The sequence below is a fragment of the Parus major genome, chromosome 1 (assembly GCF_001522545.3).
Source record: "Parus major isolate Abel chromosome 1, Parus_major1.1, whole genome shotgun sequence".
NCBI lineage: Eukaryota > Metazoa > Chordata > Aves > Passeriformes > Paridae > Parus > Parus major.
Genome location: NC_031768.1, coordinates 96,399,858 through 96,471,946, shown reverse-complemented (window position 1 = coordinate 96,471,946; position 72,089 = coordinate 96,399,858). Strand labels below are relative to the sequence as shown.

General features: G+C 39.2%; 1 long non-coding RNA gene across 1 annotated transcript; it reads right to left on the bottom strand.

Moving 5' to 3' along the window:
• Positions 1-38,973: 38,973 nt before the first annotated feature.
• LOC107213358 lies at positions 38,974-51,992 on the bottom strand. The gene is made up of 4 exons (XR_004499421.1): positions 51,822-51,992; positions 50,868-50,963; positions 45,278-45,385; positions 38,974-42,318 (listed from the first exon to the last, which is right to left on the bottom strand). It is a non-coding gene; the product is annotated as an uncharacterized LOC107213358 (long non-coding RNA).
• Between the last annotated feature and the right edge of the window lie 20,097 nt (positions 51,993-72,089).

Sequence of the window (72,089 nt, the reverse complement as noted above, 5' to 3'; positions counted from 1 at the left end):
GTTTGTGGGAAGATGAATAGGCCCCTTCTGCAAAAATATATTTATGTTTTCTGGTCTGTGTAGGAGGACCCAGTAATTCTTTCCTATTTAATCAGCATATTTACTTAAAGCACTCTGACTGGGTTTGGATTCATAATAGACAATATACCAGTTTCATTAAACCCGAAATGAAATGTACAATTTAGAAAGCCAAATAGAGCAATGAAATATGTGATTATTTAATAGAAAATGGTGATTTAAGAGCCTCAATTCTGTTCATCTGTTACTGAATTTTATTTGTAACATACAAATCCAAAGTCATTGTTTTCTAAACACACTGTACATGTAGAATGTCCTTTATTGTGTCATTAATGTGGCTTTGCTGATAGTGTTTCTCTAACTTAAGTGTACAATAATATATGCAGGGCCAGAAAACAGGAAATCTGAAACACCAGAGACATTTTGGAAACATTGCACTGCCCCTTAGGAGACGGTAGGAGTGCCTTAACTGGCCAAAATAACAGAGAATAAACATGAAAACCTCATAGTCAAGTTCCTTATGATCTCTATAGAGAGATTTTCTTAAACTATGGTTTACAACTGTAATTGCAATACACAATAGAAGTGAAAAATGGGCACCCTGGTCTTAGTACCGAATATTCAAGAGGATTTGCATTTTAAAATCAGCTTTGACCCAAAAATTTCAAGGTTCTGTTTTCTCCTTTCCCCTTTTACATCCTTGATTTGAGCTATTTGTACTGACTATACCCTATCTCTCTGGTCAGGTTAATAAATTTGACAAACTGAGCTAATGTTTCAGGAGGATCTTCCTACGGCTCCTTTTTATTTTTTATTTTTTTCCCTCTGAAGTCCTCTACACTTTCTGGCTGTAGAAGACACAGGACTATTCTGTCACTTGCCTTTCATTATGAGCCAATATCATAGACATGTGCTAGGGTGTTGTGATCTGAACCTACTTCAGTCAAAAGAATTTTAACTGTGAGCCAAAACTATCTGGCCACCTATGTTCTTAATAGCCATGCAAGGGGGAAAAGTAGAAAAAAATAAAAGATGAAGAGATGAGACAAAGTCAATATAAGCAAATTTAAACAATTTAAAGTAGAGGAGCAAAAGAAATAGGGATTTAGGAAAAAAACCAAACCCTAAAATCATGCCAAGATAAAAAAGCTGGGCAAATGTCAGCTCTGCAAGATCATGGGTCATCCCACTTCAAGAAGCTCTGCAGACTGACACTTCTCCACATGACAAGTGTCTGACCAGCCAAGAGTCTGTCCACAATTGCTTGAGTGATAAATATATTAATGCTCAACATAAGAGCATATTCCTCTTAGATCATAACTGGGAGCATTAGCAAAAGTTAGTTATTTTCCATGTGATCATGGTGGACTCTCAAGCATATCATCCTGCTTCCAAATCTCCAAGCCTTGCCCAAAGTGCCCACATAAAAGCCTCCCACAGACATGAGGGTTACAGTGTGACAGAAGGAAGAAATCCCCTCTCCTTAAATGTTTAGTCAACTGTGTTCCATACTCGTGTTTCTCTTTGCAGTCTACCATGAAAACAGAGGCACTGTGAAGACTTAGAAATAATTTAATGGTAAGGTATCTCATTTGAGAGATTTGTTAGCCTATTTATTTTCCCAGAGAGATATTTGGGAATCTCCTTATAAAGAGATAGAGAAATTGGCTCATTAAGAAAGGGAATTTCCAGCATGGGTTCACTACAGTCTGTCAGAAGAATATGAGTACTGTCATAAAAATATGAGAGTGAATTGATGAGGACATCAGGATAGAAGCCAGTCTGAAGTAATATAATCTATAATTCAGAAAGTCTTTTGAAAGCATTTCTTATGCAAAGTTAAGCAGAAGAGGTCTAGTTTACGGACTAAAAGTTAGAATAATAATCTGTACATAAGGCTGTCTGCTGAACTGAAAGGCATTTGTAAATAGTGGTAAATCTCATTTTTAATGGGCAGATGTGATCTCTACCAAAAGGGACTAGTAGGTTGATTTTACTCAACAGTTTTAGTATATTAACTGTCTGAATAGAGGAACAGGTTTATATGCTGCTTCCATGCAAAAGAAACATCATCAATCTTATTCAATTATATAAATACTAACACTTTCCTGTAATTGTCCCATAAAACACAAAATTACCTGCTAAAGGTTAAAAGCCTTAGACAGATTGGCAAGATTCTTCTCCTTGCTTTTCAGACTAGTGTAATAAGTTTTATCCTTTCAAAGACAGAGACCTGATTGCAGCTGTGGCTGCCTAGCACCTTCAGGATTTGTGCTTCTGAGCTCCCCAAACTTGTCACAGGTTAAGGAACATATGAGGAATAGGGGCTAAGTTTAAGTCTTTTAAAATTAAAGCAAAATGTTGAAAGTTTTTTTGGTTTCCAAATTCTTATATGCATAAATGTTTTATCTCTGATAAAACATTAGGTTTTAGCAATGTCAAAGCAACATTAGGTTGCAACTAAATCTTCCAGGTTCTAAAGGAGATTATTAAAGAGAGCCAAAGAATGCACTCTGTTACAGCATTGATGTCTCAGAGATGTCTCTGTGAGCTTGTTGTTTGCTCACAGTGGTCCTTCTGAGTAGAACTTTAAGAAATTTGTTATGTTTGGGAACCTCTCCTCTATCCACACAAAACCCATGCTCTGTGTCACTGGAGTGGACCACCAGGAGCTCAGGATGCTGCAGTGAGCATGCCTGACAATTTCCATTCTGCTTTGTTTCTCTCTAGAGAGGGAAGATCCATGGAGGTCACACAACTGGGAATATTTTTGAAGAAGGGAACAATGATATATACAGCTTCACTTTCCTCTTTTCCCCTTTCTGCAGCCACTCTTACATTGGTTCAGCTTTGAAGGAAGCTGCAGTGAGAAGAGGTGAGAGAGGAACCATCTATGTAGGCAACAGGGCCATGGCTACAAGAAAAGAAAACTGAAAATTGTAACACTTAGGAAATTCCAGGATAAGTAAAGGTTGTTTGCAAGTCCAAATGGGTGCAGAGAAATTAGTAAAATACTTGGTTAAATTAATTACTTATTCTGAATCCGCTTGATCAAAAATGTAGAAGTTAATCAGAATTTTTTTTCAGAAGGGTGCCAATCTTGGGTAGCATTAGAGCAACAAACAGGATACCAACAAACAGAATAAAAATAATTCTATAAATGGATATAGTGGACATTTTATTGTACTATTTTTGCAGCTTTAGACACTATACAACTGACAGCTTAGATGACCTCTACTCTCAAAAGCTGACAGAAATTGTGTGCAAGGAAGAGTAGCCAAAATTGAGATGGTTCACTTTGATGTAAACTCAGTGGTCTCAGTAAAGTTTTAAGTGAAGAGTTGCCCATGGCCCAGAAAATCCCAGTCTGTGGTAAAATACTGGACATCACATGAGGGCACCCAAGGCCTTTTTGGAGTTGAAGACTCCAATTACCTCTGATGACAGATGTAAATATTCAAGTTTTTAATAGGAATAGGATGTTCTGTGAGAATGAAAAATGCAATTGGTGAGAAAGGATGGAACAATGAAGGGCACTTGTCCAGGTAATCAAGGACATAGTTCTGCCAGCTGAGCCACTGGAAGTAAAGTGACAACATAATCTTTCACTAATTTAAAGTCTGATTCCATTGTGGAGCAATTACTTTCTCAGTTCACAAACAAAAGGTTGACACTCAGATCCCAGCAGAGAAGGGAGCATGATTTAATCTTGCCTTGCAAAATTCTTCTCACTAGTTCAACCAAGGGAGTTTGTTTCTTGGCAGACATGCATCTATCATTAGTTTTTAATTATCAGTATAAATGGCAAACAAGCATAGTGCTTGGGATAGACCATTTCCCTGTGGGATGTGCATGGCAGCTTTAATCTCAACAATTATTACATATTGGTGCACAACTCTGAGTTTGTGGAGTGGATTTCCAAAGCATGAATCCTGAGGATGTAGGATGCAAAGATACTTGGGTGGTATTGAGCACTGGCCTAACTGAACATGGACCAGCACCCTGCAAGAGGGGAGTGATGGGAAGACAGCATAGAACAGAAAACCATCATCCTTATAAATGGGCATGGTGAGAGGACAGGGCAAACCAGGGAGAGCAATAAGGTGGCCTGTTGAGCCATCTATTCCCAGGTGTTAGGAATGTGGTTAATAAACAGGAAGAATTTGAAATCACAGTATGTGGATGAAAGTGCCACTACTAGAGGAACGTGAGAGCCCAGTCTGTAGGACGGGCAGGTTAGTACTGAGCATGACCAGGAATGGAAAACGGGGAGAAAGGGCTTCAAAACATATGTGGAGATGGTAGCTCTAAGGTCACAAGGGAGACAGGAGTCAGAGTGGTGAGAAGTTATGAAGGAGGAAAGAAAAGGGAGGAGTATTTCCCAGCGGCAGCCTATTGCAGATTTTTAGCTGGAAGCAGAGAATTGATTCAGCCATTTTTGGGAACAGAATAAAACACAAAAACCAGTGCATTGATAAGAACAGGTAACCATTAGTTATCACATATTTTCTAGGATGGTACTGTAAAGCAAGAACAATTCATAACTTTGCTGGGATTCATGGTTATATACACATACCTGTATCCCCAAGTAGTCAATTTTCTTCTCTGCCAAACAGAGGATAATTTAGTGTCACCCACCTCTGCAAAAGCCATCTGCAGTTCATCAAACAGATTCTGCACTTGAGGATGCCCTAGTTCCCAAATCACCTAACAGGGGAGTGCACAGCAGTGCTTCACACAACCACACAATTGCCAAAAACAACATGTATGCCAAATTAGCTTAACCATAAGGCCAAAATGGCTTTTAGGATCCACTGAAGCTCAAAGTTAAATGGAAACAAATCACTGTGGGGAAATATAGTACTAGGAGAAATAGCTATTTATTTCTCCCTCCACTCATACTGTGGAGGCCTAGCTGAAAAGTCTGAGTATTTGTTAAGTATTGCAAAAGGCAACTGCTAAGTAAAGGATGGGATGAAATGAGGAAGGTAAGGATCAATGGACTTAGACAAAAAAATAAGTTCAAAAACTGTTGGGAAGATTTTTGTTAGGAATATAATCCAAAGGATAAAGGTGTATTGTTGAGAGCTGGCAGTACTGAGAGACACTTTATTAAAGACACAGTGATGAAGTATCCCAATACAGATGAAAGATAAGAAGCACTGTAAGGGAATATTACAGCTGTATCAGAGGATCATTACACATCTGAATATCAAAAAGGCACTACAAAAAAAGCAGAGACAAGATATGTAGCTGCATTTGACTATAAAGGAACACCCCAAGCATGAAAATATACAATTAAAAATAAAAACAAAAGAGTACTGCACTAGAGAAAATTAGCAAAAGATGGAATGAAATAAGCACAGCATGTGAGAAGCATGAGGAGGCAAAGACAAACCCCATGCCTAATGGGAAAGGAAGCAACCAACAGCTGCTGTGAAGAAGACTGGGCTGATATTACCTTTTATTCCATCTTCAGGTAAAAGGTGAAGAACATTTAGATGAATTAGATATACTTACATGAGTGATGTATGATGAAATCCATAGATATTTAAAGAACAGTCTTAAAGCAGTCAGCATCAAAAAGTCATGAAGGATGGGGAGATCCTGAGGGACTGAATGAGGAAAATGAAACTCAGGAGAACCTAAGAAAACTAAAAAATTATCAGAATACATTTTTTTAGAAGAATTCTGAAACAAATGGCTAAATACTTGTTTCAAAATCTGAATTTTGTAAAGCAATGAGAAACATTCCAGTGAAGTGGTCAAAAAAAAATTTTGTGAAACCTTTACTTTTCCTGTGTTTTAGTTTGTTTTATTTTACTTTAGCAGAATGTCTGTCCAAATAGATTAGGAAAAAACTGTGACATATGAATCCTGTTGTCAGTAGGATTTCTGACACTGTTCTGTATACCACTACAATGAACATGTGAGGAATGCATGATCCTAGTGTGGATGAATGATACTGAGAAAAAAACCCAACCACAACAAAACCCAACCCTCACAAGAACTGTTCTCTAAACATTGTAAAAGTGGGGCAGACTAGGTGTGACCTTTTTTAGGGTGATTCTTGCAAATAATACCCAAAACTTGGCCCTATGCATTATTCTCATAGAATGAAGAACAATATTTATGGAAAGCATCAGACTAAAGGGACGGCAGAATTGGAATGCAAAGTGGTCTTTGTGCAGTGGATAAATATCTGAAATCATCAAGACACCTTAGAGACAAGAGGAGAGCACTTCATTTAGGAAAGAAGAACTTAATGTTTGAATAAAAGCTGTGAATAACTGACTATGCTGCTAATAAGGAGCTTCAGTGTTATGGACCACAAAGCAAATATGTGATGCTGTTGCAAATAATCAATCAATCAATCCATCCATCCATCAATTTATACATTTCCTATTGACACATTTGAGTTATATAAAACACAGAGGACTATTGGTGATGCTGATGAGCATTTCAGTGCATAAATGGCTCTCTGTATTAAAAGATTGGAACAACGTGTTTTAGCTTCCACTAGAGAAGAGCTGAGAGACACCTCAGGGGAACACCTGGAAGGTGAGTGACTGGTTATCAGAAGAGGATGCAAAATGGTCTTTACTGAATGCTTTTGATAAATCAACAAGACAAACCTCTTGTGAGAGAAAGTCATGGAATAGCAGGGTCCTGACTCTCTGTGGAAGTATGGAGAAGACTATTTTCAGGGGCCTTCAAGTTTTCTGCATCTGTGATTCTAGACTCATGTGAGAACAGGGCACTCACCAGAATTTCTTTAAAAGAGAAGATGACCAAATTTAAGCTCTTTTAAAAAAAATAATTTTAAAAGTACTTTTTGTAGGCCTTGGATAAAGTGTCATCTGAGCAATAGTTTGGGAATTTTATCTTTCAGCAGGTCAGGATTTCAACCAAAGGTATCTTTGCTGCTTTCATCTGTTTGAACTCAGGAGTTAGTAACCCAGAATTGTGTGCAGAATGAAAGAAGGAATGGGCCCACAAAATTCTGGAGCAGAGCAATATAGATGCCCCTGTGAAAAGGACATGGTAACATTCAACAAGTCTCAGGAAGAGCTTGCTCAGAAATGCAGTGTTTCTTCTCACTGGCACCCACCTATAGGCTTAGTTTTCTGCTACACATCTTTATTAATCTAGCCAATAAAAATTGATTCTCATTATCATTTCCTCAGCTTAAAACTGGGTCTGTTTGGAGGTGATGGTCTTTAGCATCTTTCATTTTTGGACCTCTGTGGTTCCAGCTCTTGGTAGAAATGCCAAAGTATGATGGGAAGATACATTATCATTAGTATTTCATCTTGCTGAAGGATGTTTTCCATTGTTGTTATTATCATATAAATTAGAACTTCAATGCCATGCAAGACTAATAATGCCATTAAAAAATAATTATAGTACTCTTTAAAAATATTGATTTAAAAGAACAATAAAATCTGATTTTTGTCTGTTGCTTCAAAGTATCATTTGTTTTTTTCTAAATATCAAGCAGCAGACAGCTAAAAACCCTCATATAATGAATGAAGCAAAAGATCCAAGGACACTGTCACAAAACTTTGCATCATGGAGAGCAATATCAGAGAAGAATATTGATTTATTGGTCAGTAGACTTTGGTGGGGTTTTTGTTTGTTGGTTTTTTATTTTAAACACTTGGAAAAGCACCTAATTTCAACAAGTTTATAGAATGACAATGTAAACAAAGCTTTTTGTGAAAGGTCTTATGCTTATATAAGACCATAACCTAGGCAGTACATACAGCTTTAGGACATCCTGTACCACATCAAAAATGCTTTTCAGCTACAACCCTGATCTGTCAAGAAATGAGGTTGCCTACTCACATTTCTCTAAAAAATTGCTCTAGTAGGTTAATTTTCCACCAACAAGCTCTATGACAGCAGATCAAGTGTCACCCGTTGTCCTCACCTGCTTAACTTTATTCAAATTAGGCATCGTCTGTCCTTCCACAGGCAGCATGAAGCTGGCATAAAGCTTAAAGCCCACATAAGCTCTTGTTAATTTGGCAGCACTGTGACAGAAATTCAACACTGAATCTGGATCAAAAATCGTACTGCTGAGCGATCCATTCATTCACACACCTGGCATTAACAGTCAGAGACACATGGCTTAAGGAGAAGGCCAGCAGTGTGTGAACTAGATAAAGTCAAAAGGAAAAGAGATGTACTCAGCTTCATACCCAAAAGGTGGTGGTACTGGAAAATGGGATGGGATGTTACGGGATCATGTTGTGGGATCATGCAGAAGCTGATGGCACATGTTGTCAGTCAGCAACAGCGTATAAGGATGTCTCCTTGTGTAGAGCACTGCAGAAACCAGCACTGGTTTGGACAGAGAAAGTGGTGTTGCCCAAGAAACCACCTGAGAATTTCCACAGAGGGTTGAATACAGTTTGGCAAACAATTCCCATAAACTCTTAGCTCCACACAGGCACCATTGGAGATCCAAGGTAAGGACCTTTCCTTTCAAATAAAAACAGGCTTCTATTGGGCAAAACAACTCGAAAAGTGATGGATTATGCAGCAATTTGTCTCCTGAATTCAGGGGTGCTGAGACACGTGATAAAAAGACTCTTGCTGTGGTCATTTTGCAAATCCTGAGAGCTTCGCTCTCCTGCACATATCACACAGGGTTGCTCTTAGCTACAAAGGGCCTTCCAAAGTCCTGATGAGTACATTAAGACAGATTTAGATGTATTCCTCTTTACCATAGGACCTGAGCACTGGTATCTAACATTTCACATATCACAGAGCTCCTGTGGACATAGCACCTGAGGCAGAGATGGGTAGAAGTTGCATGTTCTAAGGTCCTTCAGAAACTACATAGCTCTTCAGGCTGGTATTTTTTGAAGTCCTAGACCTATAATTTCCATGCCACAGTCAGCCAAAAGAACTTTATTTACTCAACTAGAGCTTCAGGTTAGATGACACAGTGTCAAATCTTCCCTCCAGCTACTTCTCTGAGACTTGTGCTTCTTTAAAAGTAGTCCAAGTTTTTACAAGTTGACACATCCAAAACTAAGAAGATACTGAAGACACAACATAGCTAATCATGAGCTGGTTGAGCTGTTTGAAGCTCTAGATCAGAACCTGGAAAATATCAAGGAAGATTACAACTCAGAGATTTCTAAAGGTAGGTGCATTCCTTTTTTGCAGACTGGGACTTCAGAGATGCATAAAATGGAGGCTGAAGGGATTAATGCTGAAATGTTTTACATTTAGCTTCAAACTAGTGTGTTGTCAATTCCAACCCTATGCATTCTATAATTCTGTGATCACTGAACTAAGAATCATAGAATGATTTGTATTGGAAAGGACTTTTAAAGATTACCTAGTTAAAGAAGTCAGATTGAACCTAATATTTCCAAGTATTTACTTGAAGACTCTTGAAGAGACGAAGTAAAAGGCAGCAACATGCTGATGTAGGAACTTTTAGACTGACCAGTTAAAAGTGTGTGCTAAATCAAGTAGAGCTGAATTCTGAAGATGTCTCATATTAACTTTAGTTAAGCACTGAGCTTCAGGCAAAGCAGCCTTTGTTGGGCCTTGTGTTGCCATGAACAAATAGCCTGCTTTCTAAAAGACAGTGCCACATTTTTCTGTAGAACCTCATTAGGGGTAACAGCCTTAGCATCAGCTGCATTGGCCTGCCTATGAGATCAGTGTGATGCTGTTCAGAAATGTTACTTCAAGTGTCCAAAGCTGGAGAACTTCACTTGAGACAATCTTGCATGCAGGATACCAAGCTCTGCCTCACTGCAGGGTAATGCCCATTTGATCTGAGAGCACTAACAGTAATTCCTCCTTGTGTTCAGCAGTATGCACACACTCTTTGCAGTATAAATATCCCACCATGGGCTGGATAAATTACACAGTGCCAGAAAAGAATATTAAGCTTCCTTAGTTCCAAGGTTTGCCACTCTCTCTGCTGCGCTGCTGTCCACACAGAGGGAATGGATAGGATTCAAACACAAACCTTCACACATCTCCTTGGAGCCATGTGGGAGAACTTGGAGATGAACATTGGAGCATGGCACAATCACAAGGGCAAGAGAAGTCACAGCAAGGTAAGGTCCTTTCAGTACCCCCATTCCTCCCTTGCTGCAGTACCCAGACCCCAGCAGCAACTGAAGTCTGAACACAGCAGTGCAAATGGAACAGGTTTCTACAGAGGAAATAGGAAAGTAAAGCAACACCCTGACAATTCATAAACACAGTGCTCATGTATTTTACTGAACTGAAATCATTTCTATAGGCAGAGATGGTTATTCCTTGACACTAGTTCATATGTAAAGCTCTCAGCTTTTGTTCCTTCTGATTTACTGTGCATGCATGACCTTCTTTCTAAACTTGACAGTTAATATTCTGTTTGTTTATTTTCTTGAATAAAAGAGAAGGACCAAGCCCAAGGCTGAAAAGTCAGTATAAGAGAGTCAAATTTATTCAGAGAACATGCGCAAGGATGTAGTAGGTAAAAAGAATGCTTTAGGGTAAGGGCATATAAAACACAGCAGAGGGGAAAGGTTTTTAGTTGCTTTTTTATATTCAGTCAGTTTTCCTGCTAGAACCCAGCTAGTCACTGTCCCAGTCTTGCTCAGATGCCGTTCACATATGCAATCACTGGCAATCCCAACCCTAAGAGTTTCCATGAAAATATAGACAGATGCTTCAGCATTTACCAGCTTGTTAACCTACTGGCAAAATAAGCCCAGAACAGTGTAATATACCTTATGGATTTTCAGGCGCCTTTACCTTAATTTCTTAAGATTTTGGCAAACAGGATGACACAGGAGCAACGCTGTCCTGCCCTGTTTGGGATGGAAAAACGAGGTGAGGTTGTGCTGCTGTGAAAGGCAGCAGAGTTTCCGTGGAACCGCTGCAGCTCTCCCGGCACAGCAGCACTAGGTGGCACTGGTGGTATTCATACACGTTTTCATCCCCATTTCCATCTCCAAAAGGAACCCATTGGTACCTTTGGAATTTCAGCAAGCAAGAATGCAGTGGAAAAATACTCAAGTATTTCTCTCAGTGGTTTGTGAGCCAAAGATTTTTAAAAACACACCTTTTTCATATTAATTGAGGCTGAAGAAGGACTGAAAGACACTCTCAGCACTGGGTCTTTAGCTTTGTTAATCTCACATGGTGTTTAAAGATTACAAGCTAACTGATAGAAGTAGGGTGTTGCACGTAATGGTGTGTTTATAATAATTGATTCTGATGCTGTATTACATGTGTAATATGTGTAAGAAGTGCCAAAGAGCTGGATTCTGTGATAGCAAGCTATCAGTGCTGATTGGTGGCATCAATACCTTAAAGTGTAGTTAGACTTATTCAAAAGTGCTAACACTACATTGAGGTTAGCAGCATCACAAATTATCCTTCTCTAAACTGACCTTAGAAATTCCCTAAAGGTTCTTTGTCAGTATGTTTATTGGTTTACAAATTTAAGGAAACAAACACAGACTGAAGTAGCAATAAGGGGAAAAGGAAATGTATTTTATTTCTTGGAAATCATGCATTAAAGCAAATAGAAGCACAGCTTAAAAACTGTACAAGAGAAATCCTTTAAGTGTGACCAAGGAAATCAAAACACCAGCAAGGAACTGCCATAAAGTTAGCAAGCTTTTTAATGGAGGTCAGAACTCAACCACCTTGGTTTTATATTAATTTCTTGCTCTGAGTTCTGGGGGAAAAACCCAAAGGGCAAACAAGGGTAATTTGAAGAAAGAAGAGTTTACTTATCTAAATAACATAAAATAATTGAACCTTTTTCCTTACAAATGTAGTAAAAGTTCTTTCCAGTCAAAGCACTTGCACAGCAGTACTGGTTTCATCCTGTGAAACCTTTCCTGGCAATGGCAATTTGAGCACAGGGTTTATCTCTGCATGACTTACAACTACCTATCCCTGTGGTGTTTTGCTTCTACCTTGTAGAAACCACAGAGCTGCAGCACAGTCCCTGCTCCAGCTGCTGAGAGCCTGGTGCTTGCAATTCCTGACCTCATTTTTGAAGGATGTGCAGGTAGAAGAGGTGCAGGGATGGAAAACAACTTGAAGCACCTTTTGTAAATCCCTACTGGTATATTTAATTTCCTCTAACATGAAAGCTGAATGAAAGGGACAATTTAGTGACACACCTAAGGGCCCACCTCTGCCCTCTCCTGATGTGATCAGGCGGGAAGGTTCCCTGAGATACTGGCTCTCTAAGCATGCAGGTGTGCTGTTGACCTTATTATCCAACCTTTAAGTTGTATTTTATACTTTTGCACATTTCTGAAAAATCCCAAACCACCCAGTACTTAGTGAGTTCAGACAATCTCTTCTTCATTTAGAGAAAATAACAAAAAAAACCTGAGTCGGAGACTCTAATCTTCCAAAATCTATTCTGAGTAAAAAAAAACCCAAAAACAAACCAGAAAATGGACACAAAACATGGATTTATACTTACTTCCCTAGTATATCTGCAAACCAGGATTCTTCACGTGAAAGATCATCTTAATATCATGTTTTTCCAAGTTCTCTGTCTGCCAACACTCAGTAACTCTGAAAGTATAGCTAGCCAGTTTGAAAATTTTACTCTTTGTACTTTCTAGGTTCACTATCGCCTCTTTTCAAGTCTTTTCCCTTGCCTGTCTTTAAGTTTCTGTCTTCTGCTTTACAGGAGAGTGTACAGAAAATGGAGCCAGACTTTTGTTGAAGGCATGTAGTGAAAAGAACATGCTGGGACATGTGAAGCTCTAGTTTTTCACAATCAGGGAGTTCAAACACTTGAACAGGTGTCTAGAGAAGTTTGAGAAGCTCGAAATTTGGTGATACTTAAGGCTCATTTGCTCAAGGTATTGAACAAAGATCCTGTTCTAGCTGAGCCCAGTTTGAATTGGCTGCTGGATTAAATGACCTCCAGAGGTTTTTAAGAGTCAAAAATTTTCCATGATTCTAAATTTGTGTCACACTTATATAAACTATTAAACTGTTAATATAAACTATTTCATATGCTGTAGAAATATTTTAAATTTATGATTCTTTTGTGTCTGTGCATAGACACATTTTTCTGCCTCATTCTGTTGAACTTAACTAAGGATTATTTAGGAGATCAGTAAAAGATTGGCTGACTTGATCTATTCTCTTCCTACTTTTTTCAGTAATAGCTAAAAAAATTATATCCATTTTATATAAGGGTATGCTCAGTTATAGAACCAGAACTGATCAATACTTGAACAGAAACCTGCTGGGAAAGTGCCTCAGGGCTAGATGCAGCATTTATGCCTTTCCTTCAGCAAGAAACCTGCAGTGCCAGAGACCAGTTCTTGATACTGGAGGAGGGGCACCAAGAATAGTGCCTATGTTGATCTTATTACCAGAGAACACCTCAAAGCTTCTTGAGTGCAAATGATTTAATGTTGGTGCCCTGGCCAAAATGAAACACAGTTGTTATTGCAGGTACTTCCCATCCTACCTTTTCCTTCTGTTTGGTTTCAGCTAGCCAGAGCCTTCTTCCCCACAGTGGAAAGACCTTAGATTTTCTCTTTAGACCTTGTGTCTGGGGGGAAAAGAAACCCAACCCTATCCAAACAATAAAACCCCTCACCATGGTTCTTTTACAGGTGGCACTCCTGTGCACATTTCTGATAGAGGCAAGGGATCTGAAGGAGAGTGAACTCCTCTGCACCTCAGCTGTTACCCATTCCTACCTCACCTTCTCCCCCTTGTTTCTTTGGCTCTTGGGCAAACACTGCAGCACACATCTTGAGCAATGCCCTGAAGCGACTCAGGGGAGCTGTGCTGGCCCTAAAGCTGCTTATGGCAACCTAGAAGGCCTGAAAAGGCCTGAGAACAACAGTGTTTCAGCCTTTTAATAAAAAGCAGATAAACCATTATAAAGATGCACTACAATGCAGCTGAGAAGCTTTGTTCTTCAGAAAAGTTATGCAAAAATCCATCTCCCTTTAGCCCTGCTTTTCCAAACACTTCTTTGTCCAGCACTGTGATTTCTTTTGCTTCATCTTACATAACATGACAGAAGTGGAGATGACAGCCCAGCCCTAGAACCCGAAATTAGTTTCCTGAAGAACGTTCCTCCACTGACTTATTATGATTGTAGATCATGGAAATTCACTGATTACTGCAAATGAGGAAAATACAGTAAGCTCCCACTGAAGGGATACAGTAGCTATAAACAGGCCAGCACAAGCAAATAAATGCACCCTGAAATAAGCATTTTGGAAGCAACAGAGCAAGGAAGATATGAGAGGGACTAATCATTCACAGACAACAAACTATTTTATTTGGTCCATAATGAGGCATTTGAGGGTGTTTTAAAGTTTCAGATTGTCACCGAGTGAACTATTCTCCTATTAATCTGTTAGAGAATTGGTAAACAGCCACAAAAGGAGCAGCACATGCCTACGGCATTAGAGGGAAAATTGCCTACAGATTAAAGTAAAACTATTTTCCAAAGGCTGGAAGAACACCCGAGAATACTACCTGTGCAGATAACACTATCTCTGCAAAGGAGAAAATGCTCAACAATTATCTACAACACCAAGAATGGCCACATTTTTCTGAGTGCCTCTATAAAAGCAGCCAGGGACCAGGTTTATGAGATACAAAGCAGCCAGGTAGAGAATTACCAAAAGAAGAAAAACCCCAAAATGTTAATTTAGCCTGAGGAATGTCTGGGAAAAGGAAAGAAGTGAAAGCTTTCTGCATTTTATACAGGATTTATTTTTTTCTTTTTAATTTTGAACCTCAGCCCTTGTACCTACCCTTCTCCATATCCAGGCACTTTTAGGGGTGTGCCTCTTCAGGGAGGAGGTAGATTGTCTGCTGTTATGTGGGTCAGTATGTCACACTACATCAGACAGGCTGGATTATCCACAAAGCATTTTAATGAGTCTGTATTTTGTTCTCTTATCCTTGCACCATGTTGCAGAAGGTCTCTGCCATCAAAAAAGCTGGGGGGTGGGGAGGTGCAAGAAAGGGTTCTCCTAAAAACACAAACACTTTAAAAAATATTGTCTCTGTCACAGCAAGACTCACACAAGTGTTACAGACACACTGCATAGGGACTGCTCAAGGCCCAAGTAATGAAACTGGGTTGTTGAAAGGAAACCCTTTCTGGGTTACATTACACTTGGGAGAGGGGAAATAGCAGGTCATTTTTCCACAAAAAATAATTGATGTCTGTGGACTTTGAGCAACCATCACTAAGGCACTGTTTACCCAAAGTATATTTTGGTTCATACCTTGTGCCTGAAGTATTTCAAAACAAGAGAGAATAAATTTTTGATGTTAGAGTTAGAGTTTTTGATGTTAGAGTTAATACAGATTATATTTTAACATTGGAACAAACAGCAGACAGAGAGATGGCAATGACCTGATGTGCAGTTTAAAAGTCTCTGGATAGAAACACGGATTTAAATAAATAACCCAGTTTTCCTTTAAGTGATTGAAGAAAGAATGCAGGTAGATCCCCATGACTTACAGGTCAGTATATCTCCATCTGCACAAGAAGGAAGTATACAAAGATGTATGGGAACTGTAAATAGGGTGGGTGGAAGAGTCTATATCCATACTGGCTGCTGAAACTGCTAATGAAGAAAAAAAATAATGGCAATGTGGAGGAGTAGAAAAATACCAAACAGTGGATACAGGCATACTCAAAAGAGCCAGAGAGAATGTTGAAGAAATGCCTTTAAGTGAGTTGTCAGGCCCTACTTTTACTTTAAGGTATATTAGTCATGGCAGGCAAGTCAAATGCATTCAGGACCTTATCTATAAGTGATAAGAATGAGTAGAAAAAGAGTTTCCATCTGCATCTGTTGGCATGAAAAGTCTTAAATGCTTTGATATATAAGAGAATTATAGATAACACAGATCACAAAGTTTTAGTGACATTTTTAAAAAAAAAGAACAAGTAGACACATGTTTTTAATATATGTAAACTACTATTTTCAGGTGCTGTTCAATGGTTTAGACTAGAAAACACAATTGGAAAACATGTGATGATACCCAGTATTTTGTCTTTAGCTTTCAAATAGAGTCAAGATTCAGCAAAGAAAGTAGTCTGATAATGTGTCAGGAAATATCTGGAGAGACATCCAAAGTTTGAATATATTTCTTTGCTGAACACTTTCAGCATACTTTTGTACTCTTTCAGGTACAAAGAAAGGCAACTGAAACAATGGAGGAGTCAGAGAATCTGCTTTATGAGGGGAGACTGAAAAGACAGAAACTCCTCAATCTGAATTAAAAATTAAAAATGACAATGGGGGGAATAAGATTAAAGCTGATTAAATAATTCAGGAGGTGGATCCTGCAATACTAGGAATAGGGAACACTCAGGCAATAGGAATGACCACAGGTGAAAATACTATCTTGTGTGGCAGGGAATGCTTCCTGAGGGAGCAGGTTCAGAGAAAGCTTAGACAAATAATAGACCAGAGATCCAGAAACAGATGGGTAAAAGGGCCTGGGCAGGAATCCACCCTCTAACACACAGAACAGTCCTGAAGGCTGGAGCAGTACCAAGGCCAGGGACTGACTGCACACAGTGCCCATTCTCCTGACCTTCCCCAAAATTACCACAGTATTGCCACTGTTGGAGGTAGAGTCCAGGGCAGATGGACCACAGGTCTGGCTGAGTGGGGCATCTGCTGTGGTGTTAAACTGGTTCTTCTAATGATAGATAAATCCAATTAGGAAAACAACCAACACCCTTTATGTTTCCGTCTCTTTTTCTTTTATTCTTTCCTCTGCTGTTTGTACCAGTTCTAATATTTAAGAGTCATCACTATAAGACTCTCAATGATTTCTTATCATGATTATTAAATAATATTCTTTGGAGTTATGAATACATATCAGATTCACCTCTTCGTGTTCCCATTCTCCCCTGTGTGTATCCCATTCTTCAAAACCACATCCTCTTACATGGCAAGAGAAGTGGCATGAAAGGATGCTAAACCTGAATAACTTCTCATTATTTTTCTTTTCCTCTTTACCCAGAGACTTCCACTTCCAGAGAGACATTAGAGAGCAACTTTTCTCAGTCCTGAAGTGCAGCCAGCTCAGAGGCAGGCTGCTGCAAGTGTTTAATAGTTCCCAACAGCACTAATCAGTAGATAAGGACAGGAGGTTAAGAAGGATACTATGTCAGAATAAAATGAAGAAAACCATTTCAACGGTCTTGTATTTCTTCATGGAGAAGACAAAAAAGACAGACATGTATAAAATGCAAGCACTGGAGAAGGCAATCAGGAAGTGTTCTGAATGTGTGATAGGCTTACAGAGGGGAAAGATGAATGAACAGTTTGGCTGCCAACTTCTGAAAACAGGGAAACTTGGGGCTCTGGAGCCCTCTGACCTGTGCTACATGTGGAAACAGTTTGGTTTAAGGAAGATTTTCTTCATAATTTAACAATTAATCCTTGATGAGACCCTGGCAAAGCAGATGGAGCTGTGGTATAGAAAAAGTTGTTCTGCAGTAAGAGCAACAATCCATGAAACTATTACACATTTCCCAACCCACCCTATGTTACTTTTTAGCAAGACTGCTTTTCTGTGAAATTCTCTTTCTTATCTTGTGATTCTTTCTCTCTTTATTCTTTCTTTTTTTTTCTTTTCTCCAGGAAACTAATTTTTTCAGTAAGATAAAATGTGAATAAGAGTTTCAAACCCCTTCAGTTCTCAAGGCAAAGAATTACAGAGCGTGTGTTCCTGGGAAAATCAGAAAAAAAAACCAAAACGACAGATTGTGGATTCTGTGGAAATCAGTACAAACTGGTGTTTAAAAGGCACAAATGTTATTTCCTTAATGCAGACATATGCTATAAATAGAAGTCACTAAGATATCAATCTCTCCTCTGGCTGAAGCCAGATGTACCTATAATGTGAAAAAGGAGGTTCTCTGTTCCTTATCTTTCTTCTTTAGCTGTTATGGCCATCTGCACATCTTACTTGCCAATGGGAACTGAAGCCAGTAGAACTTTACATCTTGCTGCTTTGAAGATGTCAGCAAAGCAATTCAGGGGGATTTCAATTAAAAAATAATTGAAAAAAAATCATATTTGGATAATACAAGTCATAAATGCAAAGGTTTTTATTTTGTTGGAAGGACTGCTATTTGATAGTGCTATAGTGTCTATTGTTAGCTTTCTGTGAGAAATTCCAGAGGCCTGGACTTATATCAAAGAACATGTCAGGACAGTTAGACATTGTGCTCAGCATCACTGTCATGAAATCCAACAGCTGTTAGTTGTATTTACTTTCTTTGATCAGGATGTAAAAAGAATTGTTAATGCCTAATAGGCAGAACAATTATACATGGAGCAAGTTCATGTTACATGAGCCATGGTAGAGTTTAGGATTCCTGAAACATTCCCTATGTGGACTTTGCTGGTTAGCTGACAGAATGCTCAAATAAAATAGAAACATTTAATGGATTTCAGAAGAAATAAAAACATATTGTCATCTAATCATTAATCAAAGAGAGTTCCTAATGAGCCCAGTGTATAAGGCAAGCTGTCCCAAAATTTATACTAAGAAAATTAACTCCTGAAACTGCAAAACACAGCAAGCTCTGAGGATGGGGCTAATCTTCTTGGCATGTTGCCGTGCTAACCCAGCTGTGATGCTCCTGCATCCAACCAGCAATCCCTGCCCTGCTTCACTCTGCATACAGATACCAGTTTGCTCGGGCTCAGCTCAAGAGCCCTTCATCATGCTCCATTACACAGCTGGAAAGATGCCTCCCATCTCTCCCATATGATATGAAGTTATGCTGTGCCACTGGCTTTGTCAGAAGCTGAGAAGAGAGCCAGCTTCTCCATCATTTCCAGGCCTTTTAGAGCCCTGATAACCAGCCCAGTGGGAGTTTCAACAACCTTGGCAGCTTGCAGACCAGTGTGGATGAGTTGCTACTGAGCAGGTATCTCCTGTTTAAATCTCTGAAGGGCCAAGGAGCAGCATACAAGATTTGTACCTGGTATCTCTTTAGTAAGAGAGACATATACACCTCTCTATCTGTCTGTAACCTCTCCAGGGGTTACAAGGAAGTCAGACGAATATAGATGGATACATGCAAGCTCAAGTGTCACTCAGGTCTGATCTGTTCTCCTTGTCAGAGAGACACAAGCTAGATAATAAGCTGCACATACTGCACTGGCAGCTGGTCACCTCCCAGGTTTTCCCACCAATCCACAGACACATCAGAGCACTCAAACACGTGAAGAGCAATTTCCTCCATTAAGAAATGTGCAATGAATTGATTTCTTTTCATGCTGGTACAATCCCTAGCATCCAGCTTAAGGTTAGTATGCATAGCTTCCTTAAAGATCTTTATTCATACCTTTTCCCTCTTCTCTGTCCTTTACACATTCCTGTTTCTGCCTGGCCCTATGCAAGGCATGAACACAGGCACTGTGCAAGGTGAAGCAAGGGTCAGAGTAGGGCAGGGACAATCAGAACTGAACTGCCTGCCACAGCAAGCTATGAGCCCTGCAGATGGAACCTGTCAGACTCTGAAACTCAGTCACAACAGAAATACTTTCTTTAAAGAAAAGGCATGAAAAATATTTTACACTTTCATTTAATACCAGCTCACGTTAAATTCATGGGAGGTTGCTGCTCTGAATCTGTATTTCTCTTGACTTCTACTTTCTGATCCCCCAGCTTGATTTAATCAGCCTTCAGATTCACCATTCAGATGACAGAAATGCTCAGTCAGGACTGCACCAGAGGCAGAAGATTCCAGGGGGTTATGTAATACGATTTATATTATGCAATAATATCATTGTATAATGTCATTGTTATTCAATGCATTTAGAGAAGTTTGGAAGACTGAGAGCCTTTAGTCTTCTACTTGCTAGCGAACAGAAAACAATATCAAAAGTGTAATTTTAACTGCAACTTTCCTTCTCTTGCAATTCTAAGCAAAGACAAAACTTCAGAAATGCAAGGTTTATTACTAAGTTTCCTCAATAAAATTAGAAAACATTATTCCTATCAGTTAACTGATATCATCCATAAATATTAATGGGAATTCACTTTTAGTATTATTCAGCTACTCTATCTGTTTAGCCCTTGCTAAAATAATTTCTGTTCTTGGTCATCCAGAAAGTTTTTACCACTGGCATATAGGCATTTGTATAGCTTTTGAGATTTAGGGTTTGTGTTTGTCCTGAGGCTTTTCTCTAGTTTCTGTGAGTGACTGCTGAAATTATGTAGTAATTATGAGTAATTTTTTTGTGAAGTGACAAGTTTATACTCCTTTTAAAAATCTCCTTGCTTGTGATGCTTATACTTGTTTGGGCTGACAGACTATTAAAGAAGAAGAGATACTGATCTTAGAAGAAATTTTTTCCTGTTAACTGTGCACTTCATTTTACCTTTTCCTCTCCAGCAGCAACTGTGCCCCAAAACAGTAGTTTGTCACCTTTATGTGGTTCATATGTGAATTGTTCTTTGGGGAGAAAGCAAAGCAAGGGGAAAGATAGAGAAGAATTAATCCCAGATAAATCACACTCATTTTGAAGGGGTTTGACATATGAGCCACAAACATTTCTGTCTGAGGGCTCAGTTCCTCGTGTCAGAGCGAGCTGCAAGCTTGCTGTGCTGGCTGCACCATGAGGCTCCCAGAGCAAGCACGGCAGGGCTGAAGGTGTTTGCCATAAATACCTTTCCTGTGCCAGTGGGAGCCACACAAAACTTCTGCAGACAGCTTATGCTGCACCCAGGGAAACCAGGAACAGACATCAAAGGAAACAACACCAAATTCCTCTTACGCTATTTCTTTCCTCTCTAGGAATGATATTTATGAAGGGATTATTACTTTCCTCCTGTATCTCCTCTGCATACTCTATGGTCTGCATGACACATCTCCAGTCAAGGACTTGCTTTGGTTTTTTGAGCAGGCTTTTGCTTAGTGACTTCTGCAATTCTTTTCAGTTTAGTTGAGATAGTACCTGCTATTCTAAAAGATCAATTAAAACACAGTTTTGAAAAAAAATTCTCAGCATCCTAGAACGAGGTTTGTTAGACTGTGGAATAGTCTCCTGGGGATGTTTGGAAATAACTTTGCTTACAACTTATAGAACCACTGAAACAAAACACTTGAAATTATAAAGTAAATAGAAATTGAGGGTTTTTTTCCATGCACTAAATTGGGATTCAGCAGACATGGTAGGTCAGTGCAGGCATTTTTTGTTCTTTGTTTTTTCTCCTCTCACACCTATAACTACGTGTATAAAAGGAAGGAAAAATTTTATTTATTAAAAAATAAAAAGGTTAATCAAAAATCAAACCACAAAACTCCACAGAAAATCTCTTATTTTAGGGAAAACATTTTTCCATGGTTTAATTGAAGCTACTGTTCACTACATTTCTGCAACATGTTCAAAGTCCCCATATACTACTATAGTTATGGATTAAGCCTTTTTTGCTTTAAGGAAGCATCTTCTTTGAAGTGGACATTCTCCAGACTTTAAGTAACATAACTTGCTTCACATTTCTGCAATTTCCCAAAATTCTGTTAAAGCATACATTCTTTTTCTGAGCAGGTAAGCATTAACTCCTTGTCTGGCTTAGTTATTACCTGTCACTGTTTCCCCATCCACACTACATTAGATTTAAGTTTGCACTGACAAAATCCATTCTGAAAACTAATGCAACCCCATGGAACATGCCATAGCACCTGTCCATCCAAATTTACTCAGAGAACGCTATGTCTTTCTACCTCTTCATATGAATCACAATTAAGTAAGAATTATGGAATATACCTGTAAACTCAAATAGTCCTGCAAACGTGAAGGAAGTGACTTTAATGCTATCTTAAATGTGTAATTAATGTTAGATGTCCATGGTACTTCAGAAAAAAGTCAGGCTTTAAGAGCGTCTTTCATTTGCCTGAGTAAAATGTGATAAATCATATATTCATAATTTGAAGGTAAAGCCAGAGTAAAATTCTATTTAAATGCAAGTGGACATTTATGGGAGTTATTGCATTCCTCTACCTCCCATCTATACTGTTACATAAGAGAGTAAAACCAAAGCCAGTCTTGGGAGGGCCAAGTTCTTCCCTGACATTTTTTTTTTCCCATTGTAAATACACTGCAGTCCACTGAACACAATGTGGGACTGCCACAGCTGCAGTGTCTGGCACTTTTCTGTGAAAAAATGGAAGTGTTAGATGAAGAACATAGATCCAAGCATATACAGGACTTGTGTCTGTAACACAGTGAACTAACCCAAGATTATTCAAATACAGATGACAATGGCTGCTTGCATAAAGATATTTATATCTGATTTTACAGCTGATTTCAGTTTGTTCTTGTCTTTCTTCTTGGGTGGAAGGGTGTCAGGGCCTCTGGTAAATAAAATAAACAAATAAATATGAAAGAAAGTAGATATTTAAGTGCATAGCTCTGGGCCTGTAAATATGATGGGAATGGAACAGCTGGGATAGCCAGATTTGTTCTTTTAAGAGTTGGCTGAAAAGGAGATCTCTGTGCTCTTCCCATTGATTCAATGTCAAGAACACACCATTGCATTTATTTATTTCTGGGATAATCAGTGACTGTCATGAATATCTGTATATTCTTGAGATGAATTTAAGGAGGCCTGGATCAGTCCCAACAACACAAAATTCATCTTTAATTACTGATCCCCTGTACATGTGGAACTGACAAACCTGCAAAGGAGGTAAGTCAAATTCCCTATTCCCCATCTAAGGATAATTTTAAGGGTTTTAATCACTTTTTTTAAGCCTGAGCTTCACATTCAGTTTGCTTTCAAGCTCCCTACTGTATCTGATCTTCCTGTGAGCTTTTGGTTTTTATTTTCATTTGGTTTCAACAGATGTTATTTACTGCTATTTCACTCTGCTTTAGAGAGGATTTATCATTGAGATGTATTTTCATTTTAGTGCACAAATACATTAAATCCAGGCATGAAGCCTGACCAAAACAGCTGGAAAATGACACTGAAATTAAGGCTATAGTGCTGCTTCTCTAATCTGCTGAGCAGTTTATATAAATGCAGTTTAAATAAAATGAGTCTGCAAACAGAAAAGCTTAAAGGATATTAAATCCTGGCTTTATAAATGATGGTCAAGCTAGCAGGAACCACCCCATAGAGTGTAATCTTTCTCTTTCATGTAACAAGGTTACCTCACAAGCTTTTTTGGAGCAAACTTAATTAAAGCCAATGGAGAGAAAATGCAAAAGGAGAATGGTAATAGATTTTACTTCAGAAATCAAGTATATTTACATATCTATCTGTGGGCTAGAGGTATGTCTCCCTAATCTTAGTGGGAGAAAGCTTAATTTCTTTTGTTTTTTTTCCCTAGGATATTTACACACACAAACACAATCATAGTGATCAGAGAAAATAAGGTGGGGATGAGTGGACTTTTCTCCTGGGAGAGAAAAGCTCACTGCATAATAAAGGTTTTTGAAAGGACAGAATATGCTACACATGTTGGCAATGAGTTTGTCAGTGTTCCTAACATTTCTATACAGCTGTAATCCATGCATTTAATAAAATATTGATATCTATTTCCACAGTTCTATTGTGCAGAAAAAATCTTAATGGGATCTAAATTAAACACTTCTGAAATGGGTTGGAGACTGCATGTCATTTCTTGCCCTGGTAGAAAAGCTTTGTGCCATCCCATCTGATGTTCCAAACACCAGACTTCAGAAATATCACTAAATGGGAGGGCTGTTGTAGAGAAGTACTTGCTGTTTTATTTGAGATTCTGTTTAGCCTGTTAAAACATCCCCTTATCTGTTTGTATCACTGAGCTGTTGCTGAGCTACAGGCCCAAGTCTAATCTCAGATTGATGAAATGCATCCAACATGACATTTGACTCAAACTGCTCATAAATAATAATAACACTACTTTACATTTATATAACCCTTTTCAGCAAGAGCTCTCCCAAAAGGCCTTTTTGACCTCCAATTTATCTATTGTGACTCTCAGTGAATTAGAGACAAGCGTAATGCTCTCTACTCCACTACCACATACAATGTGGCAATAGCTGTGAGACAAATTACATTTGTGATGAGAATCCAGTCATCTTAGCTATGTGATGCTCAATAATCCATCCCAGCAGATCACCTGCAGCATTATCAGCGGCTCAGTGGTTCAGACAACTGTATAAAAAGTTCCCTGCCCAATAAGTATTGCCCCGTTTCTTCCAAATGTGGCATCTCTAACCCTCAAATATCTACACAGACCTTAGCTTCGCAATATTTACTCTAGAAAAAAAAATAAATATCCCTTTAAGTGCAGGAATTTACAATTCATTGTTTAAAAAAACCAGAAATTTCATGAATTCTAAAAATGTTCCTGGAACTATTCTGAATTTAAGGTGTTTGTACCTTGATCCTAACCAAAAAAATGTGGAGACATACAAATATACCACCATGACACTGTTACGTTAAAAAGGTTGTGTAGGTCATATCAAAACAGAGCTTTGATCTGCTTGTACTCAGGACTTTTTTCCACTTCACCTTACGAGAATATATTTTCTAGGCATCAAACAATGCAGACAGGGATTTTCAGATTCATGTGCTGTGTCTATTGCAGCTTGAAGCTTAAATCCCATGAATAAAATTGCCATGGATAAATTGTGAAGGCTGGCTTTAGCAATCTGCCAAAGCACAGCAGCTATCTACATATCTAAAAAACTCACTGTGAGATATTTTCTCCCTGCTCCTGCTCTGCTCCTGCTGAAAGCAGAGGTACAGCTCCTATTGCCTCCCAAAGGAACAGAATTTAACCAATGTGGCACTTCTACTTGTGTTTAAAACTTTTTTTAATTATTAAGAGAGAGTAAAATGGTTTTTTTTTAAATAATTTTCAATTACTTAGGTTACTTTAATATATCTTTATGGCTCAAAGACTATGCCAAAGACAGCTGATGACAAAGGTTACAATAACATATGGAATATATGGTAATGAAAGAGAACACACGAACTTGGGACTTGAAACTCTTAGCTGCTATACAAGAGATCCAAGCATAAATTCCTATTCTCACCTTGCAGTGGAAGCTCAGGGATTTTAGCTATTTTGGTGTGATTTTTTTTATAATTTGGTTTTATTTTAAAATTTTCAAGATGCATCTTGTTAATCTGTTTTAGCTCTATTCCCAAGATAATTCCCATAAATCCATTTATATCACCATGTTCTTGCAAAAACACTAATTTGATCAGCAGTTATCAAAAGTAAACAGGATGATGATTTTATCATACATTACACATTGAATCAATGTGTAATGAGAATGTCAGGGCAAGAAAAAGTCTAATGAACCAGTGACTTTCTCTATATATTGTTCTGTCTTTTTCTGCTTTTCTCACCTGCTGATAGCCTTGTCCTCAAACCCAAAACATTTCCCATTTCTGCTTTGTGTCTGCATGTCACCACTGGAAAACTCAGATTTATATTTGCTAGACAAGGACAGCAGTTTTCAAATCTGTATTTAGACTAAAGCCCCAGATAGAATTAAAAATTTTACAGTGTCCCAGCTCTAACTGCACAAGCAAACCAAGAAGAGAACTAGAGTGGGACTTTTTGCATGGGCATGGAACGACAGGATAAGACAAAGTGGCTTTAAAGTGAAAGAGAATAAGTTTAGATTAGATATTAGAAAGGAATATTTTACTGTCAGAGTGGTGAGACATGGTAACAAGCCACCCAGAGAAGCTGTGGATGCCCCATCCCTGGAAGTGTCTGAGTCCAGGTTGGATGGGGCTTGGTCTAGTGGAAGGTGCCCCTGCCCATGGCAGGTGAATTGGAAACTAGATGATTTTTAAGGTCCTTTCCAACATAAACCATTCTATGATTCTATGAAAAATAAAGCACTTTCTAATAAAAATATGTTCAGACCTCTGTTCAAGCCAGAAGGAATTTTGATAGTTCTGATTTTATGGACTGTAGACTAAGGTAGCAGAATTATGTTGATTTTCTTACAGGGGATAGAAATAAAGAGAAATGAAAGCAGATGGATCTGCCCTAGCAGTGAACCATTGGATACAATACTTTGCTTCAGTGAGTATCCAAATGATTTTCAGGTAGTTTGGCACTTAGGTAATTTATGTGCTTCCTTCTCTGCATGCTATTTAGAAGCTGTTTCTCAAGAAGGGATTGTTCTCTGAACTGTTCACCTTTGCATGCACTATTTCATTCTTAGCTCTTCTAATATTCTTCTTAAGGTTAACTTAGTGAAATGAATGCAATATACTTTTTTTTTGTTGCACTCAGAGACTCTGTGTGTGGCTAGGGTCAAACCCAAAACTGCAAAGGAGCTCCTAGGTGACTGCTTGCTTGATGACTGCATGTATCACACCACAGAGGTTGTCCCAGCCATGAGATGTTTGCCATCACTAACCAGAAGCAACAGTGTCCCTGCAAAGGCCAATCCTGCCAAGTACCTTGCATTTTGACCAAATATAAAGATTTTTCTTTAGGCACTTCAAATACAAAAACTGGCTCTTAGATAGAGCACATTACATCTAATATTTTGGAGTATAAAACAAGTCTGAAGCACAAATTACCATCTCAGAAAAGCTGTATCTGAAGACTGTGTTAAAACATGCAACTTGAGTACCCCATTTTCCTGATCCCACAAACAGAAAAACAGCCCTGGTTTCTAGAACGATTCTTACTTTTGTAGTCCTCACTGAGACATTTAAAAACCTGACAATACATTTAACAATTCTCCTCTTCCCTTGGCAAGGATGTCTAGGATAGAGAAGCAGTACTATTCTTATTGACAGATACAAAATCTTTAGAGAAGGGAGCCGGAAAAACAAAGATTCTATATCCACAAGTGGATATTAGTACCCAGAAATCATAATGCTGAACTAAATATCCAAGATCTCTATATATAAATGTCTCAAACAATTCAGAAAAGTGTACAATATATGTGCTTCAGTGCCTACAACAATCCAAGGTACAAAAACCAAGCAAACAAAATAAACCCCTCCCTCAAATAGTTAAACAATCCAAATGTGTATAAAAATGGAATTATTATAAGGATTTTCCAGGTATCACCAGCATATCTATCTGTGTTAAGCTACAAATATGCACAAACTTGTATCTTTGGAGATTTCCAAATCTGTTACAGCCATCTGAATGGCTACACAAGAGCTGACACAAGTAGATTTACAGAAGAGGATAAATCTTGGCAAAACACTGCATAGTAGTTCAATTATCCTGCTTCAGGGAAATCTAATTTAATTGCTGGAATGCAATCACTTCCGATAAGATTTGATATGAGAATCATTTATTGTCGGTAAATGTATCTTCACCAGATGTTCTTTCTACAACAGCTAAATAAAATTGATACTCACCCACATCAAATAACAAACTGTTTGTTGCTACTATAATTTGTAAACCATCTAGCCAGAGGTCAGTAACTTATTTTATCAAGAAAAATAAAGATAATAGCTTCTTCTAAAAAAACCCCATCCCCTGGTGTTTGTTGTTGCAGAGTTGATTTTCTGTGTTCACTGTTTCTCCTTGCTCAGTACTTCAGTAGTGTGTGGCCCACTTCCTACAGACTACTCTGCTGTGCCATTTCCTGGAGAATGAAGTCCAGCATCTCATCTAATGGATGTTTGAATGAACTTTCCAAAATTTGACATTTAAGGATATTGGGAAATTGCTGTATTGGGTTGACCCCAGCTGAATGTCAGGTACCCACCAAAGCCTCTCTGTCACTTCCCTCTGCAACTGGATAGGACAGAGAAAATGTAGCAAAGGGTTCATGGGTTGAGGTAAGGACCAGAAGAGTTCATTCACCAAATATGATCATGGGGAAAACAGACTTAAATTAGGGATATTAATTGAATTTATTACTGACAAAATCAGAGCAGAATAATGAGAAAAAAAACAGACCTTAAAACCACCTTCCCTCCACACCTCCCTCCTTTCCAGCTCCAGCTCCTCCCCACCAGCAGCACAGGGAGGTGGGAATGGGGGTTAAGGGCAGTTCATCACATTTCTGCTGCTCAGGGAGAGGAGTCCTTCCCCTGCTCCACTGTGGGGTCCTTCCTGGGGAGACATTTCTACATGAACTGCTCCAGTGTGATTACATCCCATGGGCAACAGTCCTGCCCAAACTGCTGGGAGGTGGGTCACTCTTCCATGGGGTGCAATCCTTCAGGCACAGGCTGCTCCAGCTTGGGTCCCCCCCAGGGTCACAAGTCCCACCAGGAAACCTGCTCGGGGGTGGGTTCCTCTGCTCACAGGCCTGCAGGTCCTGCCAGGACCCTGTTCCAGCCTGGGTCTCCCACGGGGTCACAGCCCTCTCTCAGGCACCCAGCTGCTGTGGCCTGGGTCTCCTCCAGGCTGCAGGTGGGTCTGTGCACCCCGGTGAGCCCCAGGGGCTGCAGGGGCACGGCTGCCTCCCCACAGCTGCACCAGGGGCTGCAGGGGAACCCCAGCCCCAGTGCCTGGAGCACCTCCTGCCCTCCTTCACACTCACCTTGGGCTCACTCACGTATTCTCACTCTGCTCTTCCCTGGTCACAATTACTTCTGTGCAATAACTTTTTCCCTTCCTCTCCAATCTGTTACCACAGCGGTGTTAACACCATTTCTAATTGTCCCAGCCTGGGCCAGTGACACGTCTGTCCCAGAGCCACCAGGGATCGGCTCTGCCAGACACGGAGGAAGCTTCTGGAAGCTTCTCACAGAAACCACCCCTATAGCCCCACTACTACCAAAACCCAGGCTATGCAAACTCAATACACTCTAACATTTGAACAGGTTTATAAATGCAGCTGAACACAGATTTTCATTGTTCTAGCTGTGCAAAGAAACCCTGAAGACAAACGATATACAGCTCCTGAAGTCTCCTAACTCTACAGGTTTGAGAGAGGAGGTATAACTAGAACTCATGCAGATACCTCATGGCTGATGCCAAATGAGGCAGGTGGGACAACCATTCTTATGCACTTGCATGTTTTAATATTCTGTTACTTAAGCAACAGTTACTCTCTCAGATACCTCTGTTACTTAGAGGTTCTGACTTGCAGCATTGTGACATTTGGAATGTACAAGGGCAAGAAATGCAATACAGTCCCAATACTGGAGTTATTTCTACTCTATAATTCACCGACAAATTGTATCACAAGTAATTTGTATTTATGAAATTACATAATACACCCAAGTGGTATTTTTAGATGTTTAGATGTTTTAGATGTTAAGCCTATCTAATGCAATCACACTGTAGTGAATGTATCTATTGTTAGCATTAGCACTGAGAATTTAAAACTGGAATAAATTTTTGTTACCTAGGGAAATTTACATATGCAAATTTAAGGAGCAAAAATCCCCAGCCTATCAGTATTGAAGTTTTCTTGTTTTCTATGGTAAAAACCTCCTTAAAATAATTAATCTTTTGTAGGGACACAGTTTAGCAGATGTGCTATTTTGGAAATAGACCTTGAAGGTTTATAAGCCTGTAAAATTTGCAAATAGATGAGAACAAACCCTTAGTAAATGAGATAAGGTAATAAAGTATGTACTCTTTAACTAATTGTAGACACAATGCCTCAAGATCTTGTGAAATAATTTCTGTTATTCCAGGTATTAATATAAATTAGCTCAGCTGTGAGCATGGTCTCTTTTAAATGGTGAATAGATTTGCCATGACATTGCTTTAAAACCTTTGGAGATACTCTGGAGATAACTGATGAATATTGAATGAATTTGCATAACATTAAACTACACAGAACATTTGACTTCTAGCTGTATTCCCTGTTTTGTCCCCTCCGAATTCCATACATAAGTCATGCATCTTCAGCTGAAATATCAGAGCACACACCATAACCCTCCTTTTCCTAAAGAGTCACTGGCTCATTTGAAGAGAGGACTGGACTCTGCAAGTGAAATTTTCCAAAATTTTAATTTCCAAAATTTTTAGATTTCCAAAATTTCCAAAAATAAACCCAGGTGAATACATGTGAATATGACACCTGTTCTTTGTCCAAGGATTCATAAAAGCCTATTACCTCAAAACAAGGGTGTGCTGCTGGGAGCAGAAGCAAGGAAATCTAGAACTGGTGGATTTCCATTTCTGCTGCACAGAGATGACTATTAGAAAGCTGACACCTTTCAATACTTTCTACAAAGCTATTCTCTGCACAATTTAAGAAAAAGTCTGGGCTATCTTGCATAGCACTGTGTAGAAGCAGCTGACACTCTTGACTAAAATACAGTCTTCTTGTACACACAAGAAAATTTCATTTGTCTCCCAGAGGGTTTTTTGATCACAGCCATCAACATAATTTGATCTGACAGCAGACAAAACCTCTCCTCAGAACAAAATACTTTACCTACAGACAGCTATACCTGAGCCACAGATACCTGAGCTCACTTATGGTCTCCAGAGAATGGAGAGTTGCATGCAGAGAACCATGGTAAGCATGATAGTGCTACACAAGTACAGGAGGATAAAGGGCAATTCCAACCTGCTCTTCTGTGTCTCACAATAATCTTACTCTAGTTCCTATTTCCATTTACAGAAGGGACCTACAGAGCAACCAGAAACCAAGGAGGTGTGGGAAAGCAGGGCACATACAGGGTGCAAGGCTGTGAATCCCACCTATGAGAAATTCTACAAAGCAAGACTGGAACAGGAAATAATAAATCCACATCTCAAAAAGGGTGCTGGCTGCTGTTGTCTGTAATTCTCCAAGCTGATGGAGAGATTCATGAGCTCCAGTGAGACCTACAACCTGCACAAGCTAACTTATCTCTGGCTGCAATTTAACCCAAATTTAACAGCTCCCAGGCCCTCAATAACAGTATGACCTGGAGCTTCTCAAGCCCCTTATTCTATCCCACTTTATAAAAGCTTTCTCTTTAAGAATATTTTCAGCACAAATCCTGCTTTTCCTTATCACATCTGAACCTGTAAAGGCAGAAATAACAAATATGGATCAGAGAAGCTCTGGAAAAGCATCTCTCAAGATGATTTGGGTTTGTCATCACGAGAATGAAACTAAGACAGGTTGCTGGCAACAATTTCTTTTTCAGGAAACCTATTACCTTATCCTGTGTTAACAGGAATATTTAGATTAGCAAAGACCATTAATCAATCCCTACTAGTACTACATATGCTACTTTTTGAAAGGCAAGACATACCTTTTGGATAAGGTTTTGCAAACACAGCTAGCATAGAGTACAGTGAAAGAGACAGGTACAAAAAGGTGTAAGGATTTTGTCTGACCACAAAATGAGCCTTACCTCAGCTACTTTGACTGGATATCAAATAACAAGAACATCCTTTCCCTCTAGATTTTCACCCAAGAATGTTTGGTTTTGTGGCTTTTATAATGGACTTGAGATAATTGCCTACTTTGTAGTTTTTATACCTTTTAAATCTAATTATTGTTTGCAGTGTCAATAGACAAAATACCCAGAGTTCAATACAAGATGCCACAAGAGCTCATGGAGGGGCCAGAGTGAACAATGACTTGGCAAACTTCTCTTCTATCAATCTTCTCAAGATAGGTCATTGGGATTTTACCTGACTGCCTAAGTCACTCGAAGACTCTTTAGATCAGTCATTTTCCACAAGGCATCCAAAATAAATTACATAAATTTTCTGCTTGGTGCTAGATCTAACCTGAAAGCGAAATTTCTTTCCAATTTCTGATTGCTGAAAATAGCTACAATTAAAAGATAAACAATCAGAGGAGTAAGAATAGGGTTAGTTGTGGTTGATTGATTTTTTTTAAACAGAAGAAAAAAACTCCTAATAGTTTTCACAAATAATCCAGTAAAACTGAGAATGTCTGTGCAGGTAATGGCACTTGAAAATAGTTTTCTTAGTGCATCTTTTTAGAAGTAATTCAGCATATCAAGTAATTTGAGACTATGTTTTCTTTTTTAATGGCTAGTACCCAAGTCTTTATAAACGATGGTTTCTTTAACGTTTGTAGATACAAACCTATTAAGAATGATCTTTAAGCTAATATGTTAACCACATTGTCCTTTTGCCTTCTGATTTTCAATTATGCTCTCAACATATCAGGAAAACCTCTTACAGCACAGAACTTGTTCCAGCAAGTACTGGAAACCATCTTTGACAAAATGACCATTTTTCCTGTCAATGCTAAATGAACAAACACAATCTGGGGTCAACAGGCTGACCTGCAAACCAGAGGATCTTGGCTTGTCATGTACAAGCTACCCACTATCTGCAAGACAGCAGAAAGTCTTTAAAAGGGCTGAAGAGAAGGGGGAGAGCACTTTAGAAGAAGAAATTCCTACTCATTAAATGAAGGAAAGAATTTAAAATAAGAGAAAATACAAGTACTGGATGACTATTTGAAATATTAGTCTAATTTTTATCTGATTGAATGTAAGTGTGCCAAGCTATGTACACCACAATCTACAGAAAGAACAGTTAATTATTCAATCTTGCATGACTCCAAGTGCAACTTTGACCTTCTGAGGTTTTTCTGGAGGACTTATCTATTCAGGCAGCATAATCTTTATTATTGCTGAAGGGTTTAATATTTTCACATTGCTTTGATAACCAGTGAAGCATAAAAACAGGAACTCCATGAAGCTCTTTGTAGAACCACTTTTCAAAACAGAATTATTCTGAGTTATCTTGGAAACTTTTGCTTTGTATTTTAAGAGATTGCAAAATTCTAAATATGCATTGCCTCCTCCCTCCCCACCCCCCCCCAAAAAAAAATCCAGCTAAGACTGGCATTTGCTTTTGGCCTGGTTTGATCAAAATAAGTTGTGAGTATGTGTGTATTTTATCTGCCTCTCTCACCCAACTAAGTAACTCTTAAGCCAATTTTAGCAACATTGAAAAGAGAGTAAAGGTCTTTGAAGTAGGTCTCAATATTCTGGATGTCAAATTTTCTACAAAATTACTGGAAACAGGTAGCTAGGTAGAGATGAAAGGCCATCCCTTGCCTGAACTGAGTTACAGTGTGACCTCAATTCATACTAAGCCTCAGGGTATTTACAGAGGCTGGAGAATTGCTGAGTGTCTGAACATGAGAAAAGTTTCTGTCTGCAGTCGTATTTTTATTAACTGTGACACAAGAATGCTACCACATGATTCCAAACCAGACCTCAGTACTGCCACTGTCCAAGAAAACACTTTTCCAGTTCTCTTCAGAAGTGTTAGACACTTGCATGAGTGATAAAATCTCCCCAGAGAAGAGCCCTTTCTTTGCCATAGGAAACCATTGTCTTATCACAGTACAAGCACTGTTTTGTCCCTGAATCCAAAGTTTGAGAACTTAAGTAGAATGTCACATCTCATACAAGAAGGCTGAAAGCCATGTAGACACTGGTATTCGTGTTCATGCATTGCACTTTCAGCGTCTTTGCTCTTATTACAACTCTGTGGAAAAGAGCTAAGATGAACCTAACAGATTTTCTTATTTTTGTTTTTCTCCCTAGTTTTTTATTGTAGACAGCTAAGGAAGACTTTAAGCCCAGCACAGATTACAGCTGCTCAAACTCATACCCAACTACCAGTAGCACTAGCTGCAATACAGACATATAACTCTTCTTCTCCCAGGAATGCCCTCCACACCAAGAGATAGAGGAAAACATTAAAATTTGACATTTTGACTTTTAGAATATTGGCTTTAAAAAACCTAGATAATTCAAAGTCTTTAGACTATTTCTTCTTACAGAAACAGAAGACAACAGTGTCTTGATTTTTTAACAAGTACAGGTTTTGAATTTTTTTGTTTCTGTACTTCCTAATCTTCCTGGCCAGTTTAGTAAAATGCAGCACAAATAGAGCTTGTAAAAAGACAGCAGACATATCATGTCCTCAGAGAGAGGAGTTACTGCAGAGCTGCTTGCACAGGATATTGGATGCTTGAAAAGAGCAAAAGATTTTGGTATTTTATTAACTATTGTTTTTACTTTATCTCTGATTATACTTACATTTTTTTTAAGAAGCTGCTCTAATTTCTCCTACACTACAGCTCAGATGATGACATGAGTAGGGAAACTGCAGAGCTAAATGAGTCATTTGTTGTCTAACATTCCTTGGGATGTAAAGATTCCCTTCCTTTTGTAAGAATAAAAGAACTATTACTTGAATGAACTATCCCAACAATGTTTCTAATTTTTTTTATCAGTCATTTTCAAGTCTCCTGGAATATACAGTTTCATCTTAAAGTCTCCTGGAATGTATTGTTTTGTTTAATACCTTTTCAATGATCTGGATGAGGAGATTGACTATACCTTCAGTCATTTTGCAGCTAATACCAAGTAGGGCAGGATTTTTGATCTGCTTGAGGGAAGGAAGTCTCCCCAAAGGCATTTGCACAGGCTGCATCAATGAGCTGAGGTATGATATTCACAAAGTCTGAGTGCCAGGTCCTCCACTTGGGTCTCTTCACCTCCACGTAATTCTACAGGCTTTGGAAAGAATGGGAAGCAGCCCAATGGAAAAGCATCTGGGAGTGCTAGTTGAAAGTTTCTGAACATGAGCCAGCCATGAAGCCATGAGCCAACATTCATGGCCAAGAAGGCCAATGGCATCCTGGCCTGTATCAGAAATAATGTGGCCAGCAGGAGCAGGGAAAAGTGGTGAGGCCACATCTTGAATCCTGTGCCCAGTACTGGGCCTCTCTTTACAAGAAGGACATTGAGGTGCTGGAGCGTATCCTGAGAAGGGCAATGGAGCTGGGGAAGGGTCTGGAGCACAAGTCCTGTGAGGAGTGCTTGAGGGAGCTGGGGGTGTTTAGCCTGGAGAAGAGGAGGCTGAGGGAGACCTTATCACTCTCTACAGCTACCTGAAAGGAGGCTGTAGCCAGGTTGGGGGTTGGTCTCTTTGTTCAGCTGATAGGACAAGAGGAAAGACATGCTCAAGTTGTGCCACAAGATTTAGAATGGATATTGGACGAAGTCAAGCATTCAAACAGGCTGCCCAGGGAAGTGGTTGAACATCCCCAGAGTTGTTCACAAGATGGGCAGTCATGGTGCTTTGGGGCATGGTTTGGTTGTGAACTTGGCAGTGCTGGCTTAACTGTTGGACTTTATGGTCTTAAGGGTCTTTTCCAAACAAAATGCTTTTATGTGTACCAGTCAAAAGGCCAGCCCCAAATGACATCTCTATACATGCCTACAGCATAAGAGCACCTTGAGTTTTTCTCAAAGTGCAAAATTGATCCTGCACCCTACTATGATGCTTTGACTTACACTCCATCCCCAGTTTTCCCCGACAGTCTTAGCATAAGAATCTACAAGGGAACTACAGGTCTGACTCCAGCTGTGCCCTGTGTAAAAGAAGTAGTAATCCTATTATGAAACTGGCAGCAGTGAGTGTCATTTGTCTCTTTCATGACACTAAAGGAGGTAAAAAAACCTGAAGAAAGAATATGTCTATATATAATAGGTCCATATATAATATAGGTCTGCCCTATTGGCCTCACTTTGCTTTCCATCCCTGGGATCATTATGTATAAGCAGCCATGTATTTTAACTACCACTGAACAAGGGTGCTAGCATTAGCCTCTGAACATCTTACCTGTGCTGGCTGCTGGCAAACCTTTTGCTGCTTGTACTTTCTCATCACTCTTATGCTGCCAGTGTTTAATAATGTTCAGTGAGATCCAGAGATACCAGTCAGCAGTACTCAACAGTGCTGAGCACAACAAGCGATTAACTCAGGGCACAGATCTTTTGGAAATGGAAGCTGTGTAAAAACTTAGGTAATTTGTTTATGGAAAGATGTTGACTTGGCAGTGATTACAGCACTTGCTAGCACTCAACAATGAAGAACCTCTGCCCACAAGTAGCATCAGAGAAGTAATTAAAAGAAAGAAAACAAGTGATTCTATTTGGTCAAAATGGAGCTTTTGGGACATTACTGCAATAAAAATCATGAAGCCAGACAATCAATAGCTCTAGTAAAATATTTTTGAAAACTTTTGTATTTCTGAGTAAGACAGTTGCAATCCCTTCTCACTGGGAATCGCTCTTGGGAAATTTAATTAGCTCTGGACAGCTGCCTAATGTTTACATGAACCATGAATTCAACCAGAATTTCTATCAGTAATCCTTATTTGGCCTGTTTTTTAATGTAGACTCTCAACTTACAGCCTTCTCCCTACTGCAATTCTTTTTCCTCACTGAAAAAATTTCCTCCATGGCCAATTCCCTTAGAGCATCTAGTTGTCCCTTTATCTCTGTGGGAGCAGCAAGGGTAACAGGCACAGACTCAGTTCACTATAGAAGGAGTAACATTATTCCTTTCCCACCTCCAGTTCCTCCTGATTCTCTTGATATATGTTGGCTACATGGACAGGATGAGGAAAAAGTAAGGATGAAGGGTAACATTTAGAAGAAGGCAATTAACAAGAAATTTATCATGCACTATAAAGTAATGTGCTATAATGGTACCCACCGCTTTTAAAAACTTGTCTACAAACTGAAAGAACAATAATAAGAAGTGGGATTAGTGCTAAATGCTTATATTCTGCACACTGGGAGAGAAGGATTGCACCACACTAGAATTAAAAAAAGAGACAGACAATTAAGCAGTTAGATTAATTAATTCTGAAAGGTACTATCTCAAAGTGGGGACATAAAAAAATCTCATTGAGGGTTGATGTTTTTCCCTCTGTTTAACAAATGGCCAAGATAGCTCACATCAGCTTTCAAACCTATTTAGAACAAAGTGAAGGACATCCTCCAGTTTCACCATGGAACTCACCATGACTTGGGAGGAGGCCAGCAGAAGGTTCTCTGGGAAAGTGTGAATCTTGTACACATCCATCCTAAAGTAAGTCAGGAAAACAATAACATTACCATTTTTTTCACATCTTTAATACACTTCCTAATTAAAGACTCTCTAACAACCTAAAGGGCTAAATTAGAACATTGCAATTCTATTTTATTTAAAAAACGCTTTAATTTAAATAATTACATAGGAAAAACAGAAGTCTCAACTCAAGGATAAGGTTGGTTGTGACGTGATCTACCCTATTCTTTGCCAAGTTTTACCCCTATAGACAGAGGCAGAAAAGCCATCATCTCACTCCACATCCTTTGTTGGACATTACCAGAGCAGGTTTAGTCTGGAACAGAAGTGTAAGAACAGGTTACCTGGCTGCAGAGGTACACAGAGGATCAACAGAGCTTCTGGCCTTTCAGATAAAAGGACCATAACCAGAGAGCCAAGCTTATGAAGGCTTATCTGCATTTCTGATTTGAAATTGATGGCTTTAATTTGGCTGTTGAGGTTGGGGAACTGTGAGGTCAGGACAGAAAATTCCCTACATCTGTGCCCTGCTTCTGGCTTGGGAAACTGATTAGTGGGCTTGAAAGACAGCTAAGGCTATCACAGCTGAAAAATAAAAATAAAGTAAGCTAGTTAGGAGTTTTTATCTTACAAAAAGGCAGGACAGATAATAGAGCTTCACCACACAACAGAAGGCCTTTCACAGTGAAATATTGTCAGCTCACTTCTGTGGCAGCATGAACACAAACTGCAGGGTGTGGAACGAGTTGCAGTAAGCTGGTGAAAAAAGGCAATTAGTGGGAGCAGAAAACTCCAGGCTATTTCCCTTCTTCCCACACATTATTTTAAGAAAGCACCACTACATGACACATAACTCCCCTTGCTACCTACTTTAATCTATACTCAAGGAACATTAAGCAGGTAAGGCAGGGTAATGCTGCTCACCCAGCAGAAACTAAGTAAAGATGAACAGGGAAGATCCATTCATTCTCTCTTCCAAAAAAGAACCAGAGGATGTCAAAGAAAACTAGCAGGTGTCAAGTTCAAAACATGTATTGTTTGTCATGCAATGCCCAGGGAATCTTCCTGGCACAGAATGTTACTGATAAAAAAAAAAAAAAAAGATTAAAAATTATCTGTGTTCAAAAAGTAATTTGGCAAAAAAAAAAAAGGAAAATAAGAGGGTTCCTCTTCTTTATCACATTAATGACACTTGGAAAACTCAGTTTTTTTACAGCTGAACTAAAAATTTCTAAATTACTATCTTAGCCAGAAAACACAGAAAAAAACATTGCAGAAATAATGTTGGCAAACCTGCAGAAAAAAATATTAGATGCCTGTAAAATGAGAAGATGTTGGTTTTATTCACTAATATATTAAATGCAGTATTGCATACTGGCTTGTGTTTTGTGTCATTTAGGCTCTGTGATTAATCTGTTGAGAATTTACACATAGTCATATATTTAGCAAATAAAGTAAATTGGGTGAAGAAGTTAGCACATAGACAGCAAAAGGAGTCAATCATATATCCAAGGATAAATTCTCAATTATATATATAAAAATATGCAGTGAGATCTTTTTATCTGGCTGAACTACAGTAACTGCTCTGCTAATCCCATCAAATTACATTTTATGTACTTCACTGCCAAGCTCATGCCTCAGACACAGTATAAAAATCTGTTGGAGAAACAGTGTCTCTCAAAGGCCATTCTTACCTGCCACGTGGGCTTTTTTTCTCTATATATGCCATATACATATATGCCATAACCACTTGGATGAGCTGGCTACAGAAACCTACCAAGGATCTGTTTGTGTTCTATTTTCACTTTGTTGTTGATGGTATGTTTCTGTTCAGTCAAGCCAGAGTGAAGGAGTCAGTGATTTCCTACAGAGGCAGCCACAGTGTTACACCCTGGCAGAGTGTGTGCCTTGGCATGTTACACCAAAATGATGGAATAAGGAAGAAGGCTTAAAGATGATCAGTTCCTACATGCTTCTTACAAGACAGAGCAGAGAAGAAGGAAGACTGGGATAAGAATTTTTGGAAGTTCACTCCTCCTATTTTATCTTTTCAGGCAATTCAACAGCCAAACATGTCAACCCAGAGTCTCTCAATACTCTGCAGAGGAGATTTAATAGGGAAAAACAGAGGAAAAATGTTCTTGGTGTTTACAGAGTATATTTCAGTTGAACCCCCCGCATTTAATCAAGACACGTAATTTATGAGGTTTCTTCATCCTATTGCTTAGAGAATTTCTTGGGGTTTTTTTCCCCCAGAAAGTGAATGGTGTGCTCTGTTTCTTCTGTTCCTTGTTCTCTTTTTTCTCTACAGTAATAATCTTAGCCAGCTCCTTTCTTTGCTTTTCCATTGGACAATGAACAGTTTGGCTTTCAGATGTATTTTGTATTCTGCTGAATGCTTTCCTCTCCACTGGGAAAGTGTCCTAAACTTCTTCTTAACAGTTTGTCACCTTTTCTTCTGAGGTGAGACACCACCACATAAGATGAAGAACTTGATATATTTTAAAATCAGTGAAGGATGCTTTTGTCCCTGGTATTATTACAAATTGTATTTTTGCAGTATGGAATTTCTGTATACATTTACTTCACTCACTCCCTTCATGGCAATAAGACCACAACTACAAACTTGAATTTCATCCACTTGTCTTACCTGGGCTTTTCTGTCCTTGTGACTATCACCATCTCTGACAAAACACTGGCTTGTACACCTAAAACTAATAAAAGTTACATTTACTTTCTGAGTAAGAACTCATTTATCTTCTACTGACATCTTGTCCATTGCTCTTGTGAAGTTTTGCTTTTCATAAATGGTGCTGCTGATGTCCTCTTAACCAAATTGCTCATGGTTAGCCAGTCTTTGCAAATTTGTGGAAGTCAAGGTAACACAGAAGAATGTTTGGATGCTTCCCAGAGTGTGTGGCTTTTTGTTCCTTGTCTCAGTCCAGACAGCTCTGCATGATATTTTTGTGAAGTCAAGACTTTTAGTTTTACTTCCCTTTTCCCTCACATATCCTTTCTGGGCTTTTGCAATTGCCCCAACATCAGAACATTGTTGTCCTCTCAGTTCTGCCCTTGTGATTGCTTTTCCCTGTCAAAACCCCACAGTTTCTTAAAGGTTAATTCTGGTTTCCTGAAGTCTCTCTTTTGGCATTTTCCCTTAAAGCCCATCACAGGAACTGATCAGGATGTCATGCAATCCCTTGTAAATTGACAAATCATCTCCTTAGCCTCAGAAGAGAAACACACTTTTCTGTAGAAACCTTTTATTTGTCTGCTCTGTTTAAAATCTATCTCTCATATGGGTCATTTTTACCTTGAGTACAGAACTCACTCCTCAGACTTCTGTGATGTGGAATATCAATTAGTCATCTCTGTCTCAGTTAACAGTAAGATATTATAAATATGAGTTATCTGTTGTCATAAAAATGAGGCTTTATTCTGTTTGTTTTCCTTGTCACTGGCTCCCACAACTCTTAGTAGTATTTGAGCACATTCCCATCACCATCCACATTTCCAGGTGTTTCAGAGAGGCAAATTGCTAACAGCGGTTCCTCAGTTCAGTACTATCAGTGCTCAGCAATCACTGAGAGACAAGTAATTTATCAGAGAGCCATTTATTTCAGGGTGCAAGCTCTGACCTCTTAATTACACACATCTTTACTCCATGCAACTGCCTCTTTACCACCAAAATATCTTATAGGTATGATTATTACAGACATGGGAAAAACAAGGCAGTCTGTGGAAGATTTGTGAGGAGAAAGAGGATTCATAAGGGACTACTTGAAAGAGAAAACATGAAAACAAAGTTAGGTCCAAAAGGGAGCAATAACCTGACAAAGGAGAGGAAAAAGTGTAAACAAGAGGCTCACTTAGTTTTGCTTCACAGCCCCCAGTGTACCATGGACCATTCAAGAAAAATGTCATGGAAAAGTCTAAGTAGTATTGCCCTGAAACATGCACCAGCCTTAAGAGAAAAGAGGATTTTTTTTTCCCTTTAAAACCCAAGAAGCAGTATGAAGAGGCTCTTCACATCCCCTGGTTAACAGCATGAATTCCAGCTGATAAACTTAATTTGACCTAATGATGTGAAATAAAAGTAATATTTTCTGTTACAGCCCTTATAACTGCCAAAAATTAAGTCACTTGACTTATGTTCCCGACACTAGGTAATACCAGTACATTATTGAAAGAAAATTACTGAGACCAGCAAAAATACAAGGATTTTAATCCTCCTAAGAAAAGGACCCACATGATAATATGGACAGAGATTGCATTGAACTTTTGGTCTGGCTTTTGGATGTTATTTCTTCCTTTACCTCCTGTGTGTCTGATGGAGCATTGCCAGCTCTTCCAGGTATGTACAGCCAAGTGATTTGAACCCCTGGGGTAGGAACTATTCAGCTTCCTGACAATGTCAAGATTTTTTCTTTTACTTGGTAGCCCCCATTTGATGATTAATTTTATGTTCCCTGCTATTTCTCCAATGAACACAGCAATTAATTACATATATTTTAGTATTATGACCAAGCATACTCTCTCTCCTCTCAGAACCATTCTACATTCACTAGTCTGTGTAATTTCCCTACTCAGTTTGGCACCTGTATTTAACAAACAATAAGCACAGGATGAGATGACCTTAAAACATGATTGAACTCAGCATGCAGCCCATAAGAAATATGGGTGCATGTGTGTACTGAGGCATTTCAAAAGCCTTGAAGTAGTTCTTTTAGATGCTGGCAGCATAAAGTCCTTGTTTTGAAAATACTTTTTTTCATTACTATTATCAATTCCAAGGAGCTATTTGGCTTTCCACTTTTCAGTTGGAATCCTAGTCATATTCACATTAATTTGATTTAAAGTTGACATAAAATGAAGGAAAAAGCTTGAACAGAATTCATATTCCTTTTAACTATGCACCAAAAATAAGAAGGATGAAGTTGAAAAAAATATCTCATTTTGGACCAAAATAATTTCTATTTTTTTCTTCTTTCCAGCTGCCCTTCTTCTCAGCTCCAGGGGTTTTGAGCAGCACAGCACCAAATCACTGCCTCTCTTATTTTTGCAGCATTACCTGACTGTGTCCCTACCTGGGTGCTTCCCAGTTTCCTTTGTCAGCCTGCCAGGGTGGACAGGTGGGTCTGGTCCTGGGGAACCCACTCTCCTTTCCCAGGACAGCTGCAGAGTTCCTCTTGGGCCAGATTTGGTGTAGTGAGGGGGAACAGGAGGGGAAAGGAAAGAACAGGACCAATGTTTCTCCCAGCAGAACAGAAGAAGGGCTGCTGGTAGTTGCTCACTTGAGGCTCCATTTATCTGCCCTTGTAAGTGCCTCGGATTCTGAGAGAACAGAGGTGAACCTTCTCCTCGCTTCTTACAAGAGTCTTCATCAGGCTTGTCCTCTCCAGGGCACAGAGAGCGAGGGGAGGTTGTGTGGGGTGATAAAAACACCCCCATGGCTGAGCCCTCTGGTTAGGGAGCAGTCAGCTCACAACCCAAAACTTTCAGTCCTGCACCTAGAGAAAACAAAACAAGGATTTTTACTTGCCAGTAGTGCTTCACTTGTCCAACTGCTCTATGGACCAGCACAATCAGTCACCTAGCAGAGATAACCAAAAAGGCCAAGCAAAATTTCAGTGCAAGACTTGGGGATACATTAAAGTGGTTGCTGATGGCAGAGTTTACTGAAGAGTGAACTGTCATGGGTATAGAATTCACCAACTTTTGTTAATGCACCTTTCATCCAGAAAGGGAGTTCCTACAACCTGAGTTTAGAGATGACCTACACCCAAGGAATTATGCTTCAAAACTGCTCAAACTCTTCTGCACCAAGAACATACCCATTTTCCAGACTGATTCATTGAGACAACAGCCAATTCCTTTGGATTATCTAATTCAAGTTTTCACTAACTGGAGTTACTTAGCTGTGCTCTCAATTTTTTAAAACTAGCATGTGGAAAAGCATATTAAAAGCTAACTACTCCCAAGGTCAGCATTATTGTCCAAAATAGGTTTTGTTTAGGAAATTTAATCAGGCTTTGTTCACAACACATGGGAACAAATTTTCTTTTTCTGCAGTGCTGAGAGCTCCTTTCTGCATAAAGTACAGAGAAGGAAGAATTGCACATCAAATTGCAACTAGATAAGGCATTTCTTGTGATGAGAAAACGTGACAGAATTTGGTGGATCATTGGATTTTAACATCACTACTTTTATGGAAAATGGCACGTGGGGCTTTCATAACCATGAAGACTCAATGCTCATTTGAGCAATCACACCTCTCACAGCAGGCTTGTTCCCTGACATTTATGCTGGTAGCCGTCTCTCAGCATCCCACTCATTACAAATCTCTAATGCCACTTCTTGTGTCATTTAATTTTCCTGTGAAGGTCTTCTACTCACTGCCTTGCCACACTATTTTGCTCACAGTTTCTGACTAAACTGCAGCCAGGATAACATCAAACACAGCATAAAATGGAAAGGGGGAAAGCATTTAGTCCTTCAGAATTCACTGAAATTTGCTGATCCACACAGAAGGACATTTTGATACAGTACATCCCAAAAAAATCAAACTTTTCCTCAAGCGAGCTGAGGTGTCATACTTAGACATAAAAAAAAAATTAACATTATATCTTGGAATACAAAATACTGTAACTTCCATTTCAGGATTCAGTTGTTGAAAATATTCTGTACAAGAATACCAATCCCTGTTAATACTTGACCCTTGGAGAGGTCATTAACTGGCAGTCTCTGAATGAAACCAGGAGGCTGTAAGCAGTTTTTGGCACAGTTGAAAGAAAGGACAACTTTCAGCTGTTGGCTACTTTTTTCTCCCTTTCCCCAACTGATATTGTAATTGCAAGGAATTATTTTTTTTTTTGAGAATGTGGGACTAATCAAAAGAGGGAAACTATGAGGAGAATGAAAATGAGGAAGAACAATTTAGCAGCAGAAAACAGAAGTCTCAAAGGGAATGCAAACAGATGGACTTCAGGGAAAAAAATTAAATTATATTTTAGGAGTATTACTGATGCCTGATGAGGAAAAGGGTTAATTAGCAGATAAGGGAAGAATTTTGCAAAACTGCTTTGGCTGAAGAATAGAAAACTTCAACAGAAGCAGCTGAGAGATAAACAGACCACATCCCCCTCAAAAGGTGAAACAGCAAAGCCTCCGGAGATGTCAGGCACTGAGAGGCTCTTACTGTAGAGCTGATACCAACAAACTGTCAGCCCGGGCAGCACGGCTTCTCTGCATGAAAAAGCAGCTTCTGTGAGAGCTGCACAGAGAACAGAGCTGCTGCTGTAACAAACTCAGCATGTTGTTTGCATTTTCTGGTAAAAGCCAATAGCAGACTTTTTAAGTCAGAGCAAAGACCTCTCCATCCTCCCTCACTGTGTATGCCTGGTCTATCAGCAGGTCAGCTTTGCTGGCAAGGTGATGTGCCAGACAAATCTGTTTACTGACTAAAGGTGTTCCCATCCCTAAACACCTTGGTGACAATTCATGGCTCGTGTGGGTAATTGTGCTGGGGACAACCAGGACACAGGACCAACAAGTGAGGGGGATGCCACAGAACAATTCTTGCGAGCCATTGAGAGCCTTTAGCCACAAATAACTTTCTGTGAGAAAGCCCTACAACATTCACCTATACCTGCCCTATAAGAGGGGAGAATCTAGAAGGAAAAAAGCCCATACTGGAAACCAACAAAACCCGCCGGGTTCTCTCTTCCCGTCCGGAGCCTGCTGCTGCTGGTGGGCACAGAAATTCTCGAGGCAGGGCGCACAGGTTGCTGCCAGGGTCCAGCAGAGCAGTCATTACGGGTCTGAGCAGCAGCACCTCGGGAGGTTCGAGAGGATCCCGGTTCCCGGTTCCCTGTTCCCTGTTCCCTGCTCCCGGTTCCCGGTTCCCGGTTCCCTGTTCCCGGCTCCCTGTTCCCTGTTCCCTGTTCCCTGTTCCCGGCTCCCTGCTCCCTGTTCCCGGCTCCCGGTTCCCTGTTCCCTGTTCCCGGCTCCCGGCTCCCTGTTCCCTGTTCCCTGTTCCCGGCTCCCTGTTCCCTGTTCCCGGCTCCCTGCTCCCTGTTCCCGGCTCCCTGCTCCCTGTTCCCTGTTCCCTGTTCCCGGCTCCCTGTTCCCTGTTCCCGACTCCCTGTTCCCTGTTCCCGGCTCCCGGCTCCCGGCTCCCTGTTCCCTGTTCCCGGCTCCCGGCTCCCGGCTCCCGGCTCCCGGTTCCCTGTTCCCTGTTCCCGGCTCCCGGCTCCCTGTTCCCTGTTCCCGGCTCCCGGCTCCCGGCTCCCGGTTCCCTGTTCCCTGTTCCCGGTTCCCGGCTCCCGGCTCCCTGCTCCCTGTTCCCGGTTCCCGGTTCCCGGTTCCCGGTTCCCGGTTCCCGGTTCCCGGGCTCGGCGGGAGCGGCCGGCGGGCGGCGCTCCGAGCCCGCCGCCCTGGGCAGCGCCGAGCCGGCTGCACGGAGAGAACCTGGGCGGGGGAAGGTCTGCAGCATCCATCCCCCTCCTCCGCCAGCCTCTGCTGCTCCTCCAGTGGAATAATAAGCTCCCCGATGAAACTGGCCGGCAGGACCTAAACCTAGGAAAAAATGTAGAAAGGAAAACTAGGAAATCTGGCATCTAAATATTGGAGGGCATTTTTTTATTTTGTTTTTAATAGAAAAGCAATAGCACAATATAATTTCATTAGCAACTGGAGATCAGAGGTGCCCCGGCTTGTTTCCAAGTGTTTCTTGGCTGCAGAAATGAAACATTTACAGAATTTATTAGCCTACTATTAAGTCTTCAATTCTGCAACAAACCCTTATTCTCTCCACCGTCTATCCAAAACTCGCCAAGAAACCCTTGTGTACACATCCAATGAGGCCCCAGAAACAAGTCCTTCTATTCTCTGTGAGCTTAATTTTTATTTTTTTTTTGTGCAGTGTGAGAGGTTGAACATACTGCTTGCCAGGTGTTGTAGACAATTTCCTGTTGTGTCTCTATAAACACCACACCAATTCTGCTAAAGAGACTGCATCGCTTACGGTTTAACACCGTTCTCTTTTCTTTGTTAAACAGTATTTCCTGTCACACAGTCATTCGGGCTCTCTCACAGATCTCATCACTCAATGCTTAATCACTCAATACTGCACGAGCACACCATCTTTTCTCCTTCATCTCCTCCCTTGAAGGGGTCTCATCATCCATGCCTCCTGTACTTCCACTCACAACTCACAAAGCTGACTCTACCTCGGGCTCCTTCCACGCAACAAAACCTGCATTTACATCGCTGCCCCTTTTCCTGCTGCTGGCCCCTCTCCTGCTGACCATTCCAGGCAGGCACAGCTGGTCATCCTGCTTTATTATTCCCTCTCTAGCTGTGCTCACTTGGGCATATGGGGTCCCACTACCGAGGGGAGGCCAAACTTAAGCTGGAAAGATGACATTTAGCAGAGGGCAGGAGCCTCAAAGCATGGCACATCCTTCTGTTAGCACCTGATGTTACATCCCTGTCTGGGATCCTGGTTTGGTGATGCTTTCCTTCATGCAACCAGGCACAGCATTCTTGTTTCTCTTACACCATTAGACACTTCCCTGTTTAAACTAATAGAGTAACTAGTCTGTGGATGACTAAGGGGCTACAAACTCTTCTTAATTACTTCAAGAACCTTTTTTTGCTTCTTCAGGCATGAACTTTCAATGGTTCCATTGAAAGGAAGGAGGTACTAAAAGTCTGTTTGAATGCCCCATTGAACTGGAGATGTGAGCCTGTTCCTGTTGAGCAGGTGTACCACATCATAGCTGTGCTAATGGGAAGTTTTGGTAGTGATGCCTTGAGCCATGGAAAAATGCTGAGGCTGACCTGGCCTGGATGTACTTTAGGGCTCCAGCTGCAGCATTTTCACATGGAAAATTAAGACACTCATTTAAAAAGAAGCATCCATTTAGGGATGTTAGTTTTTTGACTAATTCTAAGATAATCTCCTCATTGTCTGTTCAGCATATGTTCCCACCTGAAAAGAGTCCTCTGGAGAACAGAAAACCAAACTCCAAACAAACTAGAAAAGGTTCAAAAGACAAGACCTGCAAAGAAATATTTGATGAATTAGGTGGTTTTGATGTAGAGAAGAGAAAACTAAAAGAAAACTTCCAACTGTGTACCTTCCTTGACAGGTTTAATCTTTCTAAAAAAAATTCACAAGCAGCAACTCAGACCACCTCTCAGACAGGATTCAGACATGATGTTGATCATGCAGAGGACACCCTGATCCTCTACCTTATTCCCAAACTCCTTTCATCTTATGTACACATTAATACACAGAAACTTTAGATATCTTACAGATGGTTCACTATTTTTTCCTTGTCGACACTGTTATCGTACTGTTTGCCCTCTCAGTTTTAAGCCTGTGTTCAGCTTGCTTCAAAGAGGAGGAAAATAACCTGTTCTTCATGTTCCTGGGCAATCAAAGAAGAACCAAGTAAATTTCAGTAATGCAGATGTAGGATAGGCAGTCTGAAAGTCTTACTAATACTTATGGGTAGGAGAACAGGAGAATATTTCACCCAAGCAAACTATGGAGTCTCCTTCCTCTGACATGTTTGAAAGCAGGCTACAAAATTCGGTCACAACTGAGAGCTTCTGCACATTGCCTTAGGCTTGGGATGACTCCTAGGAAAATGACAAGTACCCTGTGTGCTGTGTCTGCTGAAAGGCAAGGCAAGGAAGAAAAAATCTTTGGCAAAAAGAAAGAGAAGTACTGTGTAAATGGTGCTATGGTCACACTAAAGAGAAGAATTCAATTTACAGCACTGTCATTCTACTTATCAGGAACACTGAATTTGTGTAAATGTACAATATCTAGCATAGTAATTCTCTAAATAAATTAACCAGTTGAAATGTTATTGCTTTCATATCTGTGTCTGAAACTAATTTCCACGATGACAGATATAACTGGTAACTTTTCTTTTACTTTTGTTTGATTTTTTTATAATGTATTTTTAAAGAAAAGGAATATTATATGCAGTAATGAATTAAAGTAAAAGGAGAAAAAAAGCTATTGTAAATCAGGACATCACGTCTCTTTTTAACTGTAAGAGATGAAAAGAAGTTAAGTGAGAGTGTAACAAACATAAAAAAATTAAAACATGCAATAAAAATGAAAAAAGATCAGTGAGACCTAAAATATATTTTTAAAAATCTGTACAGTACTGGTAATAATTTCAGTACTGATGTGACCTTTTGTTGCCTTCTAATAAGCACAAAATTCTGGATTAAGGTGTGATAGAATAATATCAAGGATATAAAGGAGAAGCAGCAGTGACTTTTACACCCAATAATGGTGAGTGCATCTCCACTGAGAAGCAGAGAATTATTGACCCTCTGTTTTGCTGCACCATGTGAAATTCAATCCAACCAGCTGATCCCATCTGAACCTGGAACTAGTTTCTTCTAGATGACTATCTGTGCAAGTATCCAAATACGCCTCCAAAGTGCCTGAAGATAAAATACAAGTAAAGGGAGGTGACTCTAAATTGCTTGGACTGTGAGTGAGCCAACTCTTCTTCAAGACTTATTTCCTGGAGAGACTCCAGACTTATTTTCAATTAAAACAAGAGCGAAACAACTTTTGCTCTACTTGCTCTTCAGAGACTCCTCTTCTTCCTCAAACTGCAGCTCTCGGGCATGTGACTTCATTTAAAAAAATGAAACACTTTTAGGCCATCTGCGTTTTTCTGCATAGCAAGCAGCCTTATGTAATCCTGTTCTGCTGACCTCTCTCCTGCTGCAAGGCCTGTCTGCAGAGCCATTGCGTTAGGAGGAAATGGCAAGAGGCCTTTTGGAATAGTCTCTCCCCTAGCACCGTCATAAATCAGCCCAACTCCTACACTTCTGGGCACTGCATCCCTTGTTGTGTCTGACATAAGGCCACCCCCACCCCCCCCCAGGCCCTAAAGCACATGTCCTGATCTTGCCTTCTCAGCAGAGGATTTGTGGGAGGGGATGAGAAATTCCAAAATACGAATTCCTTCGGAAATCAGCGTCATTCAGTGTTGGTGATGTGTCCCCTTGGCTTATCGGATGAACAGCCCATTGCACGTCATCCCAAACTTTACCACAATTAGTCATGAAGTTAATCCAGAACTGGGAGAAGGGCAGTGGCTGCATTGTTGGAAGGACAGCTAAATGAGAACATATGTGCTACTGAGAAACTGCTACAGCTACGTCCTCAGTCCTAACTGCATTGTGAAACAAGGCTGACACAGCCTCAAAACTATTAATTTCCTGTCTTGGTGATAAACTTCAGTACGCTGCTTAAGAATTCTGAGGCTAGAATGAATTTCTCCATGCCTTCTCAACCCTCTTCCCAGTTTTCTAAAGAAATATTTTCTGGTTTGTTTTAGCTAAAATTGAGAATATATGTGTATATATATAAAAGTGCTATTACATTATGCTGTAACACAGTGCATATCCACCCTTGCTGCAGCATTTCCTTGGATATTCTTCAACGACTGATCTAAGCATGTGGCAATTTAATTTGCAGAAGCAAAGTCAGAAAAAAAAAGCAGGACAAATGTTTCTGTTCCTTAGCTTACCTATCTTTGAGACAGGCACATTAAAGGTCTTTCCTATGAAATTCATTCTGACAATTGAAGACTGACCAGTGTTTGGTTCCTTTTGGGAAGGATATTAGCTCTTCACAGAGGTGGAGACCCTACACTTGTATGAGTGTTTGAGCTACAGTAATCTTTTTGCCAGAAAAGGTAGATAATTCCTTGCTGCTGTTTTTGATACATTTGTTCTCTGACTTCTACCAGTGCACCACTTTTCACCATAATCACTAACTCACACAAGTATTGAAAAGCGGTGTTTTATTCTGTAAATAGCAAACTGTTTGCAGACTTGACCTATGTCTGTAACACTTGGATGGAAAGCAGCTCCAGCTTGAAACATCAGCAGTGATGTATTGTACCATCTTGACTGTGGTCTTACTCCTATTGGTATTTTATGGATAAAAAACACATTTAAAAAAGTAACATTTTTCTGTCAGTGTCAGCAGTTGATTTTAAGCAATAGCCTGTAGGACAGCAGGGAAAGCAGGGAAAGCCAGTGCTCTCAGTACAGAATGATGGGCAGGCTCCCCACCAGAAATTGCTTCATTTTGATACTGCTGAAAGGATTCTAGAGAACAGCCAGCAGGATGGTGGGTTGTACACTAGATACACTAGATGACTTCATGCCAGAGCACCCTCAGCTTCTGGGGACAGTGAGGTTGCTTTCTGCCACTTTCTACCCTTTAAGACAACACAATTTCTGTGCACAGCCACCCCTTCACTTCCAGCAAACTGCAACCAACAGGCCAGTCCTTAAACACCTGGCTGCCTGACCAGTCTTTGTCCCAGGAGCACACTTCAAAGGGCAGCAGGCAACCTTTCCCTGCTGATTGATTACACAGGAGGCAAAATGCTCTGTAGGAGAGGATTTGGAACAAATTCTCCTTCAGGTGGGAAAAGTTAGAAGATGAGATAGAAGATGAGAAGAAGTGCAAGAGATCCTAGAGAAGGAACAATGGGGATAATAATTACCACAGGTAGCCCACATGGGTCATATTCTACTCTTGCTTTACCTGCAGACTAGTCAAAAAGTGGCATTTTGTGACTTTTGCTCCACAACAAGGGGAAGATGGACACCCAAATTCACACAGGCTAAAATTAATAGGAATTCTCAAAATGCCATCTCAGTGTTTCCATTTGCTGTCAGTAAACCCAAAAAGCATCACTGTAGCCATCCTCTCTTTTGCTCATTTTGCCAGTAGGAATGCAAATAACAATTTTTGAAATAAAAGCTGAAGTTTAAACATAGTCATGAAACATTAGAATCATGAGCCTGTAAAACAGGTTTTATACATCATCTCAGCATGTAACTGCACAAAAAATACAGCTGATCCAACCTGTGTACCTGGAAGAGTTAAGCTTTTCCCTGTTTCTTAGTCCATTCCAAAAGACATTTGCTATTTTTTCACAGCAAATTGTGTGGCTACATCTAAGATAGAGGGCATTTAAGTACCACAATAACTTACATAGGAATATGGCCATTTCTCCTTGATGTGGAATCTTCAAATTGAATCTCAAGGCCTTCCTGATGATTCTCTACATCTCCAGTACAAAAACATGGGCTTTATAAAAGAAATTTTGAAAAAGAGTCAATATTTTGTAAGAAGTCATATTAGAGAATAATAAAGGTAATTTCTGAATATGAAATCTATTACTCTTCCTCAGGAGAATTATTGTGGATTGGTAGCCTTATAATTAAGGGCAGAACTTGATTTTACAACTAAAATATGACATAATTAAGCATACAAAAGGAGAAGCAACATTGAATTTTCAAGTTCACTCTTACAATTTCTATTTCTGACTTTTTTTGTGTGTCTACCACCACATCACTACCAGGCAAAGCACTAATGGTATTAACAAAATTATCTGGCAAAATAATGATTTTTTTTTTTTTTTGCTGGTATATATTACATAGGCTTTTTACTCAGAACAAGTTTTTGGACACATATTCTAGCATCTGTGATCTTTTAGGCAATCATAGGATGGAAGTGCTTATCTGAGAGATGAGGTTTCTTTATTTGTACTCTTAGGCAGATGAAATGAATAATACCTTAATCCCTTGGCTACTTCATTTGTAACTGCTTGGTAATTGTGAAAGGGTACATTCCTGCTGAAGGATTAATTTAGTTCCTGCATGAGAATTCTCAGCACATACCACATATATAGCAGCCCTTCTCAAAAGAAGGTGACTCAGTTTCATCTAACACATTAGGAATGTGCACCTTCTCTGCTTCTGATTAATTTCTGAGAACTGAGTACAAGCAAATAGCATTTCCACAGCCCTTGCTAATTCTAATAGTATGTCTTCTGAAACTGCAGGTGAAGGAATGCTATTTTCAGACTACTGCCTATAATAGCAAAGATGAATAAAATTGCAGGTTTGCAAAAAATGCCAGAGATAAATAAAATTATATGTTTACCTTAAAACAGGCCATCATTGCCTTTTTCCAGCCAAACCTCCCTGTGAAATCAGGTGAAAAATAGCTGGTTTCCCAACACATATTTTCATTGCCTTTTTTTTCTGACCACTCAAAATCTCTGAAGATATATATGAAAGAGTAAAAGGCTGTACAAATTGCTGACCCCTTTCATATTAGTCTGAAAGGAAGAGATACAAATAAACATCAGAAAAAGACGTAAGAAGTTACCATTTTTCAAGATGCCTGTGGCTAACAAATTCTGGAAAGATGCAAGGTCATGTCACCAGGCAGAGTATTGAACCAATTAGAAAATGACTCACCAAAATTTAATGGAAGCCTCATTTAAGTCTGCACTGAAATTTAAATATATAGTGGAAAAGTCACGTACTGACATTCACTGTGCAATGTTCTGTGCTTACAGAATCCTCCAGGGCTGGCATGTCTGAGCCATAAGTAACATATTACTCCAGCTCTAGACTGTACAACACCAGGAGCTAAAGACAGACAAATGTAGCAGAGAGTTCTGCTGAAAGTTGAAATAATTCTGTAAACTAAGTTTTTATTTGAGCTTCAGGTTGTGACACTCTAGTTTCTGTTTGTGCATCTACCAGTGCTTGACTGGCTCATTGAAACTTTGAGGTAATATATGCATTTATGAATAACATTTTGATGCATTTTTGAACTCAGCACCTCTATCATGTAGCATTCAGTTACAAATGATAGTATAATTATTGACATTTTTACGATTTCACCTAGTATTGCAACTTCCATAAATACTTGATTTCCAATATCAAGCTAATACACTCATGAAATGCCTAAAACAAATTTACTTAGCTTAAACCCGCAATGGTTAGCTACTTGAATTTGCTGTTGAATCATCATATTTTATTTGCATGTGCTGCATCAAAGGTTAATAATACTTTTTCATTTGAGTAGAAGTATTGGAGATTGTGCCAATGATTCAGAGGTAACTGATGTATCTGCTTTCAAATTCACAGATTTCATATAGATCTTGTCTGTTGTAATGAGACTCATTCTTCTGCCTGTGATCATTTGTATGCAGTGACATTTGTGATTCAATTTTACAAATCAAACTTAAATCAGCAATGCAGTTTAGTTTCTTTGGCATGATAATTGGACAGTATATTATTGAACGTTAGGGTCCGTTCCCATTCCCCTTCAGCTCAGCTCTCAGCAATGCAATTTATATTTATATGATGCTAAAAAAGTTATTGATATCAACTGCCTCCATCTGTTGTACAATGAGATGCTGAAGAGGCAAACAGACTCATGGGTGATGCAGGGAGTGGAGCTCCTGAGACATGGTTTTGGATCTCAGCTTTTTCCTCTTCTGTTTAAATGACTTATATCATCTGTGTTTCAGATAACTGCCTGTAAGACAATATTAACTCTGTTTGTCTTGTGTATAAAGGTAGAGATAGGGACCACTCATCCTGCTGATTATACATACTGTCCAACACAGGAGGTCTCAATCTTATTTGGAGCCTCCAAGCATGACTGGATATCAATACAGTGAAAGGCAGTAGAGAATTCTGTATTGATTCACTCATTAAAACCTTTCAAATGTTTGTAAAAGGAGTCTGCTAACAGAGACTAGAAGCGTTATCCCAGACTGAAGTTCTTCCATATATTATTTTTCTGCTATGGTATTTGCATCCTGCTTCCTGTTTGATGACAGTCTAGTCTCAAGAATTTCCTCTCCAGAGCCCTGTTTTCAGAACACAAAACTGCCCCATACACTTGCTGTCCACTGTGTGACATGATACAGAATTCTGGGATGATCTTAGAGAGAGGAGCATTAAAATAATTTCTCCTTCAGGACAATTGTATTCGTTGTTTTTTTTTTTAGTTTGGGTTTTTTGGTTTGATTAGTTTTGTTTGTCTTTTACCTGAGATAATTTCCTTTTTTGCTCGTGTTAGAGCTTGTTTAGGGTTGGAAATGTGAGGGACAAAATTAATAAAGGTACTTTTTAGGCTAAATTTACAAGTGAAGTGGATAAAGTTATCATTGAGAATGCAAATTTATTTCAATGCCTAGAGGAATTTCTAAGCATATTACTGTAACCTAGGGGATGAGTACAAACTTTACACATTTCTGGAAATTTCCTCAGCTCTGAATTTTGAAAAGTAGGTTTTGCTACATTTCCTTTGAGGAATATGGTTTCTTTTGATTTCTCTCAGTCTGCTTTCCATATGGTGACACTAAATGCTGCATCCTGTCCTCAGCAGCTGCAAAATTGATGGGTGTTGAAGGAACTTGCCACCTTCAGTCCTTGCTCCTCACTGTGCCAAAAAAGAGCCCCACACCTATTAGTTTTCAAGACAGCAGAGGTGGCATGAGCTGGACTATCTGATAACAGGTCTGGTCAGAGACATTCTGGGTGTGAAGACTTCTGGTCAGAAGATGCTAAATAATATCTCAAGGGAAAATTTAAAATTTTTGCAGTAACACCAAAGAAATGCTGGCATCCTGAACATAACAATGTTTTTCTTCAAATAGCTAGCTCAGATATGGAGTCAAAAGTTTAATTTCCTCATTGGGAGGTTCTTTGTGTTGGGTACATATATTTTGAATCACTAAAATCCCTCAGCCTGTAATTAATTAGCTCAAGTAGCTTTGATGTTTACAGAGAGAGAAGCGGTGGAGATTGCCTGCAAGGCTCAACACTCAGTAGCTCACAGGCCTCTTCTGGCAGGCAGGGGTTTAATAGCACTGCACACTGCAAAACAGCTTAGCCAGGGTTGTATTTCGATTATTGCTTGCCTGCTGTGGAAGGTGGAACTTCTCTGAATGTGTTTGAGCATCTGATCAACTTTTGTAAATGGGAGGATGAGGTGGGGGCAGATTTGACATGGAGAATTTGCCCCTTGTCAGAGAGGGCTTGAGTCAGAACTTCCCATGCTCATGGATCATTCATGGATCCCATGAATCATGGGATTCCCATTCTCATGCTCGTGTGTGTGCATTCACACACATGGTGTGTGAATGTTCCAGGTATTGCAGATTACAAAGAGTAGGTGCTGAGATGAAAACTATTAATGCAAGGCAGAGTAAGAGCAGATGCAGGGCTCCTTCCTGAATAGAAAGAATTAAGAGAGAAAAAAATAAGTAGGGGCAAAGAGAGAAAGGAAAAGAAAAAAATTGACAGAGCAATATATCACAAATGTATCAGAGAAAAGAGATTCTGTGTTCTCCAAGGTTAGCAATGTCTGACTCTGCACTTCAGATGAGTTTTACTCAAACCATGTGTGCTGTGTGGTGTGTGCTTTACGTGTGTTCAGTTACAGGGGTTATCTCTTCTCCTTAGGGGTTATCAATAGGGGTTATCCAATCCTTCAGGTTAATTCTTCACTTAGTCATCTACTGATATAGAGCAATTGCCAAATGCTTTAAAGGAAATGACAATAGTAGGAATCAGCCCATATCGTTCCTATTGTGCACAAGGATTGTTTTGTATAGTTGCTGCTGTGTAAATGTTTCCAAATTGGCTTGTGGCCCAGAGACAAGAGAAGCACAAAACATTTTCTCTGGTATCTTTGTCATGTTTATTTTCCTCCCTTATTTAAATGGGGATGTTCTTTTTGCCCTAAGGTTACAAAGTAGCAGATGTTTTTCAAGCTCTCCAAGACTACAGTAAAACTCAAGCAACTTTTTTAAATATAAAAATGCTATAAAAGCTAAATATTTCTAGGGTTTACATAAGAAATCATAGTCTATATCAGAAAACTCAAGAAAAGCAGGATAACAAAACACTTAAAGCTTAAAAAGATAGCCTTGAAATACGTGGTAAGGAGATGTGATTTATCAAGTAAATTTGAGAAAACTGATCTGTTTCTCAGTATGCCACAAAATTAAGAAAATGTTAAGTTTGTTTATTCCTTCCTATTGTACCCAATATCTATTCAACTCAAACTCTGTTTCTGTATGTTTCTCTCAATTATATTGTTTAGTTACATCTCCAGATGCTCAGTGACTATGCTTTTCCCAGGGGCTACAACTTCATCAGAGGCCAACAACCAAGAGAATGTTTTTCCTACAATGGTCACTGCCCTGAGATCTGAACCCATATCATTAAAAATGATGGGAGTTTTGCCAATGATTCCAAGTGGTGCAGAAGGACATCTACCATTGAAATCTGCATAAATACTCCACCCCTAATCAAAATATTCAATAACTTCCCACAGCTTTAGTGGAGTTTTCTGTAAACAGTTCTCTAAATTACAGCTTCTGGGGCTTTGTTGAACCAAAGTGAAAGGAAGAACATTCAACAGAAGCAAGACAGCCAGAAAAATGCACAAACCATAGCAATGTTTTTTGGCTGTGTTGCATTATGCACATAAATTTGCAGTCATACATATACCAGTTAATCAATCACCTCCAGTCAAAAATGTCAGGGTATCATAAATGATATTGTACCATCAGCCTGTGTTCAGGCAATTTCTTTTCACTCTATTATAACTTTTCATCTTGAGCCAATATTAAATTCCATTTGTCACAATAGGTGTCAGTTGCTATACCATTTCCAGTAGCATCTTCTAGATAAAACACCCCAATGTCTCTCTGCAACACCATTAGCAGTATTGACTACTCTATTTTCTCTCAATAGAAAGCCCCTCACAGATACCTGATTGTGGAAAAGGCATCCTCAGCAGGGCCAAACATCATTTGAGTGATGTTTGAAGGAGAAGAGATTAAATACTTAGTAAGAGTTATGAACAAGGCTCTATGCCATTTTCATTTAGGGACTTGGATCATTAAAAGGGAAGTGTTTTTCCTTGTCAGTGAGATTTTATTGTCATTTAAGTGGGCTCCTGCCATGCAAAGGGATGGAGAGTTATTAATACTTTGGCTAAAAACCCCTCCAACCATTCCTCATTCAACTCTCAGCAACAGAACAACTGACAGAAGCAGTGAGGTGATCAGAAGATGTAGGGAGAGGACAGCTGACTTTCTGTCAGTCATTTATCTTGTCTCCTTTTCAGACAGCGTGCTGGGACACAGGGAGTCCAGTTTGTGCCCAAGGGATTATCTCAGTTCATCATTTAGAGATAATGAAGGAATGCTATTATTCTTCTGTACATGTAAGAGACATTAGCAAGTGCCAAGGAGTACAGTCTGGCTGTTAAAGCAAAAGACAAGGGGCAGCTGCTCTTTGCTTTACAGCTGCTTGTATTATTATCTCAGCTGAGTCATATTAAAGGAGGTAGGAGGGGAATGATGAGCAGAGGTGGAGATCAGAACATCTATTTGTTCTTAATTAAGTATCCTCTTTTTCTTCCTCCCAGTCTGCCAGTAACATTAAGGGAAAATAATGGCATTTGATATCTCACTGGAGAATTACCTGAACATTTTTTGCTCTTGGAAGTCATTGCATACTGCTATTAGTGGGTCTTTTTGGGTAAATTACTCAGCTCTTAAATAGAGTATATGTCAAAAAATGACTTTCTAGTACCTTCCACTGTGCTGATTTTAGTCACGGAAAGGTTCTGTTGCACTGAAAGAACATTTGCATTGCTGCAATCAGGAAAACGCACATGATGTACCCTGACCTCAATGTCCAGGCAGCTCACAAGCAGAGCTGCCTTTCTGACCTCTGGGAGTAAAACTTCCATAACAGAAAAAACCCGAAACTGAGCTCAAAACAGACAGTGACAGAAATTCAGCTGGCAAGGGGAAACTGAAGAGGGTTTTTTTAGCTATTGTGAAGTCACTTTTCCTGCCTTGCACTGCCAAAAAATGGAGTTTTGGGACCACATGTCTTCCAGGTTTTGATAGATTTGTGGCCAAATAACTCACTCATATTGTTATGGGTTTTCACATGCAGATAAATTCAAGAAGCATGGGCAAGTAGAATATTCAATTCAAGTGATGCAAATGTTTTTTTAACTTTCAAAACTATATAGTATTGCTTCTTCATAAAAACAGATTAATCTCTATTTAATAAATTACAAAACTACTATCCTCTCAGGGGAGGCTAATCTCTGGTATAAGGGAATTCTTCTTCCCTTACAAACAGGTGTATCACTACAAAAAGTGTAAGTAACAAAAATGTTACATGGGAGCAGAGGGGAGCAGACACATCCATACCCATGTGAGAGAGTCCTAAAAAGAAGCACAGTGGAAGAATAATCTTTGAAAATTTTTTTGTTAATGATCTCAAGCACTAAATTCTATTCATCAAACAGCTGCATGTTACAACCAGGAGCAATGCAGCAAGCATGTGACTCTTAGCAGATATCATGCTAACCTTAACTTTCTAAAGTATGTAAAATTAGATAGAAACATTGAACGAGTCCCACTGGCAGCTGACAATAAAAGCAGAGTTCTGCCAGAGTTTTCTTACCCTTCCCTGCCATTATTTCCAACTTTTGAGTTATGTTTCTTTTGACTTCATGGAAAATTGACTGTATTGGGTGCAAGAAAAATTACAGAAGTATTCTCTAAGAATACACAGAGATCATTTTTACTCTATCCATATGATGACCCATGTCCTTTTTGGAGACTGGAATTTAATGGCTAAGGTATGACTATTAGAGTTATCTCCAGCAGCTAGACATGACTTTTTTTGTGACACATGTTTGATAGTTGATTTATGGACATATTTTCTTTCAGTGAGACAAATCTTCAGATCAGGCTGAACTGCATCAGCTCCCAGACTAACCTAGGACAGAACTCTCTTGCTGTGCTTCACAGCCACCTGTGGAATTGCAGCACTGTACAGTTAAGGACGTGTTCCTGAAGCTTGTGGAACTTTGTCTACGCCTAGATTTGAGCACCACATTTTAAGCACTTGCCCACCATCTCTGCCAATGTCAGTTTGCATGTGAAATGACCTTAGAGGCATCTGCAAAGCTTGTTGTCTCAGTAGCTACTTTATAGGCCTTAGCTGAGCCTGAAAATTCCTCATTAGTCACAGCTTCACCTTCTGCCTGTCAAAAATAAATAGTAAGTAATGAAGGGCAAGAAAGACACATACCATGAGTGCTCCTCCTGTGTTTGTTCTGGATTTCCCTCCAGGTCCCCTCCTTCCTGTCTTCTCTCATCCTCTCCTCATGTTCTCTGAAACTATATGACTGGAAAGGTCAAATGTTATCTACTTCCTCAGTTTGTTGGAGGCTGTTTAAAAGGTTTCTTTCCAAAGCTCTGTAAAAATTCAACCTCTTTCACATTCTTTTTCTTATTTCTCATGAGACCCAGATGACACTCAGGAAAGGAAGAAAATACACTGACTGAATTTAAAAGTGTGCTGCTAATATTTCTTGCTCTGTGGAAAGGCAATCTCCCTCAGCACACTGGAAAATGTCCAAACTAATAACTGTAATTAATAGCTAGAGTAATCACATCCCATGCAGAGGCAGCATGTGACCCCTCATAAGCATGAATATATTTTCCTTCTGGCACCTACCAAAAGAAAGAAATATTGTGCAGGCACAGGGAGCTCAGAGAGACCAAGCTACTGGACTTCAGGCCCTGAGGAGAGCCCCAGCAGCCCCAGGGATCTGCTGCTGGCCTCGTGACACGCTGGGCTATGGCACCCCATGGCAGCCAAAGCCCTGCTCTACCCAGCTTGCAGCTCCCTGGGCAGTACACCTGGTCAAGGAGAAATGGTTTTAAACTGAAGGAAGGTCAGTTTAGATTAGATACAAGAAACTTTTCTACAATGAAGGTGGTAAAACACTGGAACAGGTTTCCCATAGAGGTGGTAGATGCCTCATCCTTGGAGACATGCTGAGCACCCTGGCCTAGTTGAAGATGTCCCTGCTCATTGCAGGGGGCTTGGACTAGAGGGCCATTAAATGTCCATTTCAACTCAAACCATGGTCTCCCTCACCCCCCCCTTCTTGCAACAGCAACACACAGCACTGCAGGGTTTGTCTGCTTCCATAATTCTTAGTAATTTGGACCACATTCACATGCAGTCCTTCCTCAGGGCATCTCCTGTCCCCAGGGATACAGTATAGCTGCTGATGTTAGACCAAGGACGTGGATCAAAAGCACTCCAAGATAGCGAAGATTAAAAGAAAATTATTTTTTCCCTAAGAAGCAGACACTTTCTTGGTTCCTCACCAAACAAAGGGCATTTTATGCACCAGTGCCATAGTACAAGGGCAGTTGTGGAAAACAGCCTCAGGGAGGGTCCCTAAAGAACAGGAGAAATTCAACAAGAAAGCAAACTATTCATTTTAAACAGTTACAAAGGCTATGAAATTATGCTTTATCCTTCTTACACATTTCACTTACTAGAAAAAGTCAGCCCAGACAAAGTTCAGTCTTATAAACACAAGGACACACAGGGTTCAGTTGTGTAAACATAAGCAATCCAAGTTTGACACTGCTCCCAATTAAGTGACTAGAGGGGTGAGAAACCAGAGGAACAGAGGAACCAACTCAGAATGCAGAGCAGTAGCTGGTGCCCAGTTCTGTGCTCAGTGCTCTCATCGTGAAAAACAAAGTGCAGTTACATTGGAAATAATTAAATATGACATCCTTTTGACCTGCTTTTGTGAACGAGGATACATCAGCTCTATACTTGAAAAAAAGAATGGTGGTGTCATCTAGGTAGCTTGTTGACCTTTATGCATGATCTGTTTATGACATGTCTGTACTTTCCCATCCTTCCTCGACTTTCCTTCTTCTAACACTGTAAAATGTTTTTGTTCATTTATTTATTTGCTTTCATCCATTTGTGGTATTTTTTTATTTCTTTTTTTTTTATGGAATAAGTGCACTGGCAAATAAAAGCTAACAAAAAATTGTATCTACAACCCTCTCATGCAAAAGGTAGACTTCTTCAAGGCTTTACTTCCATACAGACTTCTAGTTTTTCCTGAAGGTCCCTTTCCCATTTATTCATGCCAGAAATCTATGAAGAAAAACTCATGGCCTGATTTCTATTTTTAAAACCATGCATATTCTTGTCTAATGCTAAAGATTAAATAGAGTGGAGACAGATCTAAATTGTTGATGTAATCTGTTGATCTACATCATGACAAATCACTTTGTAGATATTGGACTATGAGCTGATACACACATGTGCATGTGGAGTGTGGCAAGAATTTGCACTATTTTAATGAAGTTCATGATGGATTTACTACAAGTTTTGCATCTTTGGTTCCACAGGGCAAATTTTTTCTTTCTAATGTTTTATGTATTTTCCTGTATGAAGTGTTTCCTACTTCTGGATGCAAGCTCAAGGTCATCAATAATCCCCAGAGGTAGCAATGGGGAAAAAAAACCAAACACAAATCCCTTTCCCATTCTTACACCTACTTCTTTCTAGGTACAGGAAACAAAAGTTTAACTGTTCACACTCAACCTATTTTAAGATAAAAGGAATTATCTCTGTGCTGCTTCTGACTATATATTGTGGAAAGAATATTCAAGCACTAGGAATAGATTTCTGGGAAGCTGCAGATTCAAGTTTGCTGTATCCTGACAGAAAAAAAAAAAACCAAAAAAAACAACAACCAACCAACCAACCAAAAAAAAAACAAACAAAAAAAACCCCAAAAACCACCTTTCTGATACAGGTGCTTGAAATAACTTCTTCATTTCCAGTCTGGAATTTTCCCAGCTTTTCTGTATTGTATCCACACAAAACTAAACTGCTGGGGCATTTCTGAGACAGGATGGTTTCCTCTAAGAAAAATGGTATTACAGTCTATGGCAACTTCAAATCTGCAGTCTGTAAGCCCCTTAATTTACCAGAGTTATGAAACCTGCTCCTCTGGGATGTTTTGTACCCCTCACTTGTTTCAAAAGAAAAGGGGTTAATAATCTTTCCTTCAAACTTAGCATTGACTCAGTTGAGAGAGTAATCTCTGAACAGAAATAGTGCTAGCAGTCTCTATCACATGGGGAAAACTTCAAATGAATAAAAACATATGAAATGAGAGGTTTTGAGAAAATCTATAACCAGAGGGACATCTCTAATAACCTGTTTTGGCTCCTAAGGTATCTCTGGAGAGCTGGTTTAGACCAAGACCTCTGGAAATACAAGGAAACTATTTCCCACAGGAAAAAGTAATGAAGAGAAATACAGTTGCTATTTCATCCTTTAGCTAGCAGAATAAAAAGTTTCAGATAAACAGACTTTTTCACATCCCCAAGGAAAGAAGAAGTCACAGATGCAAGCATGATGAGGTTTGTACTTTACTTGTAAAAGCAAAAATATTCAGCTTGGTACCCTTCTGAGCAACAGGCTTATGCAGTCATATGCTAGAGCACATTAACATGCAGAAAGCATTGAAGAAAATATAAGCCTGTTTCCTCTGCTGACATATATACAAGTGTAAAAGGATGCCATGCACCATCTTCACAAGATACATGCCCTGGTTCTCAGAGCTTAGCCAAGAACACAGATCAAGCATAGCCTCAGAATGATAAGTGATGGCAAAAGGTGAATATAATTTTATTCCTTACAAACGGAAACCAGTGATTTACAGTGTTATGCTTTGGATATGGAGCTAAGACACCTCCTATCAATCATTCAGAATAAAACTATCACTTTGGAGTGGCTGGAGACAGACAGACCTGCTGGAAACATTGGCTAAGTTTCCTACATGAGAAGTTAGAAATTTAGGAACACTAAAAGCCCTGAGTCCCTATAACAGAATAACTGGTAATGAAACCACCAGACAAACATTTGGCAGCCAGGGGTCAAAATTTTTGCCCAGTGTAGCAGAGGGACTACACTGATTAGGTCCTCAGTTATTCATTAAAGTCCAGTTTTTAAAAATTCAAAAAGAGCATGGTGTTTTATGTTTATTTACTTTTTATGTTTATTTATTTTCCAACGTGATGTTACAAAATTTTAAACAGTGTAGGGACAATGTGTGCCAAAATGACTTAGACTAGCTTCAAGTTTATAAGCTCATAAATATGTTCCAAAAAATGCATCAAATGAACCTAAATCACAACATTTTAGTACTTGAACTTTGACATAGTTTGAAAAATTTGCTGACTTCTTCACTTCCTACCTTCAATCCCTTAACTAGATCCTGTTTATAAGCATTATGTGATGCAAACAGAGGTGTAGAGCTGTGAAACGCTGAGCTTTTTTTTACAAAACACAAGGCAAATATTATATACTTGAAGTGTACAGAGGAGTCACAGCGAGAAAAGCTAGTCTGATGAGATGCTGAGCTGAGCTTGGGAAGGAAGTTGCACTGAGGGACATTCTTACTTAATGAAAAATTCAAGGTATTCCAAGACAGCTTACACCTCACTAAAGGAGAGATAAGTAATGACTTTATAGACAACAATCCTACAAGCTCTGATTCCTCTAAAGCTGCTCCACTTCAAGACAACTTTCAGGAGAGGGAAAAAACAGGGCTTAGAAAGCATTTAAGTCATAGTCCTGCCTGGGACCTACAACTCCACCAGCTTCCGTGGTAGCCAAGGATGAGGCTTACTTGGGAGTACACAGTAAGATGTAGCCACACCTTCCCTTCTGCCTCATAAAATGCAATAGGCTAGCCATAAATAGATATGCTTTACCCAAATGTGTGCACAGCTTTGAAGTGTAAACTACATTTCACTTTGGGGGTGGGGTAAGAGGAGAATCAAATATGTTAGCTCACCAACTGTAAATTAAAACAAAAGAAAAAACCCATCATTTGCCCCCCACGCACCTTCCCCAGAGCTGTGAGATTTAGTACACCAAGATTTAACATCTCAGTTAGAAAAATGAGAAAGATACAGCAGAACATATGGCATGAAGAAGGTGTTAAACGGCAGAATTTGTAAATGGTTTGCAAGATGCTCCATAAATATTCCAACCCCAAACACAAGCTGTTTTGCAGCAGACTCTTGATGGAAGTTTATGCACACAATAAAATGATACTTTTCTTAGCTCACAAATGGCCTGTTCTGCTGACTTTGAATGGTGTGATACAGAGTTAATCCTCCTGCAGGAGGAGCTCAGAATCTGGCAGGTGCTGGCTTGGCCAGGCAGTGTCATTGTCATTGTTTCTACTGGAAATAGTGGACAATACTCAGTGACAGCAGTGACCCTCATTGCATCCATCAGCCCTAAGGATAAGCGCTCAGGAGGAGCAAAATCAATGCATTTTACAACCTATATTTCTCCAGCATCCAGAGATGTACTGCCATCCATACAATTCTGGACCTATTTCAGCAGAAGCCATGATACATATTTTGAAATGAAGTCAATGAGAGACAGATGAAAATCAACCTCCAAGGCTTCTACTTAGGGCAGCAAATAATTTGTGTGTAGCTGTATTTAAGTTGATTACAGTTAACTGGAGTTTGCTACTAGGTATTTTAATAATATATTCATAAACACTTCAACAACAAGAAGACAGGTATGCATTTAAAACCTATCCAAGCTCTAAGTTTTTCCAGTTAGTTATTCCAAGTGCTGAATGCCACTGAGAAGATTAGTTGACATATGAAATACTGCAGAATGCTAACAAGAAAGGAAACTTAGAGTTATTTGGGGCACACTGTAAATTTTCATGTGAGTTGCCACAAATGTACCTACTGCTCACACAAATGAGACATAAATTTTCATCTATTGATCCAAACCAAACTCACTTTCTTTGAATGAAGTGAAAACACAAGTGTGTGGCTGAAAGCTTCACAAACTGAAATCTCATCACAAAACCAGATATTTCAGTCAAGCCAGGACTGTGATTCAAGAGAACATTTCCTCACTGAGTTCCCTCGTTTGGATCTGCTTTTGGGTGGTACTCAACACACAGCTCATAAAATTCAGCACAGTAGGTAACATACCCTTTTATTGTGAATGTTTTGTTTCACCTCCAAGGCATCTCTTAAATGCTAGTCTTTGAGGGACTCATTTGCTTTCATCTGCACAAGCCTCCAGCTGGTTGCCCTGCAGTAAAGCCACAACTTTCCTATTTCATGATTCTTCAAATCCTTTTGTGCATTGGAGAGATGCTGGCAGGAAAAAAAGAGTTGGATGAAGGTGTCTTGACAAGAACTCAGACAACCAAGGCTGTGATGTGCCTCTGAACTGCTTCTCCTCAATGTCTCTCTCGCTAAACATGGATGCTTCTTCCTAGGGAAAAATAAGGCAATACACTGGGATCATCTTTTGTAAGCTACTGATATAACCCAAGTCTCAACTTTATTTTAAAAGAAAGGATGGCAATGCCTTTACAGACAACTATTCTGCTTTGAAGCAATGGGCCATATTTACTATTATTCACTTGTAATGTTGCAAAGGTAGTTGGAAGCCCTAGAAAAAATACACCATTTGTGAGGATTGGGAGGAAAATGAACTAATATAGATGGTAAAACACATGGTAAAATGAAGGAAGGGGGAAAATGGAGGCCAATTGTGGACAAAGAGGCAGTCAAAACTATGAATGAAGCAGAGCAACACACAGTCCCCAGGCAGGTGCAGAGGAGAGCCACTTTTTTGCAAAAACCAGGCCTTTCTAAGCAGTTATCCCACTATCAGCTACACGGTATTAAATCATAACAAGCACAATCCAGCTAACCACCATGCACCACGATGTGAGCATGTAATGGTTATATAACTTGTTTTTATACCTCCAATTCAGTTGCATCACTTTTCCAAACTCCTTTTCTGCTTAGCCTAAGTAGCAGGCCTGAGCCATGATTTTACAAGGTTAACAAGACATTTTATAAGGGTTTACCAATACACAACAAAAATGGCTTTCAAAATACCAGATGCTTATGCATAAATACTCATTCTGCGGAGCGCTGTCTGTGCCAACAAACACAATTCCTTACAGGAACTGTGATTGCTGCTGGACAAATCTAGAGCCCACCAGGTTCTCCTTGCACAATCAGAACCACCCATCTTGGAACAGAAGTTCAACTGGGAGGTTGTATCAGGGTTGTGGGCTGACGTGGAGGCACACTGTCCTGGATTTCAGACTCCAGTCCCTCTCTCTACTAGCATCACAACACAAAATCTTTCCACAAGCCACCTGAGACCTGTCTTGAGATCAGGTGGACACTTTGCATCTGCCATTCCTATTGAAAGGCTGTTTCAGGACTTGCTACTCTGAGGGTTAGATAACTCCACTTTTAACCTTAATGCAATTACATGTGATTTAGACATGCTTCTTCTCCTCCTCTCATGTAGTACTGTATTTACTTAGGGTAATCAATCTCCTCTCATCCTTCATTAGATTAGCCTAGTCAATACTTATAGATTTCCATTCCCCATATTATTCAGGTAGCTTCCACTTAGTTTATTTAATCTCAAGGTTTATTTAATCTTACCCAGCCATGCAGAGCACTGCACACAATATTCTAGATGAGGCCTCAGCTCTCACACAATTGAATAAATTTTTCCTCTCTGTTGACAGTATCTTGAAATTGCCCCTGCTTTCACCTTTTTTTCTGCTGCCTCATGCTTGTGCTACATAGTCATCCTGTGATTGAGGAGGTCTGTTTCTCCCTCATCATACTGATTTGAACTCATCTGATGGCAATCCTGTTGACAGCTGAGGGTTTTGCTCTGAATCTAAATATGTCTAACCTTACATACTACCCTGGACTGAATATTCATCTTCATCCTATTTCCTTTCTTGTCCTTAAGGTCGTCCAGTTCTCAGAGTATAACACTCCAATCCTATATTTCTTTCATTGATGTCCCTTCCTTCTGCTGTGTCATCCCTGCAGTCTACGTGTTCCTTCCTCATTTTGTGCCACGTTTATTGGTGAAAATACTAAACAGCATTGGTTATCTTTATCCTATCTTTAAAAAAACACTGCTAATAGCATCCTTCCAGCTTAAATGCTTTCCTTAATAAACTGTGTCATCTCCCCAGCAGAACAGATACTTTAGCAGTGTACAGTTCTTACAAAAATCCATGACTTCCTCACCTGAACACCTAATATTCTGTAATCTGTCAAATGCTCTACTATGGGTTAAGCAATACTTGCTGAATTTCCTTTGCCTAAAATTCAGGCATATTACTGGAAAAAAAATCCAAAAACAAAACAATGAAAACATAAACATATGTCATTATGCTGTGTTTGTCCTTTAATATATTTAGGTTGCATTTGATCCTGTTTTCCTTTGTCTGTATGTACTTTATTATTCTTCCCTTCAAAGTACAAAGTACAAAGCCAATATATACAAATGCACTTAGTTAGACAGGTCTGCAACCTTTTGGGTTGTTTTTTCCTTTTCTGTCAATACCTAAATATTGGCAATACTTTTGCTGTTCTCTGTTCACAGAAGCCCACTATGACATCATTCCACAGTAGAAGATCTTTGTGCTGGACATCCATTTTTCATATGCCACTGCCTTCTAAGGTAAAAAGTCTTTGTAATTTGGAGTGAACTGAGACCACAAAATTTGGTTTTCATATCTTAGTTGTGGACATTTCCATCCTCTTCTTACCATTAGCCATCTTCTCTATCATTTATTCTCTTTCCCCCAAATTCAACTTCAAAGAAAATGAAGAAAAATACTTAACATGGGAAATTATATCCTCTTTAATTCTATCCCCATCCTCATTTCACAGTTTCACATTTTCCATTTTTTTTCTTGTTCTTTTTATTTGCATGGTTGAAAAATCTTTCACAATTTGCTTAAATTTCCTGTCTCAGCTTGACTTTTTGCAGTTATCATTTTACCCCTGCTCTTTCTGACCTCTCAAATGCAGCTTTAGCACTAGTTCTGACATATGTTCTCACTATGCTCTTACATATGGGTGATTTCTCTCTTCATCTAAATTCCTTCCTTAATAAACACTAAAACTGATTGAATTCTAAAACTGCAGAGAAGTCGTGAATATTTTCATAAATAAAGCCACCACATTCAGATCATTACTATTTATGAAATTGTGGTATTTGATACTGAGAAACATATGCTGATCAATAAATAAGGATGTCAGTCTTTCTTAAAAGATCAAGAAATACAAATATTTTGAATGAAAAATTATATAGACCTCTTTCTTCCCTGAAAATTGAAACTCTATTTTCTAAAGTGTGGTTACAATACCCTAAAGTAAAACAGTAAATAAATAAAAAAAAACACCAACCCACAGCTGCATCTAATAAAGATTTTCAACCATGCATTGCACAGTCAATTTTAGAAAGCAAATCTTCCAAATTTGAAGACAGGAAATTGAGCATATCTGAATTACTTACAAAATAGATAGTTGAATTAAACCCTTAAATGATAAAATGGGTGAGGAAAAAGCATAAATAATATATATATATATATATATATATATATATATATATATATATATATATATATATATATATTAGTGGGCATGCTGAGTAGATGAGGCAAAGGATTAATATGGTAACCTATGACATTTTGTATTATGTTTTCTACAGAAAGTGGCACAGTGTCAGGTCTATGAAGACCTACTTTTTCTCATTGTCACCATCTATGCTTCAAAAATAACCAGGGGAATGAACCCTGACCAACCTTATTCTTTTTCCCCTCTGCATGGCAGCTGTACCTTCGGGTTGCCCCCCAGTCAGTCAGTGCCAGTCGTTCCTGTGCAAGGTGGAGGCTCATGGTGTGCAGCTGCTGATGGATTAGAACCAAGGCTACAAATCACATAATCTCTGCCTCAGACCTGCACCTTGACTTCTCACTGTGATTCAACAGTCAGATGGGAGATGGAAAATAGATGTTGGCAAGAGGTTGTGCTTATCATGAAACATGGTAAGAGTGAGTGGTGCAACAACAGCTTAGGGGATTAATTTGAAACAGAAGCTGCTCCCTTCAATGAGGGAATGATTTAGCATTAAACAAACAGTTGCCTTAGTAACTAATGTATTGTCCTTCCCCTCCTTTCACTCTGAACATAACCATCTCTGAACTCAGTTTTTCATCACCTTTTTGGTTTGCTTAACTGGCCCTCTTCAACTCAGTGTCAGACAGCCAAATATCTTGCAGTGAAATGAACATCTATTTCCTTTTCATGAACTGCCCTAAAAAGCAAAACGTATTCCAGGATCTTCTCCTCAGTTTACCAGGCCTTGGGCACTAAAAAAATGACATTTTATATCTAAGCAGACAAGTCTATTTCTGATAGAAACAGGAATACCAGGTGCCATGTATTCATCAGGCCTACATGTCTTCAGCAGTCTTTCTGAATATCACTTGTTAAAAAATGCGCCATGCAGGATGAATAAACTGTGTTGTGTTTCTCTTGATGTTTACTTGTTCCTATGTAGAAGGTCAAATATAGTGCAAATAAGAGCCAAACAACTTTAAAAAGAAGGAAGAATGGACTCATTGTACATGTTTAAAGTCTGTATCATCTATGTAATTTCTGTAGCAGAACTTGATGCAGAGTTGAGGAAAATGAAGGGATTATGCTCCTGCCTCTTAAATCTTGACATAAGTTTTAGATGGAGCTTGAAAAATTATGTTTACTCAGAGTCAGAAGGAATTCCTGTATATCCAGTTTAGATATAACCAGAGAGAATAAACTTGCAAGTATATACAGAGTTAGTTCAGCCTCTTCCAGTGATGACATAATAAAGCAAAAAACTATAAAGTAACCATTACATAAATAATGTATCTATTTACTTATAAGTTCCAGAAGATAATAATTAGAATATCCATACTTTTCCAAAACTGTTCCATCTTCTGTAGGACAGAAGAATTTAGTTGCAATCTATATGTATTCTCAGGTCTTGGAAAAACATAAAATATGTATACCATTGTTCTGAGCACCCAAAAATCTCAACACAGATTTTTTGCCCTGTCTTCCATGAAGCAAGCTAAGAACAGTTAAGTATTGAGCTTCTTTCTACATGGGAGGCCATCACCACTGATGATCATGGGACTCCAGATTCAGCCACACTAGAAATCCAGAACGGGCAGAACGTTTCCCGGTATCCAGCCTGTGGTCCTCGCTCCCATTTCCCCTGGCAATGAGTCTATCTTTTTTCTGAATGAAGTTTAAGCCTGAATTTGCCTGGAATTATGCACTGGGGAATCCCATGAGATTTGTCTATTCTGTCCCAATTATAAACTTGTGAATTTATACAGAAAGCAGGTGCACTTTTTCTGTGATCTATTAGGCTTTTCTGCAGCTTTGGCACATTGCTGCACCATTCCTAATACAAAGAGATACAGTGTGAAATCTCAAAACAAACCCTTCTATTTCAATGATTTTAACTGCTATTACTGTAGTCAGTGAAATATGCCTGGTGACACGGAGCAAAAAGAGACAAAGCTGAAAGAAAAACTCACAGTTTGAGAAAAGACATTTTCCCCGTGCCTAGATACAGGGGTTAGCCAATGCCTTGGGTTGGAGGAGAAGGAAGGCAGGGTCAGGTGTCTGAACCAGAAGTAGGGCACTGAAATTACAGTCCAATGATCTTTTCCATGTGGAAAATCCAGTGCTGTTAAATTGATGTTCTATGGACAGAAATGGATTCATTAGATTTTTCTGATGTTTCAGTAAGACTATACTCATCAGTCTTTAAAACCATTTATAACCCCAGGGATATACAGTCAAATTTATCATGTTCTGGCATAGAAGATGCCCGTGTACAAGCTGCAACCTTTAAGAGGAGGAATTACCATTAAAAAATTGCTCCATCTAAAACTCCCAATATTTTTACTATTACCAGCGGTGATGGAAAAGCAGATCAAAAAGATCTGTGTCAGATACTGTAAAAGGAGCATGAGATTAAAAATTAGCCTGCATCTGATTTTCTTACCTTTTTTTTTTTCCCCAATGTAGTCTCGATGTGTTTGATGTACTTTAATGTTAGACCCTTACTTAGGAAAAAAGAAGACAAACAGGAAATAAATCACACACTCTGATATGAGGCTAATATGACACTGAACACTACACTCATGCTGGAGAGGTTAAGACTCAATTATTTATGAAGAGAGCTTGTAAAAAGACTCCACTACTGAAAAATGCCTTTTTACTTCTTACATGAATTGAGATTAATTATAATGCCCAGCTGACAGAATATTAGAATGAGTGGAAAAAAAAAATAACAAATTAATTTCTTATGTGTTGAAGCTATTAGCTTAAAATAGTCTGTAATTGATTTTAGTCTGATGATGAAAGCAGGGCTGCCATTTTTAAAATGGATTGTGTAAATTTGGCCAAGCAGTGTTAAGGTGAGACCAGACTCTGAGAGGTCAATCAAGGTAAATTTCTGTGCTAGACAGTTACTCAGCCATTTTGGACAGCTTCATGCATGGAATTCTGTCCCTCAGTTATCTAAAATCCATTAGAGGTAAAACTGTGATCATGAGAAACAAAACCAGAAGGGTTGCAGCCAGACATAAAATCAGTATGGGAAGACTGCTCCAATACTAGTAAATGAGCATGATAACTTTCAATAATGTGTCTTGCAAAGAAGGGTATCTAACAGTTCCACACACCATGAAAATTAATTTTTCCTACGTGGCCGGTGGGTAAAGTTTCATATTAGGAATCAGTGGCATTTTACCCATCTGTTTGTACTTAATGAGAACATGACATCTTGGATTTCATGTGAGCTCACTGAAATTAAGGGAATATAGCTTTGACTAAACCCACAGGATCAGGATTTTATGAAGAGGTTGTGAGGGGATTTCTTCATGAAGGATTTTGATATTTTGCTACCTCACTGCTTCCAGGACAGGAATGAAGATGAAGTATTTAAAAATTCTCAAAGGAAAATGTTCAATGACTAAAATATTCAGAGTAAATTAATTTCTATATTACCATTATTATTATCGTTATTATTATTATTATTTAGAAATAAAATACAAATTCCAGAGTCACTTCTGGGGAAAATCTAAACAGTGTCCTTATTATGAGAACACTGCATTACAGTGATGTGTACTGAACTCAACAAATTTATTCATTTTCATTAGAAGTTGCATTTTTGATGGAACTGTGTCCCAGTGGGTTTTCTGAGCCAATCTCTGTTATTACATATTTGCAGAGAGACAACAAATGAAGACTGAGTAGTTTTTGAGTGCCGAAATGCCAGTTATTTTGACAGCTATGCAAGCGCTGGAAGAGATATTTGGAGCAGCTATTAATACATGATTAACAAATAACTAGAATTAACAGCTGAGATAATATGAATGCATATTCAGATGAATTTATTTTTACACATTCATAGGATGTGTTTGTGCAAGAAACAGAACAACAGCAAGTTAAAGGTTATTGATATAAACAGACTCTAAGGGAAGTACGAGACACTGCAGAGTAACCCTCCCCATCATGAGGAGGAGGAGGTTAAGAAGAAACAACTTTTATTCCCTGTCACTCATGGTGATTAA